This window comes from Saccostrea echinata, unplaced genomic scaffold (assembly GCF_033153115.1).
Source record: "Saccostrea echinata isolate AGI-Se365-2 ecotype Australia unplaced genomic scaffold, CSIRO_AGI_Sech_v1 ptg000032l, whole genome shotgun sequence".
In the NCBI taxonomy this organism is placed as follows: Eukaryota; Metazoa; Mollusca; class Bivalvia; order Ostreida; family Ostreidae; genus Saccostrea; species Saccostrea echinata.
The window spans coordinates 4,422,919-4,495,007 of record NW_026889781.1 but is presented as its reverse complement, the minus strand read 5'-3'; the positions used below and the strand labels follow the sequence as shown (position 1 = coordinate 4,495,007).

The 72,089-nt window shown below is 31.8% G+C and overlaps 1 protein-coding gene across 1 annotated transcript; it reads right to left on the bottom strand.

Moving 5' to 3' along the window:
- Positions 1–41,133: 41,133 nt before the first annotated feature.
- Positions 41,134–42,706, bottom strand: LOC133197860 (perlucin-like protein). The gene is made up of 4 exons (XM_061334046.1): positions 42,622–42,706; positions 41,740–41,819; positions 41,546–41,621; positions 41,134–41,369 (listed from the first exon to the last, which is right to left on the bottom strand). The coding sequence occupies exons 1-4, from the start codon at positions 42,704–42,706 to the stop codon at positions 41,134–41,136; spliced, it is 477 nt and encodes a 158-aa protein (XP_061190030.1).
- Between the last annotated feature and the right edge of the window lie 29,383 nt (positions 42,707–72,089).

The window sequence follows — 72,089 nt, the reverse complement described above, 5'->3', positions numbered from 1 at the left end:
TATGTTTAGCATATAATTGTGCGTAAAACCACGCAAAATGGTATCATAAATGTATATAAACTATATTTCATCTTTTAGTGAATGTTCTCTACTTTTAAGCCCTGTAAAAATTGCATGTCTTATATGTCAATAATGAATAAATTTTACATTTTAAACACCTACTTGCCTTTCTGAAAATGGGCACAATTTTCCAATGCAATTGACGATTTTCCCGACGATTGACATGCACTGGAAATGCCATTAAACACTGGTGTTTATTCTGACCAATGAAAAGGTTTTTTTTAATTGTGAAAATTCCTGTATCTCTAAAGAGTTTAAATAAAGTGAAATTTTAATTGTATTCAATTGATATTGCATTCACACAAGTTTATAGAAATTTGATGTATATTTTGAAAAAAAAAAGCGTGTGATACAAATGATATTTATGATACATGATTATACCACACTATTTGAATTTATGCCCAGATATAAATTCAGCTGTCTTTTTAAGACTGCTGTGGTATTGTCAATCTGCAAGAAGTTAGTGGTAAGTTCTTCATTTTTCTTCAGTTACTTTCAAAATTCTAAATGCAAGTATTAAATTACATTCACTTGATGGCTTTTTCCTGGTCCCAAGAAATTTTGCCCTGGAGTAACAGTTTTCAGTCCACCGTGTCCTTTCTCTTAACAACCCTGACAGCCAGTTATGTTATTTCTTTTAGTTCAATAATTCAACCATGATGGTTTACTATTAGGATGATAAATTTTTTGTCCTTATACATTGACTTAACCAAATGATTTAACTACATGAATCACATAATAAATATACTTTATAAATACTTTTAATTCAAAGAAATCATATCAATATATTAATTCTAGCATTCTTAATTTCATGTTTGTACATTCGCATAATCTGTTTCAAAATATTTAACAATTTTACAAAATAGAAGCTAAGGCCATCTTTTAAAAAAAAATGTTTGGTTGCCCTCTCCCGACCGACTGGCTAAAAATGGCCTGACTCAAAACTTTTTAACCCCCAGGAAGCAATTATTATTTTTTTTTTATGTATTCTGGACAATAAACTTAAAAAAAAATTAACATTGAAATTGAAAATTTGTGAGAAAAAAAAAATCTTCGTACCTACCTACCGACCTAATTTTTTCACCTTGAGTCGGGAGAGGGCAAACAAACGTTATTTTAAAGGTGGCCTAATTATATGTAGTTGAAAGCAAATGATCATGTCATGGACAAGTCAAAGAAGTTTTTCATTCTTTAAGAGAAATGACAGCTGCTAAAAAAAAAATGGTGGTCACAAAGCAAACATGCTCTCATCTCGAACATTTTGTAGAAGACTAAATCAATCTTATTGGAATTTAGCTTGCGACATTTTTGATTTTGTATGATTGGGTAAAAAAACATCGCATTTTTAACATACTGACTCAACAATTTTGTGTTAAATATTGCCATACTATTTCTTTTTTCTCTTCAAGATGGCATGTTAAGTCAGGTACCCCTTAACACATGGAAGAGAATTGTTACCAGAAAAAAATGGTAACGAAATCAATCAGTTTATTTTTTCTTGTTAAATTAAAAGTCTGGGGATATTCATGACAATTAAGGTTATATTTTATGGCATCAAGAAAATGGATTTATTTTGTTAAACAGAAAGATTGTTTATATATTGTAGTTACTGTTAATTTTTAAATCATTGATCAGCCTGATCTGCAAATAAATTGTCATTGAAATTCAGGTTAAGGTGACTGAGGAAAGAAATTTAAAACTTTATTAGCAAGATCTTTCAGGAAATGTATAGGGACCGTGGGTCTGTCAATTTAAATTTGCCAGTGAATATCCATCATAAAGTGGAGCATAGTTGCACTGGTGTAAAGTACTTTTTTATTTACTAGATATTATGGTTGTGAATTCTTTTTTTAAGAATTTAGAACACAAGAAACCCAGTTTGCAACTTGTACATGAAATTTTTGACAACTTGATTTTTTTGATTACTTTGAATTGTCAATTTATAACTGCTTCAAAAGACCAGGTCAAATGCTTCTCATCAAGCATGGCCAGTGATTGCCTCTTCAAGAGCCAAGGGTTTCTCTATTCTTTTCACAAACCCTTGGTCTATCTTGCTATCAGAAGTCAGGATTTTTTTCTCGAGTTGTGATTGGAGTTTATTTATATCATTTGATAAATCAGCAAGTGTTACAGTTAATGACAATATCTTCATTCAGGATATTTTAACGCTATAGTCTTGGTAATGAACGACCTTGTAAACAATGATTCATAAGGTAACATTGCATTATTTCAATAGCTATTACATAGCATACAACGTGAAGATACTGTGCACATAATGTAATCTGGAATGTATTTTGCAGAAAAAAAAAAAACTTGCAAACTTTTTAACAAAAAAAAAAAAAAAAAAAAGAAAAAAAAAATATCTGCTTGTTATTTATTCTTCAGTCACTCCACATTTTAGAAAAAAAATGCTCTTGTCTCTATTAATGATGCAAGCTGTGATTCGAGATCAAGTGACGCAAACAATCCTGACTTTTGATAGCAAGATGGGTTGAGGGTTTGTGAGAAGAGTAGCAGATCAGAAGTTATTGGCTAGCAAATATGAGCAAATTCATGCCACATAAATTAGATGAATGAAAGGATGGTAATGCAAAAAACACTTATTTGAAAAAGAGATTCCAAGTTCTATGCATTGTCCATCTTGTGAGGCTTCCTTTTGCTTATCAAATGAAATTGTCAAATGACAAAAAAATGTTTTCACAAGTGACTTCGTAAGAACAAGACATCTGTTAGAAATTAGAATAGTTAGATAATTCTTGTAGGAAATTTGAGAGTATTTTATTATATTTCAATTGTCAAAGGAAATCATGTTCGTTTTTGAAAATGTTGAAATAAGTACTTAACTGTATAATTTTTGGGAACAAAATGTTTTATATGTTTTTTTACCATATTATTTTAATAGTATGTGCCACTAAGGTTGAAATACATGTAATCATATCTTACAATTTTTATTTTAATTCAATTGAATTTGAGATATATTTCTGGAATGGCAACCAAGATATTCAAAATAAAGAAAGACCAAACTTTTTTTTTTTTATTTCTCTGTCGATTTTGTTGTTTACATTTTTTACGTCAGCTATTACCGGTAGATGATCCATAATAGCTGCAGTATTTAAAAATTGATATATACTTGCAATTTAAGGAGAATTCTGTACTGTTATGACCTTCATCCTTCTAAGAACAGAAAGGTCAATGTCAATACTTAAGCCAATTATTTGTTGTATGTCTTTTACATTATTTTGGCCCCATATCTTACTTACAATATCATGGAATGCACAAAAAGTGCTCTAGTATAAGCGAAACAAACATATACAGCCGAAAAAATGAAAATGTCGGTGTTAAGCAACCACTTAAAGGTCACTAAAACAAATTTGAACTAAGATTGCATATGGATATTGCAGTTCAGCATGATGCCTTTTAGAAAATATATTTAGAATTTTCTATTTCAACATCTATTGTATAAAATTTTAGCAGGAATATTGATACGTGTTGAAAAAAGTGGAGGAAATATTGCAAATATTGCACGTATTTGACCTTTGACCTCCTAAATTAGATCTAATGATGCCAAACTTTAAGACAATCTATCTGCTGTATATCCCTTTAAAGATTATGACACCATATCTGACTTTAAAATGTTCCGGAATGCATAAATGTGTCTAGAATGAGCAAAAAAGGAAAATCATTGCCAGGAAATTGAACAATACCCCGTTGCTAAGCAACCCCTTTACAGTCATTTTATGCAGAATTGCCAAAAAAAAAAGTTTATGTGATTAATGTATTTCAGTATGATGCTCTTTTGTGAATATATTTTTAAAAAAAAAGCTATTTTAACACACATAACTGTAAATTTGAAGCTTGAAGATTAAAAAGTGTCAAAAACTCTCTAATGTTTTGCACGTATGTGACTTTTGACCTCTATTTATACTCACAAGGTCAGTCGTTGGTTACTGATATAGTCAGGAAATATCACCGCTAAGAAATTCCCCAAAAAATTGTATTCATTATACCAAACTTTCACCTTGTGTAAAAAGAAAATAACTTGATAATGATATGTCAAAAGGTAAAAAAAAAAAAGTCGCTTAAAATGCGCCAGAGGAGAGAGGGTTAATGAGATTAAACAAATTTGACTGAAGATTATAATTAGACGGTTAGACAGGTTAACTGTTAGATTAAACTGATTGTTATGGTCACGTTTTTCATAAAATATCGGTATGAAGATTTCCAAACAGGGTAACATGCTTAAAACTGACTAGTAGTGGCAAATTCTATTATTACCATGAAACGTTGTTCAAATGCTGATAAATTTAAAGACGCCGTCGATCCTGCATCTATGCGTTACAAGCGTAAGGTCTAATTGAATAAATTATCACGCCTTAAATTCATGGCCCTTAATTATTATATATATATATATTAAAAAGAACATTCTAACTTTATCTTACAATGTTGTTGCCATAAGGGACATTGTGAGGGAAAACAAACTTCCTTTCTGCTATTATTACCAAGAAAGGTCGTTCAGACGTCATTATACATTTGTTTGAACACCTCTTCCATCTATCTGCATCTCTGTGGCAGAAACAATTTGTCTAATTTAATATATTGTGTATAATATATTAAATATATTTTATTTGAAATATCTTATATTAAATATATTATCACATCTTCTAAAATATTTCCAATCCTTCAATAATTACTTCATTCTATCAATTCTGATAACATTTGAAAAAAAGTCACACCGTAACTTTATCTTACAAGTTAAGGCATTCTGTATAAGGCAGGAAAACATTGTAAATTTCAGTAACTTAATGAGGAAAAACTCTGTTTGATTTATGACGTTCCATGTTCGAAATCTATAAAAATCTGTACTATATTAATGTCACAATTTAAAATTTTAATTGGTGTGTTTTAAATAGTGTTTTAAAAATTACAAACACTTTAGGTAATATTTCTGAATCTTACATCAAATGTGCAGTTAAATAAGACATAATTACAGCATCAAATACCTGTGATGTAAAACTATTTTTATATCATGATCATGAAAAGATGCATATATAATTACTTTTTTGAGAAAGATTTCTTGTCGATAGATGAATGAATTATGTTCGTCTATACTTTTGATATACCTCTTATATCTGACAAGATGGTGGAAAGATTTTGATAATCACGCAGTCTTGTGAACATACAATAAAACTTTTCCAATCCGGATGTTGTACAATTCAGACAATGTGAACGTTCGGTCCCTTTCAATTCAATTATTTAAAATGTTTTCTAATCCGGTATATCTTTTAGATACATTTTTGTGGAAGCAATGGTATTCAGATAAGACAAGTTTTACTGTATTGCACTTCCCCAAGAAATACTGAGGATTGGATGTTCGTGAGAATACTTTGTTAGCTTACTTTACAATATGCTAATCTTCACTGCAATATCAATCTTTCTTTTTTTTTATTACAAATCCACCCAGATATCGCCAAAAGGTGTTTTTTTTTTTTTTTTTTTTTTTTTTTTTTTTTTTTTTTTGTTTTGTTTTGTTTTAATAAGAATTAAATAATTGTTCCTAGATTATTCAGAGCACATTTCACATTTTCAAAGTTCACAAAACATAGAAAATCCATAATAATAAAATATTTTTAAGCAGTATTCCAAAAACAAAAGAAAAAGAAATAACCAATTACAAGAACATGTATCCCCATTACTTTTAATTGCATTTATTTAAATTTGGAATGAATAAAATCTAAAGATTGATATTACGAGGGCTGTAGGGAAATGATTGAGACATTTCCTTTAACCCCTGAAAAACACAGACATATTCATGAAAGGAACTGCGAAAGATAGTATTGTTCTCCCGAATACCTCCAAGTCAATTTTTAAAAGTTAGCACATATGAATGTTTTATTTCATATTCATATATATAAATTTATATGAATTTTCATAAAACGTTACTTCTTTGGGAAAGAGAGATAACTTTAGTTTTTATTTAATTTTAGTAAAACTTGTGTTTTTCACTGTAGAAATCAACGGAAAACGGAAACCATTTTTAAAATATCCCCCCCCCCGTAAAACAAGAATTCCTTTTTACAGGTAATATAGACTGTCATTTCACAACTTCATGCCAAAGCTTTTTGTGTTTCACGGGAGGGGGGGGGGGGGTATGTTTACAGACAAAACACTTCAAAAATGCTTATTTTCTCACCAATTTCAAAGGGGTTTACAACTAAAACATTGTATTTTATAAACAATTTAAGTTTAATCTTATATGCGAAAAACAACAAAAGATTAAAGGAACATTTTCTCATATTCAAGAATATTTCAAAATGTGGTGATGCTTTAAAGTCCGATTTCAATGAAAAATATCGTCTACCCCCTTATTTAAAGAGCTGGAATTAGGGGTAATTAACTATTTAACATTGGTATTAAAATAATCAGTCAATTACCATTGTACTGTTTTTTGCATTCAACAAAGGTTTTACGGCCAAATTACCATTAGTATTGAATTAAATGGGTGTAAAATGTAAGCGGGAATTGAGAGCTAGCGTACGTAGTTCTTTGCCATTGTGTCAAGAACAAATGAAACGATGTGCAAAATTTAAAGTTAATATGTTGTATTTTCCACAATTTATAATCAAAATACATGTGTTTACGTGTTTGATTAAGGTAGCATCTTTCTAACAAGTGTTGCCATAGACTGCAATTTCTTCATTGAAGGTGATTTCTTTAAAACAAGATCATAGCGTTCATCTTCAATCGGAGAATTTTTGCCGAAACAAAATAAACAAGAAAGAAAGAGGGTAGGCAGTATGGAATGGTTTCTGAAAGTTTTCAATAAGATGACTTTGAGCACTGATGACACAATTATGTCGCTCCATTCCTTTCATAAGATGACACGTGTAAGGACTTTGTCATCAAGAAGCCCTTCGTGTGTTCGTCAGTAGCTCATACAGGAATAGAGAAGACTCTACATCAGATGGTTAGATTTGTTTCAGATGGAGGCTCAGAATCAGTTGGCGCAGCGACAGCTGATACAGCAGGTAATAAATATAAGCTTAACACACATTCTGTAGATCTACCTGATAAGGAAAATTGAGACACAAGGACATTTTATGCCCGCGGCGAATTTATGAATCTATAATTTGCATATTTTTTGTCTCTCTCATTTGAGCGATATATTCTGTTTAAAAAAAATCGATATCTTTCTTTAATTCCAGTGATAGATGAATTAGAATTTAGTCAGTAAGTTTATTACACCGAACAATATAACTCTATAATATAATTTTACGTAATATTAAAATATTTCCATTTCTATTTGTTTTCTCTGTGATAACTCTTTGAAAGTTAAGTGAGTTGATTTCTTGATTATTCTACCGGAATGTAAATTTCGCCAAGCAAAAGGTCAGGAGATAAGAAGGCCTAATATGCATGTAATTCTCGTGCGGCTGTCTTTGGCGTTTGCCTTTGAACCAGAACGTCGTTGTATCTAGTCCGCCGTGTGGACACTTTTTATTATTATTATTTTTTTTTTATTCTATACGTCAAGTTAAAATATTAGCAATTGCAAAAATCCGGCATTTATATTTTTTAAATGCAATTGATATAAGAAGAATATTCTACCTATAAAAGCAGTATTTTGTCTGTGTAATAGTGACTTAATGGTGGCTTAAATAGGGTTTAAAGGTAGCTTAAGGGTGTTTGCCATTCAGGACCTATAAGTTGTGCTTAATGGTGGCTAAATGGTAATATACACATGTAAGACTGTCTAGAAGCCACCTTTTATCACCTATAATCCATTTTAAACCACTTTTAAGCTACCTGAAAGTACCCATTAAGGAGTTAGAGGTGGCTTTAATGGTAGCTTAATGATGGTCTATAAATTACCTCAAGATAGTTTAGGGTTGCAAAAAATGACTTAAAAACTATCCTAAATTAACCAGTAAGCATTTATAAGGCGACAAGATGATAAGCCAGGCTTTAAAATGCATATGGATTTTCTGATACAGACGCAAAAATTTGGTATCCGACGAAAAAATTGATATAATACACAGAATAATAAGAAGAATACATTAATAGAACACAAAAGAGTTCTTAAAATAATTTCATCAATTATTTGTAAAACTTGAGTAGAAAATAGTTCTCCTTGTGTTTTAGGGATTACTAATTTTGCAACTTCATTGCGAAATGAGATGATTTTCCAATAGAGTAGTGATATTATTCTACTTTACTTCTATCTGACATTGTTATTTGACTCCTTTTATAGGAGTCACGTTAAAATGCCATCAATCCTGTTTTAAAAATAAGTTTTAAAAAATACTTTACCGAAAGGGACTGAAGAGTGTGAATCTACGACGTCTTACTTTGTCACGTCTGTCCAGGTCATGTGACAATTTGAAGGACTGGTCTTTTTATTTCTATCATACATAAAGGAAAAGTGCACTTAAGCAATGCTTAATGGGCCCTTTTTCAGTGCTTTTTTTTTTTACTTTAGAATATATTACCAAATTGTTCCTTTTTGGTAATGTTTAAATACAAGTGGATATTTCTAATTAAAATCATGTTAAAACATCACTTAAATCAGCATGGATTTGAAACAAATGAAGATTTCTATATGCCTATAGATACCCCAAATCCGGAAAAGTCGTATGGAACCTATTTTGAGTTTCGTTTATTTAAATCAAGGGGAGGAGACATTTAAATCGGACACTTGAACAATCTGATGGTGGATCATTGACGGGCGCGTTTTCCGAATGATACTTCTTGCGCTATTTCACCTGAGAAAAAAAAATCGAATGAAGTATTATAGATGCCTGTAGCCATAATGATCAAACTAAGAAATGTGCACGCTTGCATTTGAAGTAATACAATAATTATCAACATTGGTTTCTTTAAATTCTAAAATGAAAAAAAAAAGTGTATTTAGGTGGCCTTCAATACCGGTACCATTGTCTTGCATGAGTTTTAAAAATGTTTGACGCTTTTATGTTGATGACATTTTAACGACACTAAACTCTATCTCCTAACCCTCCTGTGTTCCTAAAACCAAATACATACAAACTTCTCAAACGACTTCGATTTAATGATACAAAACGTGGCTATCTTTTACAGTGAGCACCTTTGAGGAATGTTTACCTGGGTAGAACTCACGTGACTACCGGCATTTTAAATAATTTAGTTCAACATAGATCATACAGGCAAATAGCTCTCGCTTGCTATAGGAAAAACATAAAACTTTTCATGCAATTTTAATATTTTAAGTACAAGCCTAATTTTGTACAAATTTCCTACTTTCCCACAAGTTTTATGAATGTATATTGTGTTTTTGTCATTCGCACAAGTTTGTACAACGTTAGGCTGACAGTAAACAAAAGCTTTGAAATGAATGACCGTCCTCGATTTACTATAGAAAATAACGAATGTCGGCTGACCCCTACCACATTTTGTATGGCGTTGCTCTTTGTATATTCATGAATTTCAGCAATAAAATTTGTCGAATCTTATGGTTTTAGATATCAATTAATGATCTGAGATGAAAAATTATGCTTAATTTTATTCTTCATTTTTTCACATTTTACCTTGGCCCATAAGTGCACTCGTTCTTTGTATAAAAAATGAATGAGTTAATTCGGGTTTATATCGCTAAAAGACGTAAAATGAATTGGTTCTTCATATGTACTGTAGGTTATAATCAAACTGATTTGATAGGTATAATTTAATATGAACTGTTTACTTAACTAAATTTGCCATCTATATTCCTTGAAATTTTACAAGGTTCTTATAGATCAGTTTTAAGTAATATCAGTAATTATTTTAACCTGGTTGAATAACTTTTCGGTGATGAGGCTACCTCAGGGTCTGAGATATGGACGTTTTAAAGATTTTTAGTGGTTTTCTTTTTTCCAAAGGTTCATTTAAATGTTAAAAAAAGGAAATGACTTTTTGAGAAATAATGGAGGAATGATTGTTTCAAAGCACTATTTCGTTTTTCTTTTTTTTTTTTTTTTATTTTATCCAGTCTGTAATAAATTCGGTAGATGTAGGGATCAATAAGTAATTTTTTCTTAGTGATAATAGAGAAATTATTTTTCCATACAATGATTATTCTCTCTCTCTCTCTCTCTCTCTCTCTCTCTCTCTCTCTCTCTCTCTCTCTCTCTCATTTATCTATCAACTTATCTGTTCTTAAAGTAATTTGATTAGTATTGTATAAGAGGTATGGGAAATTATTTATGTACTTTATACACATTCCCCCCCCCCTTATCTTTTTGGATTTGTATTGTACAAGGCTAAGTCAGTTGGCTGTTGTTGCTTCGATCTGCAATATGGCCCCTGAGCCTCTCTTCTTTGAGAGGATTCTTTTCTTTATCAGGAAAGCTTATCTCGGATCATCAGTTCATTTCAATTCGCAAGTTTTTCAAAATAAATATAACAAAATAAAGCTGTCGTTTACTAAAATCTCAGTCCAGCATTTTCATTTTACACATTTTTTTCAAAGTGCATTAAGTGTCTCCATGGTGAAACAAGGGTAATGAAAACTCTAACGCAGTTCAAAAAAAAAAAAAAAAAAATCAAAGTGCGATGATTTTGTCCCAATTCTAACCAACTTTGATTTTTTTTTAAGTACGTTGATTCTGTCCCAATTTAAACGCAATTAAAAAAAAATTCAAAGTATGTTAAGACTGGGCTTATTTGTAAATTGATTTTACAAGGAAATCACCTTTAAAATCTCACGAAAATTCTAATTTTGTCGTTATTTGTCCTCCATATAACACCCCGTCCATGTATAACAATATAGTGGTCTGTACTGTTATACAAGGATTACCACGGCTTAATGTTTCAATTTATATCTAATTAATATATTTCACATTAGGATCACTATGAAATAGGGAAGCTTTGCATATAAACTGACTTGTTTATAAATGCACCGGCTGTTCAAGCCTTAAACTCTGTTTCAGCAAATATCGAAAATTATCATTTAAAAAAAAGTTCAGTTAGATACTAGATTGAATAATATATAGAAAAAAACCCAGATAATTAAAAACAAACAAACAAACAAACAAACAAACAAAAAACTACGGAAGCCCGTTGAGGCCAATTCAGAAAAAGATATATTTTTTATTGCGTTTAAACGCAATACTTATTGCGTTTAATCGCAAAACATTGCGTTTAATCGCAATAATCATTGCGTTTAAACGCAAAAGATTGCGATTAATCGCAATGTATATTGCGTTTAAACGCAAAACACTTTGCGTTTAATCGCAAAAGATTGCTATTAAACGCAATCTTTTGCGTTTAAACGCAATACTTTTGCGATTAAACGCAATAATTTTTGCGTTTTATCGCAATGATATTTTTGCGTTCAAACGCAATAATTTTTGCGATTAAACGCAATACTTTTGCGTTTAATCGCAATAATTTTTGCGTTTAAACGCAATACTTTTGCGATTAAACGCAATACTTTTTGCGTTTAAACGCAATAATTTTTGTGTTCAAAGGCAATAATCTTTGTGTTTAAATGCAGTCATTTGTATCAAACCTTGCAGAGTACAATGGACCCACGCATACGTATATCTTTTATTTCTTTCTCTTTTTACTTATTAGGAAATTGTGTGTTGTCTTTATAGAATCAGATTTCTCCGAGCAAACACTCTCTGAAAGGTAAATCACTAATAAGAATTTATAGAGGAGAAAAAAAATGTCGGGTTGTAAAAACAAAGGAATCCTAAGAACGAGACATGTCTTAAGCTTATTCTCTACATTTCTAATGAAGTTTCTTTCAGTTGTTCTGCTAAAAAAAAACTGTCCCATACGTTGTAGTCACAAGTTTAAATCATGTATAAAGGGATGTTTGGAAAGGACTGAGGAAATGTTGGAATTACGTACAACATGATGAAGTATTTAGACTTCAATGTACATTCATAACCCTTCCTATGGTTGCATACAGTAAACACAAGAACATATGTGATGGATTTATATGAGGTCAAAATCAAAATCAAATGAAAACAGATTGAACGATGTGTACTACATGTATCAAATTAACAAGTGCTATTAATACCACTGAAACTTTCTCTATAAGTTGTGATACACATAAGAATCGCAATTGGCCCCAACGGGCTTCCGTAAAATGACAACCAGGGGAAAAAAAATAAAAATAAATAAATAAATAAATTAATTAATAAATTTTATTATCACAAAACAATGGTTCCTTTAATAAAGCGTTCAGACTAAGTAATCTTTTGTTCCTTCTACATTCATTAAAAAATACAAGCATTTCTTTGTAAAACAAAGGAATGTTTTCCATAATTCGATAATCTTTTATATCAATAATATTTGTTTTACATAGATATTCAAAATCAAAATTTCTTTCCTTACACAAACTATCTACAAAAAAGAATAGGGATTTTTTTTTTTACTTAATATGTTCTTAATCCAAGATATTTTTATGGATTTTAGTTTTAAAGGTACATCAACAATACCAATTCCTCCATCCTGGTCACTTCCAATCTGTTTTTTTTTTTTTTTTTTTTTAAATTCTGTTTTTTTATTCCATACAAAATTGAAAAATAAACTTTGGAATTTCTTAACTATATATTTTTTTAAGAAACTTAAAATTGACCCAACATATATAATCTTTGATATTGCTAGACTATTAATTACACAGACTTTGCCAAAATTGTTAATTTTCTTTTTTTTTCCAAGACTCAAAAAGTTTTTTCTAAATCATCTACAATTTTTGTCCATTTTTTATTGTAGCATATTTCTTTTTTTATGTCTTATGTAAATCCCTAGAGCTTTTATGCAGGAATTATTGACGTCAACATTTTCTATTTGCTGGTACAAATTTTTCCACTGACCTGTTAAAAGACACTCTGTTTTGGTCATGTTTAGTTTCATGCCAGATACATTACTGAATTTTTTTATAGCCTCCAAAGAATGTTTAAGGAACTTCTTATCTTTTAAAGGAAGTGTGCAGTCATCTGCATGTTGTATTATCTTTATGATATCAGTCATTCCAGGTTTTTGAAAACCCTTAATGTTAGGATTTGATCTAATTGCAATGGCTAATATTTCTACTACAACTAGGAATAAAATTGCAAAAACAGGACATCCCTGTCTTATACATCTATGTATATCACATGTTTTAGATATCCACCCATTATTTTTTAATCTAAATATAGGCTTATCATATAATGTGGTGATCCATTTTAAGAAATTTTCTCCAAAATTGTATTAGTTAAGAACTTTCCACATAAACTTCCATTCAACAGAGTCAAAAGCGTTTTGGAAATCAAGAAATAACAATATTGAATCCAGGTCATTTTAGTTACAGTGCTCAAAAATATCAACAATTAATCTTGCATTTAAGGCTATATTACGCCCTTTTATATATGCTGATTGATCTACATGTGTTGCATTATCCAGTATTTTTTTGTAGTTTGTTAGCTAAGATAAAGGCAATTATTTTATAACCAGTATTTGTTAGACTAATAGGTCTATAACTTGGTCAGATTCTTAGAGTCTCCTTTTTTAAATAAAAGAGTTATTAAAGATAACCTTTGTGTATATGTCATTTCGTTTTTTTTTTTTTTTTTTTTTTTTTTTTTTTTTTTTTTTTTTTTTTTTTTTTTTTTTTTGCAAAAATCTCCTTGAGAGTCAGATAATAAAAATCTTTAATGTTTTCCCAGAACGTTTGATAAAATTCACAAGGTAATCCATCAAGTCCTGGTGATTTATTTTTCTTCATTTTAAACACTGCTTCTTTACAGTCCGATATTGTAGGAAGTTTATCTAGTTCTTTTCTTTCCTTATCATTTATAGTATATTCTAACTGTAAATCGTTGAGATATTCATCTATCTTATTACATTGTATCAGCTTCATTTTTTGACGTGTATAATTTTTCGAAAAAATGCATGTTGATTGTAATGTTTCATCTTCATCAAAAACAGTACTGTGTTCAATATTTAAAGATTTTATTATATTTGCTATCTGTCTTTTCTTTTCTGAGGTTAAGAAATATGAAGTATTTTCCTCTTCATGTTCAATCCAGTTTGCGCTTGATCTAACTTGAGCATCTTTTGCTTTTTTTTTTTTTTTTGTTAATCAGTTCTGTTAACTCGTTTTCTAATTTTCTTTTTCTATTCATTCTATTTTTTCATAGAGTAGGTCTTCTATTTTATTTAATTCTTCTTGAATAAAAGTTATTTTACTTTTGTAAGATTTTGATAGATTCTTAGAAAAGTTTATACATTTTATATATATATATATATTTCTTTTAAGTCCTCCCAAGATTCTGTTGGATTTTCTCTATCAAAATTATAATGTTTGAGAAAAATGTTCATATGACTGATGAAGTTTCATTTTCAATTAAAGATGTGTTGAATTTCCAGTATCCTGGACCTCTAAGATTTTCATTTACTAACATAGAAAAAATTATACATTTATGATCAGACATTCTAGTTCCATTTGAATGTGAACCAGGAATGTTTTGGAGTCTTATAGTTTTACATTGATAACAAAAAGTATTTGAAAGTAAAACATAGTCAATTCTACTTGTTGGAGAGTTTTCTCCTTTACACCAGGTATATCCTTGTTTATCACTTTTCATAGTTTATTATAAATCATGCAAGTCTAAACTATTCAATAGTTGTTTTAAGGAATGAATACTTTTATCACTATTATTGTCTGATATACAGTTCAGATCTCCGCATATCAAAATATGTTCAAAACTTTCTGTATATTTACTTATCCAGTCTTTAGCACCTTTAAAAAATCAGATCTATTATTAATATCATTCGGTGCATAAATATTGACAAGTTTTATAATTTTCTCATCAAAATCTACATTCACAAGAAGTTTCCTACCATCGTTTGATCTATGCGTGCTAATTATTCTGATTGGTAAATCTTTTCTAAATAGTATTGAATTGGGAATCTTACTAACTGTGAATAGATACACCTTTCCAACGAGCATCATATTTTAAAACATTCTTTTCAATATAATGAGTTTCTTGAAAAAAATATGATATCAAACAGACTATCATTTATTCATGTATAAAACTTTACTCGTTTTTCTGCAGTATTTAAACATCTGCAGTTAACTGAAATTATATTTAGCTTATTCATTATTTTCTATTTTACCATTGCTGTATAGTTAACTATGTTTTTTCCTTTGTTGTTCCTCGCTGTTCTGGTGCTGCTACTGGATCCTGATCTGGAGTTCGGGCGTTTTAATTTGGAGGCCACCGTCGGGCAGGCGCCCGAGTCTATTTTGGCCCGGCCAATGCTGCATGACCGTATGCGATGTTCCATTAAAGTTCAGCCCACTCCCCCAATACTAGTCCCATGTCGATTCCACCAGGATATCTGCTTTTTTTTTGCTTTTTTTTTTTAAGGAATCCTTAAATTGGGAGCACTGTTCAAGTTTGGCCTCCAGAATTTCACTCATAACTGAACCTTTAGATGATAACCATGCATCTGATTCAAGAATCTGATCTCCTATGCGCTTGGCTTCTAAGGCAGTTTCCGCTTTACAAACGGCTTCTGCACGGCTAAGGTCTCTCGATCGTAAGGAGTTTATATGTTGGTAGGTATGCTCCGCTGAATGGTACGATTGTTGGAAAACCTTGATTTCAGTGGGAAAGAAGTTAGACAAAGGATTTTCCTGCCCAGAAAAGCACACTATATCCTTTTGATTAGCAATATATGATTTACATTGATCAGATCCCGGAAAATGATCAGGCTGTTTACAAATCCTACAGCACTGCTCGAATTCACAGTTGCTCCTAAAATGGTCATCCGCCCAGCAATTTGTGCATTTCTTCTTTTTTTCACGGACAGGCTGACCTTTATGAGATATGGTACAGCGCAGACCAGCACATGTGGCAGAGCGTGGTAGGAACTTTCCATTTTTCAAAGGTGACATATATGCAAAACGGTTTCCATTCAAAATTTCAGTCATTCCATGAGTTTTAGGGTTTCTTTTTTTTGGTATTTGATGTCTCTGGTTAACTTAGCACCAAAGCTTCCAAGCATGTTAATAATACAGCTATCTTTTACAAGACACGCACGACATTTTCATCCGGAGATTCCGTCCCTGCGGAATATGGATTTGTGGCAAAAACCTGGACAGTTCTGCTTCCGAGTGTAAATCCCCATTTATTAGTGTAGCTCTACTGTCCGCGGATTTGATGTTTATCCGGCACAAATCTCTATCCCTCTGTATGCACATCACATCAGAAACTACGGTACCTGCTGCTTCTGCTATATCATAGTAGGAGAATTTTTTTTTATCTTTATTTGTTTGCATATCCCTGTTCCTTAAGTATACAGCTCCATGTTAAATGTTAATAAGATGTTTATGCAACAAATTTACTTTTTTCTTCTCCTGAAAAATCATGATGATATTTTTTTTTACTAAATTCCAAATTATTGATTTCTAAAATGTATACCGGGATTCCCGGTACCAGTGTATTTACATATGAAAGTTAAAATCAAATTTAAATACTTAACCCCTGCAAAACCTCAACCCCATTTCCGAGGGAGCTCTTTATATTCTTTGATTACTAAACAATGCATCATACGTTAAGAACGAAAATAATTACCTCAGATATTTTGTATTCAGCCCAAAAGCGAATTGTGTAGCGCTACTTTCCCTTCCTTGATCAATGTCTAGAGAATGTCTTCAATCAAGTAATGACCGTTCACTGTAGCTCAGTTGGTAGAGCGCTCGCTCCGTGATGGGGAGGTCGTGAGTTCGAATCTAAGCTGCAACTGACCTTAGTCGATAAAAAAATAGGTAGCAACTGCTCCTTTGCCATGCCCTCCGCACTTTGAAGTTCTTTGTCCTTCGGATGAGACATTAAAAACCGAGGTCCCGTGTCACGGCACGATAAAGATCCCTCACTGCTCAATGGCCCTGAGTGCCGAGTAAAGATCAAAATTTGAAGCCCTTTACCGGTATATGGTGACGTCTCTATATGAGTGAAAAATTCTCGAATGGGACATAAAACAGCATAAAATCAACCAATCAATCAAGTAATGAGGCGTTTAGAATTTTAGAAGCGGCATTGATATCGACCGTGTTTCAAAAAACGGTCAACAAATTGGGATTGAAAATTTGATATTTTGGATTTTTGAAGTTAACTTCTAAAAATTGACTATAGACATAGTGTTTTGGTCACTTAAAATTTGAATGTTTGAATTAAAATTTTCAATTTCTAAAAATCTACAACGTTTCAAAGTTGAAATTTAGAAGTTTGAAGTAAATTTCAAATAATCGAAGGACGAAAAATGAATTTTAAATCGAAAACCGTAAACTACTTGAACAAGCGGTAGATCAAAAACTCAAAAGTTTATAATACAATTTCTATCTTTTTTTTTTTTTTTTTTTTTTTTTTTTGAATTTGAATTTTGAATATTTAAGGTAAACATCTAAACAATTTAAATTTAAAAGCTGTTTGGAAATTTGAAAATTAAGAATTTGAACTAGAATATTAGATTTTGATTGGCTAAAAATCTGTTTCTAAAATTACATCGGATAAACATAGTAATGTTTTCAGGGAAAATCAGACGTAAACAAGTTCTATTTACTCATGCAATATTTAAACACTAGAATTTAATTTTTAAACCCACTTATTTTTTAATTTTGTTCTCTGTGCGGGATTAGGACATACCATTTCATGGTTGAATTCGACTTTTCCACACGGCGAGCAGATTTTTGACGCTGTTTACGGAGACTAAAGAAAATAAAGACAAGCATGACATATATGGTTGTGTAGATAAATTGTCGTAGAAAACATAGGTATAAACAGTTTGTCAGTGTATTTCCTCTGAAAGTGTAAATGAGTGCGATTCTGGTGGAGGGGGGTACTCCGTGTAATTTGGAGTTAGATACCTTGTGTTATTATTATACTATGGGTTAGAAAAAAAATTGCAGAAACAAGTGCCTGTGATTCGAATTAAAAAAATAAAATAATTGAATAAAAGCACATACATTTACATAATCTTGTACAGTATCTTGAGATGATGAAATGCTATAATTTGTCAAAAACCATTTTTTTTTATAGTAACACTTGTAAAAACCATTGCTTTTTTTCTTTTATACATTATGATATGTTTTGTCTGATAAATTTACGCAATGTATATTAATGGATTTTGAAAATGAAAAAAAAAAATAAATAAATAAATGTGTAAATATAATATGCTACCTGGATATTTGAAATATATTAATTTAACTTTTTTGATAATGTTAAAAATAGTATCACACTGTACATTAACACGCTCTGCTTGTACAATGTTTTATTTATATCGAATGACAAACTGGCATGCTGATTGGTCGACCCCCTGATTGGTTAACACGTTTAATCGCTAATCCTGATTGACAGCTCTGTTACGCAACACCGAACGCGCGTTCGCTCTCTGGGTTCGCTACTGAATTTGGGGTTCGCTTTCGGCGTTCGCTCTGGGTCCGCTGCGGGTTCGCTCTGGGTCCGCTGCGGGTTCGCTCGGGGTCGGCTATAGCGAACCACAAGCGAACCCGAAGCGAACCCAGAAAGCGAACCCTGGGTGCGCTTTGGGTTCGCTTTCTGTTAGGTTGTGTCTGGTCGGTACTGTAAGAATGCTATTTGATTTTCAAGGAAAAAAATACACGAAAGTCTTACCCTTGGAGGGGGGGGGGGGGGGGGCAGAAGCACATTTCAGGGTCAGTATGTAAATCATATTAGAATATGTATACCAATTCGTTGAATTATCACTTTCTATTTTGTATGCAAGATATCCAACTTTGCACAGTGTTAATTTTCTATTTTCCCAACACAAATACAGATAATCCGAAAGAGGTAGCCACTTTGATTATAGAAGTGAAAAAAAAAATGAAAAGCCTTTTCTTCTAAACACCGCTCGATCCTGTAAAATAAATATTTTTTTTTTCAATTTTCTGTTGCATTTAAATGTTGAATTTTGAATTTAAAACTGATACCTGCATTTGGTAAACGTCTTGTTTGCTTACGATAATTGATTGAAGATTCTTTAAGATATTAAAACACGAGAAAAGACATTATCTAGAGAAAAAAAAAAACATCATGGTAGAAATAAGAAGTTTAGAATAAAATTTCGTGGATCTCCATTAAAAGAGAAACAACTTTATTTTAGACTTTAATATAGGCATACAATTCATTTAAAATATCATTTCTTTGATCAATTGCTTTAAAAGGAATAGCTTTTCCTTTTTATGTAATGAAAAAGAAAATGCATTATCAAATTAAAAAAAAAAACAAGATAACTTTTCAAAAGAAATTAGTTTTTTAGAGAAGGCGACAATAAATTATGACTTTGTATAGGGTCTATTTCAAACTCTCCCTTTAGAATTAAATCTACCGTTTTTAATAAGAAAGCTTTTTTTTTCCATTTTCTCTAACTTGATTTTTTTTTTCTCATGTTTTTGTTTATTGCTGAAATTAAACAAGAGAGACAAAGAAGAAAAAAAGCAAATGCGCACATCTGTATGTTTTAGCCTCGTTATTTCTTTTTGCTAAATGAAAAAAAAGTGAAAATAGCGAACAATGATCGATCTAAAAAAATTTACGCAATAAAAATATGTGAATAGGGCATAAATACGGACACCAGGAAATTCCAGAGGTTGGATCAGCTTAAGCGTTTTAAAAGTCAGTGTAAAAGTTTAGACATTTAAATGTGTTTCTGTATTCCTAGCTTGATTGTTAGAATACACTAGACCGCCATTCATTAAAGGAATGACGCGTCGCATCATAAGGGTGAACGTTGTAAAAAAAACAGATCGTCTTTCTGCTTTTCATTTTTTCGATGATTTTCGTTGAATGCAATTCTTTATCCTACAGCCAGATGTTTTCTGGAAAACCAATCTTTGATAACTTGTTGCCAAAAAATATCAGCTTAACTATTGATGTGTTTGAGAAGATAAAACTAACACAATGTTCCTTGTGGTGTGTAAGTCTCCAATTTAAATGTACAGGTGTCTTTTATCATCAACTTAAAAATTCGTGTAAACTTTTACTGAGTGAAGACATGAAAGAGATGGAATTTGATACACATACTGGCTGGAGCTACTGGTCTGGTAAGTCTTCTTTATAATGATACATTTAATATCATAATAAAGGGTCTGATAAGTATCGTATAAATGTAGTCGCCCGCGTGGCGCAGTGGTTAGAACGTCTGCTCTAGAGTCGCGAAGTAAGGAGTTGATCCTTACGTCGCGGGTTCGAATCCCACTGTGGGACGTGGAGACCGGTCCTTCAGATGAGACCGTATAAACCGAAGTGCCCTGTCGCAGTAGGTGCAGGCACGAAAAAGATCCCTCACTGCTATATGGCCGTAAGTGCCGAGTATAGGACAACATTTGCAGCTGTCCACCGGCAATGGTGGCGTCTCCATATGAATGAAAAATTCTCGAGAGGGACGTTAAACAACATACAATCAATCATTCGTATAATTGTATATACATAATAAAGGGTATGGGAAGGATTTAATTCGATACACATAATGGCTGAAGCTACTGGCCACTGTGAAAATAGGTGAAATTATGAGGAGAATTTGATAGCAGTTCTAGCATAGACTTCATTAATTTTAACATGGATTTAAAACTGTTCACCTTTAAATAAAACTGCTGATATTTTTACTGTATTTAAATAATGCACTTAACTTTTTAATCAAAATTATTACATGCAATAAATAAATATTTTGCTTTCAAAAGTTGTACATCAAAATATTAAAAACTATTCAAAGCTACTGCTAAAGTGCATTACCTTTGCAACAAAAACAGATATTTTTTAACATAAATATACTATGACATTTTTTCATTGTAAGGATTATCCATTTGCAATCCAAGATGGTTTCAATTCGAAGACCATTGCTACCTCTGGGGCGAACAGACCTTAAGTTGGATCGATGCTAAGGTAGTTTTATTATTGGTATGAAACCGACTTATATACTGTAACGAAACCGAGGGTATAAGGTTATTACTTAATCAGTTAATTGTGGGCCGCTGTTGGTTACTGGTAACTGGTCAAGGTTGAAATGGTTATCCACAAAGTTTATATACAATCGGAATAATGACCAATTTTTGGTCCACTGAATAATTGGTGAAATGACCAATTTTTAGTTCACTATAATATCTGCACTAGAACCGTGACGAATAACACGTTGTAAAGTTTATGATATTTATCAAGACGATCAAATGGTTCAATTATAAGCACAATGATAAACTTGGTTGGTACATTGGTTGGTACAACGTTATTTGGTTAATACAAAGATGACGAACCAATGGTCAATCCAGGACGTTTCTACTCTAAATGACTCTTCACTTATGATTTCGTATACATAGACTTGGTACTGTTTGTACATACCACTGTCTTACACCCGAAGTATACGGAGTCGCAACCCAATGCAGACTGACTTCTACACACAAAACAGCTGTCTTTTATAGACAAAAGTTGTTATGATGACGTAGAAACATCAGAAACCAATAACGTCACAATTAAGATCTGATTTGTAGGTTAGCGGGTTTTGACCACTAAAATTACTTAATAAAGTTGTACCTATATAGAACATATACAATATAACGCTTTGTAATTACAATACATAAATCAAATTGATAAAGTTCAAATAATAAATCATTGTTCAATTCTTTCGTTCATTGTTCATTGACAAATATTTTAGCAGTTTATATACATCGGGTTCAGTGTCCTTTTATTCGGAACTTGTCAACAACAGTTAATCCGAATTTCACAGGTAAACTTATCGGAACGTAACAATACGAGGGAAATAAAAAAAGATATTTGACTGATGCCATTAAATTAATCGTTTGCACATTATGCTTACAAAATTTATAATGAACGTAAAAAATGAAGTTTTGAAGCATTAAAATTCATATATACTCATATATACTAATATTTTAATCACTCATATCATCCGTCTTATAAAGAGGTTTTTAAACTGCGAAAAACTTTCAGAATCAATGTGATCAACAGGATGGATTTTTGGTAGAAGTAGAATCAACAGGTGAAGATATGTGAATCCTAAACACACTAGCAGAAGGTAGGCAAAAAGTTTAAAAGATGAAAGCCAGATGTGTACTTAAGGAATTGTTATACTAAGATAGGCTTTTCTAAATTCCCTGTTTTGTATAGAAAAACTTTTAACATTTGTTTTCTTTCAATTGAAGTGTTCATTACCCTAAATCCTAGTGTAAGTCTGAAATAATCAATATGCTTTTGGAATGTACCGAACGTGTATTATCAAATGTGAATAAATGCAAAAAATAAAAATAAAAAATGAATAAATAAATAATGATAATAATCATAAAAAAATATATGGAATGCTTACAAATTCGTTAATTGCTTTTCTATATAGAATATTCAATGTTTTGTAGATGGGTATTGCAATTTTTTGACGAGAGAGTCTGGATTTCTTTTTAATATTTCAATGAGTGTGAAGCAAGAGTGAAAATATAAAAAAAAAGAAAAAAAATAGCAAGAAAAAAAAGAACAAAGGTTTTTTTTTTTTTTTTTTTTTTTTTTTTAATTTTATTTTCTTTGGATTTTCCATTTGTCTCTGTCTCTTTTTAAGACAGTTTCATAGGCTGTGACGTCAAAGTTGAGCGGTTTGAGACGTCATACTAAGCGAAAATTGTAAGAATTTATTTCAACAGCATATATGAAGGAGATTTGGCGGTTGTAGTCTTTTTCAGGATGATTTTTTTTACTCTCTCTGTCTTATACCAGGACAAGGACTATTGTTAAAACATTCATCGTAAAGTGAAGTAAAATCAAAAGTTTCGCACACTTCTGATATTCTGTTTCTTTGTGACAGACTATAATTTTGAGATAATATCACTTTTATCAACTAAAGAGACGTATATGGCGGAGACCCATGGAAAACTCTCAGACGAACGTTTCTATAAGAAACTGGATTCTTACCCTACTAAAGGATTCTCCACCGCTATTACCAAAACTCTTGACAAAATTTTTGAAAATGACGATATTGGAATAAACGTCTTTGAGACAGGGCAATTTTACCTGCTTCGTAAGATGCATAAAGAAGGCATGCAAGGTTGCCCTATAGTTAGCACAATCGGACACCCCACAGAGAAAATACACTGATTTGCATTCTCGTCAATGTGTGGAGAATTTGCCATCCCATCTCAAGGGCACCAAAGATTTTATCATCATTACCTGCAGGTTAATACCACTGAGATGGGTACGAAAATGGCTCCATCTTATGCCGATATTTTCAAGGGTAGACTTGAACGCAACTTATTACTTCAAGCACCATTTAGGCTCCTTTGCTGGTTGCTTTTCATTAACGAAATAGAAATGGAGTGGGTAGAATGTCGCGAGAGCCACGATGCATTCGTTTTGTTTTCCAACACCTTTCACCAGTCTATCAAATTTACTGTAGAAAAAAAAATTGACAATTTCTATTGATCGTGTCGTTTTTCATTTTTAAAGCTTTATATTAACATCCATCTTTGACCTTGTATTTATTTAGAAGATACGACATTTAGGATATATAGTGTTGTTGATTTTTAGTTATATATATATATATATATTTCAAATAAAATTCTTCAAATATTCACATAAGAATCAGATCTTTTATATATATATATATATATATATATATATATATATATATATATATATATATATATATATATATATATATATATATATATATAATACTTCTTACACCCTTATGACATTTTTTTTAATTATCAATTTTCCCTTGCCTTTCTTTCTGTTTTCTTTTGTAGCGAAGTGTAGAAAAGATTTGCCATTATGTGCGATTTGGATTGGAGCGACTGCGCAAGAAGATGAAGGACAGTTTATCTGGGCCGAGAGTAGACGTCAGTTAAATTATTCAAATTGGATGGAGGGATACCCTACAAATCAGCTCGGGGCGGAAAATTGTGCTTTTATCATAATACCTCCAGGAACATGGATAAATGGAGGATGTATGCAAAAATATAATCATATTTGTAAGAAAAAAAAATGAATTGAAATTAATAAAGATTTGAAATGAAAGCTCCATTGATAAGTGTAGATTCATGTTGGTTCAAATCATGACCCCCACAGGCAGGGTGTGGCAACAATTGGTCATCATTTTTTTTTTTTTTACTAAAAAAATATATAGGAAAATTCTCTAAATATTCTTCTCAAGAAGAAGACATCCAAAATAAGGCATATTTTAAGGAAGCATCCTCAGGTAGTGTAGATATAAACTTGTTCAAATCCTGACCGCTGAGGGTAAGGTGGGGCTACAATGCGGGATCAAAGTTTTACAAAGGAATATAAAGGAAAATATCTTTGAATATCTTCTTCTCTACAACAGCATATACATGATTAGTCATATTGATATGGAAGCATCCTCAGGTACTTTATTAAAATTTGTTTAAATGATGGTCCTCATTGATAGAATGGGGCCAGAATTGGGGATGAAAGTTTTACATAGGAATATATTGGGAAAAGATCTTTATTAAAATTCTGTTCTCAAGAACACCAAAGCCATGATTAGTCTAATTATTTAGGATATATCACCAGGTAGTATCGATTCATTTTTTATTTTTTTTTCAAATTATGACCCCTGGGGTAGTGTTGGGCCACAATTGGGAATAAATTTTTTAAGTAGGAATATATAAGAAAAACATCTTTAAAATCTTCTTCTTAATAACAACAAAGCTGTGATTATTCATATTGAAATAGAAGTGTCCGTAGAGAATGTAAATTCAATTTTGTTCCAACCATGATTCCTATGGGTAGAGTTGGGCCACCATAGGTGATACAAATTTTATGTAGGAATATCTTCGAATCTCTGAAAAGACACTTCTCAAGAACATGTTCTAATACAGAATTGATTAGATAGTGTGTTCATGTGAGGGATGTAGACCATGACCTTTTATTTACCTCTGAACTTTACTTTCGCACGATCCGTAACACTGAAGGGCCAACATCTCTTTTTTATCACGTTATATATCTAATGTTACAGATAATTTATTTCAATTTCAATAGATATCGCTCACCAAGGATCGATGTATTTTCAACTTAAACTGGGCGGTTTTGATTTTTTAGAAGTTCGCAGAGCCAAAAGGGTCCTAGGTGAACCTTTCACTTAATTTTAAAATACAATAAGCATGTTAAATGATTTTTCCCTAATAGCTAAGAATACTTATTATTGTCGCGCAGCTAGGTTAAGGCTGTCCGAAGGCTTAATATGCATTAAATATCTATTTTATATTGAGCTATGTTTTGATTTCAATGTGTTATCTATGTATACACAAACAGTTAAGTTGTAAAGAAAGTTGAATAAGGTATTACAAAAAAGCATTTTTGTGATGTCACCTGACTGTGTTGATCACGTGACGGACACATATGAATTTTCTTAAATGTTGCACAAAAATCGCATCGGCACAAGTGAAAAACAAAATTATTGTGAACGGCTTGTTACATAAACCAATTAAAGGTATTCTTGGGTATATATAAAGTGCTGGGGGCAAGTCTGAATTTTATTTCATAAGAAAATATGTCACGAGAAATTCAACTTACCCACATACAAGGGGTCATTTTCCACTCTTCATCGCAATTTATACAAAATAGGATAAATTACATACAATCCCCCAGCAAAATTCTGTTAGAGGACATATTTCTCTAGTAGGTTTACACAGAATATCTTCAATTAATCCTTATTATTCACTTGTGCCAGTCTAATATATATAAGATTTATAAATTCTAACTCTGCCTACAGATATGTAAGGGGGGCATTTCACATTCTTTTTTTTTTTAATTGTTTGAATACGTACATGTTAGACAAGAAAAAGTAATAACGATATTATACTGCAAATATTCACCATCATAACAGCCTTAAAACAACAATCCAGACACATGAATTAAACATCAACGTAAAAAAAATTCTACATGTGATGTTAAAGGAATGTAAAAGTTATGAGACTTTCCCCGTCATATCAGCTCAAGTATGCAGTGACTTGACGTCATATGCCATTATGACGTCATATCTAGGTAGTTCAGAGAAGTTACTACGGCTGGTACACTTTGACATTCTTCGGACAGCCTTATCCTAGCCGCGCGATCCATTGCCTTTGAAAGAGAAATGGCAGTCGTGATTGTTTCATAGGATCTTAATAGAAAAAAAAAATCCTTAAAATCCTTAAAAGAATTTAAAAAAAAAAGTAGTTACATAGTTTCCTGTATATACAAGCATCAAAATTCAATTTAGTATACACTTTTGTGGAATTATTACATCACTGAATGCATCCGCACCACTGAATGAAACGTTGAAAGAAGGAACAATGACTGATAAAAATTAATAATTGAAAATAAACAAATTCGTAACCAATGTGTATTTGCAGGATCAGATGCTTAATTGAAGTGAACACCCCTTGATGACCGTTGTTGTATAGTAGCAGTTCAACAAAACAGACCCCCCCAACCGACCCATCCCCCTCATCCGAGTAGCTAACTATAGAGTAGCTTTTTCACTGATAGAAGTTGCTATTTTATAGTCATACCCCCACAGTAAGATTGCTACTCCCACAATATGAAATTCGAATTTAAGATTAGGTGTTTATGAAAAGTCAATCAACATTTAAAAACTTGATTTATTGTTTAAAAAGCTATATTGACTTACCTGTGTATTTGAAAAATGCATTACCGATGTAAAACGTTTAATTCTATATAAACATATTTTAAAACTGAAAAATAAAACGGAAAGGAGCATTGTTTTGTTCCCTTAAGAAGCAAAATTTTGAAAATCTCCAGAATTGTACACTTTATTTATATATTTTATAAGGAAAACGTTTTTAACAGAACTAAATATTTATAGTTTAAACATAGTTTATCGGCATTTTTGTGACGTCACAAGCAATTAGGATATCTGTTATCCTCAAAAAAGTTGAAAAAAAATGTGCAAAATTCGTTCGATTCTCATTGAAAAAATTAGTACAGCTAATATGTGCGTTTGCCACAGAAAAAAATCATAAATATCTTTGTTATCATAATTCTACACATTAATAGATCCATCAGTTTCATAAGGTGCAGATCTGTGGTCAAAGATTTTTTTTTTTTTAATCAAACTTTTAATTTGATGTTAATACTCTTTGTTCACTCAAAATTATTGGTAGTTTTCGTCACCTTTTTGACGACATTATTATAAATGGCGTCATGTTTGTTGAAAATAAGTACACTTTCAGCTCTGCAGGTGTCCTCCTGGTTTGCATCAACATCACAGATTTCTCCATCATATTTGACAATCATAACAGAAAATAGTTCTTTAATTTAGAAAATTAATATGTATGATACAACTATATCATATAAAAAGAATATAAGATATAATTATGCGATCAAAATGCACATACTTTAAATTTATATTGATCAAATCTTTACTGAAAACAAGAAAAAAACACTACCAAATTTCCTTTGGTCCATTTCATATAACTATTTATCTTTAATTTTGGTAAGGGATTTTTTGGAAGGTGCAGTTTTCTGAAGCCTGATTGAGATTAAAGTATAACATCAAAGTCTGATAAAAGAAATCGCATTTATTTAACACATGTTCTACCATCTTTGAGTAAAATGTAAATCTATAAGTAACTATAGTAGTTTTTTGTTTGGGTAAAATTGGAATTGATGGTCTTCAATGATATCTTCTTCGTGGATTAAGGTGAAGATTTGCAGGTTTAATTTTTCTCGAAAGAAATCTGGCAATGGTTCACAAATTAATATTCTTTAAAAAAAAAAAAAAAAAAAAAACAACATTAGTAATCAAGTACGACTTTTCAACACTTTATACAACCATTCCCCACGAAAAATCAAATTCCACGCTTTTTTGCATCATTGACAGCTGATTTTTTAATAAAAAATGAAAACTAGTAAATATACTTAGCTTGTCATTGGACATTTGCAAAATTATCTTGTTAAAAAAACATTTGATTGTACACACAAGTACTCTGAAAATGATATTAAAAAGATGCTTGAGTTTGAGTTTTGAAATTGCGCCCCATCATTACAAGACCATTTTTTTTTTCATTCATATGAAGCAGAATTTATTCTTAAACATTTACATGAGAAGAGGAAAACGCTCGTCGTTGCAGTAAACTAGATATTTTTTTTAGATATGTCGACGACGTTTTATCAATTAACAATTATTACTCCCATTTATATGTCGATTCGATATATCCAATGGAATATAATAATAAAGAACAGTATTTAATCTCGAAAGTCTAGAGGTTGTATCAGGTGCCATGGAAGGGTGGGCATGCCCTGCCGACCGGTCACACCCGCTGCGTGCTCCTTGTCATGATCGGGAAACAAAATCCGGAAAAATCCATGGACAGTTCAGTGCATAAAAAAATGGCTTACAATTAGTATGAAAAACGTCAATCAGCATTTGACTCAATGAGAGGCTGTATGTGCCGACAAGGTCATTGTATCGACCGAAAAAACTTGCGAAATGATGGATTCAAACAAGGCTGTTGATATCCATGTTTCTTCAACTTGTTTGTCAATAGCTTGCCTCGTTTTAGAAATCGTTCATACGTAGAGTATGCTCTTGTGTATTGAATCAACTGAGAGACATAAACCTCACATGCAGGTGATAAGGGTATATTGCTACATAAGTAAGGGAAGCTGACGATTGAAAAGTTAAAATCAACGTTTTAGTGAACGTTTATCGTAAAGCTTCGTTGTTAGGTTATCATTAACGTCTTCTCCTATCAGAATATCTATATATAAAACAGATGTGTCAGAATCTGTGGTATCTTTTATTTCAAGCTCACTGGGATATATCGAGTCGACATATAAATGAAAGTAACTATTGTTGATTGATAATACGTCGTCGTTATATCGAAATGTCGAGTTGAAGGTCACATAAAGTATTTTCTTCTTCTCATGTAGAAGATTTTTAATAAATTCTGCTTCATATGAAAACAAAAATAGGTCTGCTAATAAGGAGGCGCAAACCGGTCTTCAAAAATTACATAGATATTGTAAATCAAAAACTCCAGCATCTTTTTAATATCATTTTCACTTGTGTGTACAATCAGAGTGCCTTTTAACAAAATAGCTTTGTAAATGACCAATGATTAGGTAAGTATATTTACGACTTCCATTTTTATTGAAAAAAAAAACAGCTCTCTATAAAAAAAAGCCTGGACTTTTGTTTTGTTGAATGGTTGTATACAGTGTTGAAAAGAACGTTGTTGAAGCAATGTTGTTTAAAAAATGTTACTGAGTACAATTCTCTTTTCTGCTTGAACTTTCAGTAAGGCATGCAATTCTCGGGGATACATAATTAGCGTCTCTCAAATAGTGACCTGCATTCTCATTGGTTAAGAAATGAATAACATTAGCAACTTTAGATTGTTGTTAATAAACAATGAGATGAATACACCACACCTCTTTATTGTAAGAAAAGATATTATTGGTTCCTTGCGTCACTCGTTGACGTCTGACCCATTTTTATCCCATGTGTGTTTCACCCGTGAATGAAAGCAATGTAAAGTTCAGTATTGATGAGCTAATCTGGCAATCAATGAGAATCTAGGTCACTATTTGAGAGACGCTAATTATGTATTGCCGAGAATGTCACGCCTTACTGAAAGTTCAAGCAGAAAAGAGAAATGTACTACAGAAACAGTGTCAAATTTCTTTAGAAAAATTACTCCTGCAAATCTTCATCTTAAACCACGAAGAAGATAGCATTGAAGACCATCATTTCCAATTTTACCCAAACTTAAGATCTTAAACATCTTTAAAAAGTGAACTTGTAGTAAAAGATACCGCAGAGTCTATATAACACATCTGTTTCGTATTTGGATGTTTTACTAGAAAACGACGGTAATGGTAACTTTACAACAAAACTTTATGATACACATGATGACTTTAACTTTTCTATCGTCAGCTTCACTTACATATGTAGCAAAAAACACTGATCACCTGTATATGGGTTTTATGTCAGCTAGTTAATTTGTTGGGCAAGAGCATGCTCTACGTGCAATCATTTTTTTTTTAAACGAGGCAATCTTAGAACTAACAAGTTGATCAAATACGGATATCAGCAGTTCCGTTTGAATTCATAATTTTCAAGTTCTATGATCGATACAGTGACCTTATCAGCAGATACAATCTATCATTAGGTCAAATGATGACTGACGTTTTTTCATACTAATTGTTGGGTCATTATTTACACACTGAAACTTCTACAGATTTTTCCGTTCAGCCGATCATGACAAGGAGCACACGGCGGATGAACATGAATGATCATGCTTGAGTTCGATTTCATAAGTTGTTTATCTATGTATGTGAACTTTTAGCAAAATACTGAACAGATTGAGTTTGGTTCTGTTTCTCCTTTAATTAATTGTGTTTGTTTGTTTGCTGGTTTACGTCCCTTCTAGATTTTTTTTCAAGCGTATTGAGACGCTATTACTTGCCGTTGGGGGGAGCAGTGCAAACACGGGCTTCCAAAAACTTCAGAGGCGGGATTCAGGTACCTTGGAGGAGTAAGCATCCCATGTCGAAAGTTCACATACATAGATAAGACAACTTATGAAATCGAATTGAAGCATGATCATTCATGTTTCAGAAGGTTTTTTTTCTTCATGAAACTAAATGAAATATCCCTTGTATTCTTTTTCAACTGTTCTGTCTCGAAGGCAGATTTTGAATATCAAAGAGGAATGAGTAAATCACGGATGGAATTCAAAGAGGATTAATTTTCTTGCATGATATATAAAATCCTTAAAAAATGTGATGAAAAACTTTTTTGTAAACATTACTTTTTATTCAATAATTTGGAAATGACATCTCCAGAACTTTGTCAATCTGAATGTATTAATTTCCAAACACGAGTGATAAAGTGAAACAACTTTCTTAAAAACTACATTTTCTTGTTTTGATTTTTGAAATAAATTGGTGAATTAAATGTCAAATCAATCTTAAGGGTTAACGTTTCTTTTAATTAATTTTTTTAGATTTTTATTTCTGATATTTGAAGTTGTTCACAAAACATGTGCAAGTATTTCTAAATGTAATACAAAATGTACATAGATATATTGATAGTACAGTAACGCAAGCTTAATACGTAGTGCCACATATATGTAATATAAGGACATAGATAAAATTAAGGGGGGGGATGAAATATAATGGGCACAGTTTCATTGTTGCTTAAATTGTTGATTTTTTTTTTTTTTCAAAAACAGGGAAGAAACTAAATTTAGACAAAGCAGCTTGGTATGTAAAACTTTTATCTGTAAATCAATGCGGTCAAAATTTAATTGCTGAATTAGAAAGCTTGTTCTTGAGATCTTTCACAGAAAAAAAAAAAAAATATGATGTAGAGGAGGTTACGTGCTGACTGTCAAGCATTCCCCCCCCCCCCTGCAACGGAAAGCATATGCCATAAAGCTTTAAAATAAACTATGTTTTCTTAGTCATGGATAGAATTTCCAAAGAGCAAAATCCACGAACCATCAAAAATGGACTCATTCCAAAAATTAACGTGGTTTTTATTATAGATAGTGTAGACTGTTAGCTTTTCATAACCTTTTGTCTTTTTTCGATATCTTTTATACTTTTTTAAAAGGAGATCTTGCAGTATGGCAGTGTTTTGATGGAAAAATGCAATAGGAACGTCATTTTTTGTAATGTAACGTCACGTCAAAAGGCGATAGAAGTGACTATCGGATTATAATGTACCGATATATGAACAAAGGACTTGAAATTAAATAATTGGGAATAGACATTTATCTTATCAACATCATAATCAATTTATGACTATATTAAAAAGCAGATAAAAATGTTCATTTTATATACATATGTACATATACCCGTCGATTACCCATCTAAGAATAAACAGAATATATAAGTATTACCTGATATGTTGTTCAAAATATATCTTTACTGCAAGAAATTAATAAAGATAGAAATTTGTGTTTATACCGGGCTCATTTTGAATGTTTCTATACAAAGAGTACATGTGACATTTAGATAAATTCTTATCTATATTGCTAACCAAACTTTCATACGCGTACGGGAGATTCGGCCGCAACTCAACGGATAGTGTATTTATTAAAAAAAAAAAAAAATAGTGATTCGTGCCGGGTTGTAGAGATAAGTGATGTTTCCTTTTTTCTCAAAACATATCATTATCGATAGATCTATAAATATATACTGAAACGCAAAAGAAACGCAACCTCCTATTTTAGGGGGAATATTATCTATAAGATATAATTTTGAACCTAAAAAGTAAGGATATCTTCAACTTTGTAAATATCTGTAATTTAACGGTTGAATGATTTTCATAACATTACCGGAATTTAAGCTTGAGTCCGCTTAACAGAAATCAAAAATTGCATGTTTTACAAAACATTTGGCAATAATATGGGGTTTTAATGGTTTGTATCTGTTCATCATAAGTAATGCAGCAATATTCCAAAAAATAAATTATCCTTTCTTTTCGGTAAGCTATGCCAAGGCTTCCTGAAAATGACTTAAGTACACATTTCTATTCCTCTAGCTGGAAAATCTCAAAATAAAGGTGATGGAGAGTTGCAGGTGCAAATATGCAATACATCACGCCTCAAGAGGCTCTTACGTATCATTCGCGTGAATGACAGTCCTTGGACCAGAAGTCCAAGAGTTACTACAGTTGGGGGGAGGGGGGGCACTATCAACTACCAAACATTCCTTGAAGAGCAAAAAAAAAGTCATCAGACGTTTTTATTAAGGGGGCAGAAACATATAGTAGCTAGGTTTTCTATAGTAATCTATATATTGGGGGGGGGGGATGCTCCCCCGGTTCCTAACTTCCTACGGCCATGTATATTGTGTTTAAATGTTAATCAGTGTACAGTCATTTGTAACGAGGGTTGTACTGGTCAATAAAACTTGACAAGAACTTTTTATACATAAGACTGTGGTAATTAAACAATTAATACAGAAGACTACGGAAGGCCTAATTACCATAGATCTACATATTTTACTCGTTATTGACATTAATGTACTCACGATTGAATAATTATGAATTTTTTGAAACATACATGTATCAATTCCCTTTTCTTCTTTCTTGTCAAAGTGTATGACATTTTTTTTTTGCTCGTCATGTCATTCATTTTTCTTGATGACACCCACCCCCACCTCTTTAAAAAAAAAAAAAAAAAGATGCCCCGTATACCTGAATATTTTTAGTAATTTCCATAGGGACATATATTTAAAATATGCATTTTGCTTCTGGAAACACATATGAGGTATGTCTCATAAACGAAAATACGTGTATCAAAACAAATATTGTCGACGTAATTAAAAGATATAGGAGCAAATACAGGCGCGTAGCCAGAGTGGAGCTGATGTGTACGCAGGGAACGGCAGGGGGACTGGGGGCCGCCCTGAGTGTCCCAGGAGATCCAGGGTGAAACCCTGATGGGGGCCCAGGGGGCAAAGCCCCCGTAAGCTAGCTCCATGGTTTTTCCAAATATTTCAGTCATTTTCTTGCGGGAAATATGCTGTATCGTTTTTCTTTAGAAATAAAAACCTTATTTATACTGTTTTAACACAAAGCTTATCTTCCACGGAAATTTATTATACGAGTATTTGAGGCTGGATATTTTACCGATTTATTGGAATCGTCTGCGCTTTTTATTGTATAATGTTCAGCAACAAGTAAAATAAATGTTAGTTTAAAAAACTATTGAATTTTAAATTATATACTACATGTATTTGATTAATTCAACGATATGATTTTAAATTTAATTTCTCAAATACCTTTCGAAAATGTCAATATGTTGTAGATTTACAAACTAATAGATAATTTATTTGAATTTGGTAATAATTTGATAATAGATTTCACATTTGATTGTATAGACATGCTATCGCAAAATTTTATTCGAAATAATATGACCAAAAATATATATATAAAATCAAAAAAAAAATTAAAAAGTAAATAAAACGAAAATTTTGCTGGATGATATTGCGATATCTCTTTCTGTCGCTCTCTCTCTCTCTCTCTCTCTCTCTCTCTCTCTCTCTCTCTTGTAGATCTCATGCAGCTACGCGCCAAAAATATGCTTTGAATATTTTGTTTAGTCAGAAACCAGACAAATATCCTTCCTTTGAAAAAAGATGAAAATTACTTTTTCACTCTTTTATATGCATGTGCATAAGAATTATTTGATTGGTATATAGGTATAAAAATAAAGATTGATTGCGACTACATGTTTATACAAATTTTGTATGTTTGTTTCCACATGGGGATTCGTCAAAAACATGTGCGTTTTACGCACCCGCATATGAGTTCTATTTTGGATCCAGTTTACAGAAAATCTCAATGTTAAAATTTGTAATGATTTATTTTAATGATATTTTTTTTTCCTCTGTCTAATTAATATATTTAACAAAACAACAGCAAGTTAGGTCCATAAAAGAATTAGAAAACTTTTTCTTAATTAAGCAAAACCACAATGACTACATCTTTTATGACATCACAAATGACGTATATAATGAGTACGTCACGTAAAACATACATGATCATAATATAAGTTTTTTTTTTTCCAATTTCGATTTCAGAAAATGTAATTTATAGATTCTTTTCCACTTTATCGTCTGCACATGAAACAAACAATCGAGTGCTTCTCTATCACCTTGTGTGTTATCTATGGATATTAAGTGTAATATGAAGCACCCATTAAGGATTGATTATCAACAATTATTGATTCTTGAAGGCATCAAAATAAACTGATATAAAGTCATATTTCGTATTTGCCACAAGCAGGACCAACGATAATAATGGGCATGTACATTTGTATTTGTGGTATTTATACAGATGGTAAGTATGACAATTGTTCTTGCCTGTGGCCTCGTCTTTAAAAAAAAATGTCGAAAAATTGACATTTTTTATCGCATTTTAGAAACCATCACATGTTCTAATCGTAAGATGTGCCTATCGGCGCATCATATGACAATTTTTTTTAGATGTGGGATAGAAGTGTGTTGTCCACTTACCCAAAAAATATAATACCCCTCTTGAATCGATGCTTTAAATTTGTGTAAAACACGAGGAAATACATGTATATGATAGTTTGTGGCCATGATAGTTCTTTCACATGCAATGATTTTTTTTTTCTTTTTTCAAAACGCTCAACACGAGCGCACTCGTTACGGGTAAATATTTTTATTGGAAAACATTTCTGGAATAGTGATTGTTACTTTTCTGTTTTAATATTTTGCCGTAACGAATGTGCCCTATGTGTAAATCACGATTAACTGTGCAATTTTCGGCATTTTCCCGGAAAAATTCGAACCATGGTGAGGTTTAGAATTTAGTTTGACATCATTAACATCCGGTTTCGACGGAATTGTTACACGTGTGAAATGTCTCAGTGTTCTAGGGTGCGAATTGCCAAAAACATTTACTCTAAAGCCCTCTTTAATTTTATCATATTTGCTAGGCCATATAAGGCATATTGTGGGTCGAGTTTTTTATGCTAATGAAACGAATAAACAGCAACTACTTAATTGATTGATGAAATCCCTCGTACAGTACCCGCATCGTTATTCTTTACAGGATACACGATACGATAGGATACACGCACGATACGATAGGATAAACGCACGATACGATATGATACGATAGGATACACGCACGATAGGACAGGTTACACGCACGATAGGATAAACGCAAAACACGATAAACGCAAAACACGATAAACGCAAAATACGATAAAGATATGGTGTTTTTGTCAATAAAATTGATCGTCATCAAATTCAAACTGTAATTATTTTAAGAATAATTCCACTCTATGATGGAAATTAGGCGATTTTTTTTCTTTTTTTTTTTGTGTAATTGTACAAAAATGTCGAAATTCCTTCGAATCGTTAAATTTGAATTTTGAGTCCGTAGACAAGCGAAGTTTTACACCCAAGTGCAATAAATTCACGAAACGCTTTAAATATATTCATTATTTTAACAAATAAAACCTTATGAAATTCATAACAAACATTGATTATTTTTACGGAAAAACATGTAAAAAAAAAAAAATGAAATATTTGGATTCAATATCTTTTGCTAGAAGTCTGCGAAGTATCCAGAATCGCCTTTAATAGTTTGTATTTAATAATTCAAAAAAAAAAAAAAAAAAAAAAAAAAAAAATACTAGTCATAATTTAGTGGAGGGGGGGGGGACTGAAAAATTATTGTTATAATTATTTTAAGGTTAATGCTTTCTCCTCCAAGTTTTCACGAATTTGATTTATATTTTATATAAATTGATTAATTTCTTTTACGTTTTAAAACTGCTGAAGTTGCTAGTTGCATTGAGACAGACCGTGTACTGGACTGTGAATAATTAATCTCTCCTATATATAAATATATATGTCACACATATCCCGTGCACATAGAAATTATTTACATATTCCAAGTACATACATTGTATATGTATATTTGAGGAAGGAGACCTGCGAAAAAAATCGAATTTAATAAAATTAATAAACGTCACTAGATCTGTCATCATTTATTATCCGAAAAAATATCTCATTTCCATTCTGTTGTATTTATTTTGGTATTTTTATAGGCCTGTAAGATTAAACTAGAAGGGAGCATGCAGTCGTATAAATAAAAAAATGTTACAGTGTACCAGCATGTGTAGTATACAGTAGTAATATGATGCTTATATAATATTGCCCATCGAGAATAATAATGTCATTAGCCATTTTTGTTTGCATTTCAAAACATTTCTTTTTAGACCCCACCCCCTCCCCCCGGCCGCCCCCATAGAAATAATATTGCTTTCTTAGCGTGCTTGTGTTATAAGCATTTACAATAACAGAATTTGTATCTACTATAGATACATGTAAACTAAGCTTACAATGTATATGAATATATTTATTGGGTACTTAAGCTTTGTATTAAATAACATTGAATGGTAACGTACACTTGTTTACAACATATTAGAACACACACAAAAAATAATAATAAATCAATTTCCACAATTTGACAAGTGGATTTTCGGATTGCATAATTGTCAATTATTGCTATTAGACTTTGTAATAATTGTTACAAAACTTATCTTATATAGGGCGACATCGGCAAAATTAGACAAAACTTTGTAAATTATGAACGTCTTAACCCCATTTGAGGCACAGTCAGCGGGGAAGGGGGGAGAGGGGGTTCCATAACCCCTCCCCCCCCCCCGCAAAAAAAAAAAATCCGATTCAAAATGAAAAAAAAATAAATAAATAAATAAAAAAAATTAAATTAAATAAATAAATAAAAATAAAACAACAATTTATATTGACTTCTTCAATATAGTCACGTATTATATGCAATCGATAAACACGAATAAAATTAAATACAAGGTATTTACCAGTCTTGTGTATCACCAAAGAACCGGGCGATTTTTTTTTTTCATGTATCTTTGAGACGCCTTTACATGTAACAACGACAGACAACACAGAAAACCCTCAGATCCAGAAGTACCACATGCGCATTTTTTTTATTTGATCACACCAATCATGTTTATGACTGTAAACCAATAAAAATTACATAAAAATATACAAATGAACTAAATCAACGGAGTTTGGAGGACAAACCTCGCCTATATTTTATTTAATTCAATTATTCAATTTTTAATCTGTAACGGAAGTGTACATTTACCAATTTTCTTAGTATAAAATCTTTAATTGTTAATTAAGTGTTGTTCATAAAAATTATGAACAATATCCAGAAAATAAGTATATGCATTTCATTGAAACCCAGTAGGGTTCAAGGTAAATACTTGACACCAGCTGAGAGCTAGAGTTCAGGTATGTCTACGTTGAATACACACGGGCCGGTCATGTAGGGGAAAGGGGGTAGGGGTCTTGACTTGACAAGAAGACAGTGTACTGATTAAGCAGGTAGGTGCCAGTTCTCTTGTCACGGCAGCGCTTCCACCTGTCACTAAGTTACGGTATAGATTACTTCATCTCCGCGCCGAAGTAGGTAAGATGTATAATAAAAAAAAAATGTGTGGTTTTGTCTATTTATGTATTTATTTTTCACATCTTCTAAATGCAGTAGTTAAATATGAATGGCAAACATCTATATTATAATATATACTTATCAGAGAAAAATAATAATACAAAGGAACAACAAAACTTGCGCGCATAGACAAAATTTATGTTTCCGTTATTGATAAAAAGGATAGCCTTAATAAAGATAGGCCTACTGATATTTTTTAATTCATAATTTATTTTTTGCACACATACCTAATGTTTTATGTTTCTATAATTATCAAAACAAAGGTAATTATAAGTGTCTCGCTTTCGTGACTCTGACTGTGTAAAGGGATTATAATATTTCTATCTTTGACAAAAATATTTCTTACATATCGACAAATTAAAAAAAAAAAAACAAAAAACGAATGACTCAAATAGTAGATCGATTATTTCATGTACAAAAATAGAATTTGACTTTCGATTTATGCTCTCTGCTTGGTGACGGTACTTGACGTTTATTTATTTATTTATTTATTTATTTATTTTCTTTAAAAGATATACCAGAGTTAGAGTATTAATTTCTCTTTTTGTTCAACAGTTAGATTAATCCTAAATAAATTAACAAAACGAAAGAAGAACTCGAGATATCTCGGGTGTTTCTTTTCAAGGTAAAGATGAAAAGCGAGGGTTTCCGAATGCACACGATAAACGCAAAACACGATACACGATAGAACCTGATAAACGATCTTCACGATAAACGCAAAACCTGATAAACGGAAAACACGATAGAAAACGCAAAACCTTATAAACGGAAAACACGATACGATAGGATACGATAGGATACACGTACGATACGACAGGATACACGCACGATACGATAGGATAAACGCACGATAGGACACAATAGATTTGTAAAGAATAACGATGCTGGTACTGTATCTCATATTTTCTTTAAAAAAATCACACAGTTAAAAATATTTATCGACAAATTACCTAGAGTATTTATAAATGAACTTAAATGTTCATTAAAAACCTTTTTTTTTTCTTCTCCAGAAAACCCGACTATTACTTTTTGAATTCCAAATTGTTGTTTTCCACAATGTATTTTTAATGTTTTCCATCATTTGCTTGAGGAAAAAAATACCTTTATTTAGAAACATACAACTCATCATTCATTATACTCTTAGTCAGGAAGGAAAATATATTTAATTTCAGATCTCAGGGCTCGTTTTCTTTTCATCTTTACTAAAAGACAAAGCTGAATTTCAAGAACTTACCATTTTTATACACTTTTAAAAGCTATTTGAGAAAAGGAGAAAAGAAACATATATTTTTTCTGATAAATTTTAATCCGCAGAATTTGGCTGGTTTTTTTTTTTTTTTTTTTTTTTTTTTTTTTTTTTTCTGTTCGCTTCATGATAGCAGCGAGAACGCAGCCCAGGTGTAAAAGGAGCTTAAATTCATTTTTAAACATATGAAAGCTTATGCATTCGAACAACATTAGAACATATGACAAAATTTGCTGTTTTATTTTTGTCGGAATGTGTCAATTATTAATAAAAAAATGTAATTTCAAAAAATATAATAATTGCATTTTTAAAAATGTTTTTACTTCTATTCGTGTCATGAAAAAAAAAAAAAAAAAAAAAAAAAAAACAAACTTTTATTTAGACGTTTTCATCAATGGTCGCACACATGAAATGACGAATTGTCAGTAATGGCGTTGTCCGTGAGAAAAGTTGTCATAGACCATCCATAATAATTTACCTCTGATAAAGCCAAATTACGAAAGGGAAAAAAAAACAATACACGATGTAAGATAGAATTAGAAACACTGTTTTGAAATAAAACATTGAATTATGGAACAGTAATCAAGCTCAAAAGTCAATTGAAACAACACACATTGTGAGAAAAGCAAACACGGACATCTAAAACATTAGAGGTCGGATCAGATGCCGTGGTGGAGTAAGCATCCCCTGTCGACCGGTCACACCCGCCGTGTGCTTCTTATCTTGATCGGGAAAGCGGAAACAAAGTTGTGTTATTGTCTACATTCACGATGATATTTCTTATAAAACGGACGATAAAACTGCACTTCATGATTTGCAAGATTGTTCAATCCAAACATGATTGTCACTGAGGATTTTGGGGGAAACTCAGCTGTTCGAATAACGGGTATGATTGACCCATTCCTTTTGTCATTGTTGATGACAGTTGAACATCGTCTTGTTTGGCCGTAGTGTACTTAGTTACACTCATCCATTAATTAAAGAATACTAAATGTTATCACAAGGTTGAGTGCAGGTTTCTATGTTCTTATGTTTTGCAGGTTTCTATGTTCTTATGTTAAAAAACGAAATGATAGGTATAAAGAGATGGAGAGAAATTTCTAAATGTGAAGGTTTTCCATCTATATTTAATTTATTCTGTTTTGTAGCAGTGAATTGACTTAGTTGAAAATCCTTATCCAGTATTCAATTTCTTAAAGACGTTAAATATTATCTTTCTAATTTTTAGATATTTTTGTGAAGTGATAGGTTTGTTCCACCTGGTGTTATTTCAGTTATCTTTGAAAATACTTTTTTATGGCTGTGCTAGATAAAAGTATAAAGACTAAACTTTATCTGTATTGAGCTATTTATAAATATTTAGCATCGCTTTTAAAGAAGAAATGCATTTACTTTTCTCTTTGTTGTACTTGATACGTGTATTAAATTCTCCGATTTGCACGCCATTTCTCATTAACAGTACTCGTTTCTATAATCAAAGTGAGTTGGTTATGATAAAATACAACTTGATACTTATACTTATTTTTATATCCTTATTTTATGTTGTGTTTATTCTCATAATAGAATACAACATATGTCATAATTGTTTTTGCAAACCCTTGTATAGTTGGATGTATATATGGGAGGTCTTAACCTAGCTTCGTATCACAATAGTACATTAATATTTCACTGTAGTAGACTATAATTTACAAAAATTTTACTACTACAATTAATTATAGTTTACGTTGCTAAATTTTAGCTTACAATAAAAACTTTGGTAAGTTATTAATGGAGTAAAGATCATGTTGACATCACATTTTAAAAGTCCCTTTCGTTTTCTTGCAGACGTAATCAAACTTATGATTACATGGATAATCATGCCACTGCCAATTGCTATCTTTATAAGCTACTGCGCAGTTTTCATTTCTTCCTCCGCCTGGTTGACCCTTGACCCAATCGCCATTATTCACCCTGGTGCCCGTGGATTCATAAACAAAGACACCTTCTTGACGATTATCTGTCACGCCAATCCACATCTTGTCATAACCTTAAAGCCAGTTAAATATACTGTTTTCTTATTCTCTTTCCTTTTTATTTAGGTTAATTTTTCTCTAAGTTGTTTCTTCGCATTTGAAAGAGGTGTATTTTTACTTTGTTTTAAAGTTTGAAATATCATGTTGCACAGAATACACAATTTTATATAAAAAAGAGAGACATGTTTACCTTTTGTTTTTGTAAGTGACTTTTCCCTTGGGCTTTGGTCTTCAAGGATATAAGCACCGGCTCTGTTACAAATTTCCTGTAAAGCATTGGTCACTGTGTTAACATTAACAAACCTATTTGAATCGTAATTTCATTTGAATTATTAGCAAAGCAGTCTTGAAAAAGTCCTCAATTTTCCTCTTAATTTTACTCACCTTTGCTGCACCAAATGTGGCACTGGTGTTTGAAAATAAGTAACAGTTGTTTTCTAATGGAATCCACACATCTGGACAAGCTGTTTAATGTACATAAAAGAGCTACAGTGAAACCTCGTTATCTCGAATTCGATGGGATCGATAGAAAAAAAAACTTCGAGATAACAAAGGTTTCCAGATGTTGGGTTGTAAAATACGATATTCAGATTAATCAGTAAATAAAGAAATTCTAGTACAAAAATATCAACATGCTTAACGTTGTTTCGAAGTCATAGATGAAAATATGTCCGTTTTTGCAAAGGACTTATTCAACGTTTTAGGTAGAATGTATTAATGTACAAGTCAAACATGCAAAAAACATGAGAAATCATGCCTTGCCATATCACTTAAGTCCATTTATTATTATTATTATTATTATTTTTTTATAAACTTAAAGAAGACCTCAATAGACGCTACTTTCATGCAAAAAAGCTGAGTGGTCAATATCTACGTTTTTCTATTTCATATGTAGATTTTAATAGGTTCATTTATCCTCATCTTTTGTCTCAAAGCATTGAATACAAATTCTCTGAATTAGCTTGAATATATTTACTATTTTTCCCTAAAACAAAATTAAATTTTATTGTGTTTAATTTATATAAATACATAAAACTTTTTTAATCTGACTAAGGTTGAAAAAAAATATCACAAACATACTTCAGACTTTTGGCCATGAAAAATCTTAAAATGACAAAGATTAAAACCGACTAGTAATTAAGAGTCGACTGCTTATTTTAAACTATACATGCATGCACATGCTTGATTTTTTTTTTTTTTTTTAATAATATATGATATAGACGGAAAACAGTTTTCTACTAATAGATAAAAAAAAATATATCCCACCTAAACAGTTTTGGAGTTTTTCTTGCTGACTGTGTATTTGCTGTTGCAAAGACTGTCCTTTGTCTATGAATAGAAAAGGTGACATGATACAATTCCTCTATGGCCTTGCCATTTAGGCAGTTTATATATACTTTTTTTTCGTTTAATCTAATTACAGTGATCTTTATAGAAACAACAAAAACTAGACTTTAAAGAAGGTGAAAGATTTTTTAATACAACTAAAGTAAATACTGGTGAGGTTGTTGTTCTTTTCCCGTAATCTGGTCACTTCTAGTTGTAAAAGTTCTTCACGTTCTGGGAAAATAGAAACAACATCAATATTCTCCTTACTATATAGATTTCCCAGAAATAATTGAATTTTTTTTTTGTATTTTTCCCCCAAATCTTTGCAAAATAAAATATAAAAATATATAAATATATATATATATATATATTATAATACATAATATAATATAATATATAAATATATATATATATAAATATTTTTTATATCATATTAAAATATGAAATCAATTTTTAATCGAAGGACAATACTTGCTACTGTCTTATGTTAGGTTTCGTTGCTCTCTTCCGACTGGGGATAAAAAATATTGGGTAGGTAAGTTGGTAGAGGCATTTTTTATTTGTTAAAGAAAAATGGCCTTATATTGAGTTTTTATAAATAACTTACAGCCCCTGAAACGTTCTACTTTCCCACTTGAACGGTGAGCGAACGCTGAACGAACGGTGAACGAACGCAGAGCGAACGGTGAGTGAACGATGTGTGAACGCTGAACGCAACTTGGTGAACGATGTGTGAACGCTGAACGGTGAGCGAACGCAGAACGCGAACGGAGCGCAAACGCGAACGCAAAGTGAACGGTGAACGAACGGTGAACGCAAGATGAACGATATATTCGGAATGCCTTTGATCTTTTCCTTGCATTGAAACTATTTTATTGTATTACAAGCTTATCTTTTAAAAAGATTGGTGAGCTAGCGCTGTAGCATAATAAAATACAGAAGAAGATATCCGAACCATTTGTTAAATTTGCTGAATAGATTAATTATTAATAGGAAGGCAGATTGGTGCACTGGGGGTTGAGTTTGTGTGTGGGGGGGGATGTCACAATTCAGAATGGTGAATCTAAGAGTGTGCTTCACGTCGGCAATGGCATAACTCCTAACTGTGCTTTAAGCATTCTGTATTTTACTGTAATTTCAATTTCGAGGTGAAAAGTAAAAGGTCAGTAGTACCAATGAGCACCTTCGGGCCTTTCCGGCAAGCTCGGAAAACATATCCGAGGTTGCCGCAGTTTTCCGAGCTTGCCGGAAAGATCCATGAAGGTAAATTAGAAAAGCTATGTATTCATTACAATTTTAGAAATAACAGTCTTGGTTTTATAAGACCCGAGTAACTGTTACTTTTTGTTCATTTACGTGCAGGTTAGACAACAAAACACGAAACTTCAGATCATATGTATTTTCAGATGATAAACTCTAAATTGCCATGTCTTTCCGACATACTCTGAAAAAAGATTTTTGTTGTTGTTGTTGTTTTTTCCGAGCTTGCTGGAATTATCCACTAAGGTGGTAGAACTGTAAGGAAAGCTAGATGTCTAGAATCTTGACATTATATGGCCAAATTTTTTCTTGTACTTTTATGTGTAGGTTAGACAATAAATTAAAAAAAAAAAATCAGAATCCGGATCAAGACTGGTATTGACTGTCTCTAACGTACGAAATGTATATCGCGCATATCAGACAGGAAAGGCCAGTGTAAATTCGGATCATTTCTATTTTTCTATGACAAAAAGAAATTGTTTTCGTACAGTCCATCTACAGTAGTTTTCCCAGAATCCCCGACCGTGAAGTCGAGCATGCGTATTTCAGAAATATAGACTAACGTAGTTGCTAGCGCTCGAGAGCGCTAGCAATAATGTCAGGTGCCAAAAAAAATAATAAATAAGTAAACCAATAAATGAATGAATAAATAAGTCAATAAAATAAATTCTCCAAAATTGTCCTAAGAAAGACGATTCATGCACATTAAGTTTTTAATCACACGATTTTTAACGCATTAAAACATTGCAATTGTTGCCGAACGCTGAAGTATAAAAGATATTTTTTTAGTTGGAAAATAAAAATGTTTATTCTTATTTGATAACAAATCAGAGAAAACCTCTGACTTATAGAATGAATTAAAGCGATTGTAACATCCATTCATATATGTATCTCCGTGTCAAGGCGATTTCATGTGAAGCAATAAAAAAAATTAATTACAAAGGTCAGTGGACGTTTTGCATTTATACGCTCGTATTTTAAATTTTTAATACAATAATATATTATGTGTCATTTCTATTTTTCATGATGATTTATTGAGCAGACTTCTACATGTATCTGTAGATGGCCGTGATTACACTCGTACAAGATAATACAAAGATACATATTCATATTATTTGTTATAAATTCAATTTTCAGAACTTGATATTTAAGTAATATGCTGTTATAATTTTTATCAAACAGACAAATGAGAGAGAGAGAGAGAGAGAGAGAGAGAGAGAGAGAGAGAGAGAGAGATATTCCCTTTTAGCCCCCCCCCCCTTCATTTCAGGTTTCACTAAATGTTTGCACCTATATCAAACAATAACTCTGATATTTTTTTCTAAATATATTAGACAGTGAAAGTAATTTTTTTTTTATCAACAAATCATATCCATCTGTTAGACAGTATTACTCGTTTTTATTTTCCTGCTTCAAGTTCACACGAAGTCCACGTGCTTGTCCTGTCAATCAAAATCATTCGACACTGTGCAGGTGTGAAAGTTTCGTCACATCGAAGACGAAGTGCGAGTATTTCCAACAAGTTATAACATTTATTTTTATCATTTCTAGATTTGATACCAACATTTGAATAATTAGTGAATAAAATATATTGGGCATTAACACTTGAATTTGAAACATACTTCTGCCAATTTCAAATACCACCGCCGACACGTGTACATTTTGAACTACTATTGTTTTGTGACTTTTTTAGATGCATGTTTGTTTTGAGACTGAATTTTTTGTTCTAAAAAAGACCTTAACTTTTTTTTAACAGGTTAATTAAAATTTTCTGGAAATACAGTACTGACTAAGTAACCGATTTAGGGGAAAAAGGGGGGGGGGATATTAATCATATCGAATAGCAAACATATAAAGTTACGGTGAAGAAAGATTTTTTCTCTATAATTATAGACTTTACATACATGTATTATAGTAGCTAATATTCTGTAGTGCATTACATTTTAAATAAACATTTCCTTTAAACACACTATCAATTTAATTCGCTCCAAAGATAATAAATTAACAGGATATCCGCAGTACTATGTATAACTCTCAGAACTAGTTCTATCATATTTTCTGTAGTAATTGAATAAAAAAAAAGGCGTTAGAAATAAATATTTTCGTAATTTTGCTGCGTAATTATTTGACTTGGATAATTATATCTCCATTAACGATTTGTCGTCTTTAAAAAAACATCAAAATGTTGCAGTGCATGAAGTATTTGCACATTGGCCTTAGTTAAATTTAATATTTCAGCATCGTTCTACATAGCTACAGGATGTGCTTATAACAACATTTTTTTTCCAGAGTAATTTAATAAATAACCTAATAGCTAAGTTAGAATAATAAAAATATATATCTTAGATATTTTCCCCCATGAAATAATGATTCTTCAAACACCATATGTTAGTATTAAATTCAAAAATATGTAACTCCTTACCTACAAAAAGATAAGTCCTTTCACTTGGGAGTTCCGAATGGCAGTGACAACTGAACGATAGGTGAACGCTGAACGCAAGGTGAACGCAAAGTGAACGGAACGAAGAGCGAACGCTGAACGCTTTGTGAACGGTGAACGCGAGCGCACGGTGAATGGTGAACGCAAAACTGTGAACGGAGAGCGAACGGTGAACGCACGGTGAACGAACGGTGAACGCACGCTGAACGAACGGAGAGCGAACGGAAAAATGGGAAAGTAGAACGTTTCAGGGACTGTACCTTTTTTGTATACTGCCGGTCAATTGCTAATGTTCAAAATGAGTTCACTTGAAAGAAGAAATGTTATTGTACATGCTTATTATTAAAGAATTGCAAACTTAGTGATAGTTCTTAAGCACGGAGTATTCCTGTGTCAACTATTGATACACCTGTGACAAAATATTGAAAAATGGAAAGGGATTTGGCAGAGGGAAAGAGCTGGTAAGACGCGGTATGAAACCTCATTTTTTTTCTACGCTGTTTGCTCTTACTTCAGCAGATACATGTATCGAAGATTGTTGATTGATTGATTGTATGTTGTTTAACGTCCCATTCGAGAATTTTTCACTTATATAGAGACGTCACCTTATACCGGTGAAGGGCTTCAAATTTTGACCTTTACTCGGCTCTTAGGGCCATTGAGCAGTGAGGGATCTTTATCGTGCCAACGCCTGCCGTGACAGGGGGCCTCGGTTTTTAAGGTCTCATCCGAATGACCCGCAACTTTCACTTCAAAGTGTCGAGCGCATGACGAAGAAACAGTTGCTACCCATATTTTTATCGACTTAGGTCAGTCGCGGCCGAGAATCGAACTCACGACCTCCCGATCACGGAGCGAGCGCTCTACCGACTGAGCGACCGTGAACGGTCATGTGTCGAAGAAGTCTTATTTCTGTGACTGTTAGTTTACTTGGCCTTTAAACTCTTTTCATAGATTGAATTTCTTTTTTTTTAATATTTTGTACCACACATTACAAAGTAGACGGTGAAAAACACTGTATTTCAGAAATTTCACCAGATCTAAAAATCCCTCACTTGATAGTTCGTCCTACCATATCGAAGATGACCGTAATTTCAATTCGTATGTTACTGTGTTTTGCTCTGAGTGAGATGATGGCTTACGAGTCAAATCCTCGCATGGATCGGAACTTCCTTCAACAAACTGGACAAGGAGGTGCGACTAGAGTTCCGACCGGCGCTTTTCTCTCTTTGCGTTTTGTACGTTTTTCTTCTGCCAGGTTTGTGCTCTTTTCCTGATATAGTTTTGACCCATCTTCACGCTTTAGCGCCAGGCATTGTGATCAAGTACTGGATTTTCCTATGTGGTAATTCAATATGGAACAGCTTCGTGGATACTTTAAGAGTATCTTACTTAGACCACTCCTGGAAGGTGTATCATTCACTAACGCGCCGTGTAGAAGCTGCTTTGGAGTGCGAGTGTCGTCCATTCTACGAATATGTCCAGCCCAATGGAGTTGATCTTAGCGTATTATGGTGTGGATACTGTACATTTTTGCCCGATTTAGAACCTCAGTATCTGGGATATAATTTTGCCATCTGATGGAAAATATTTTCCGGAGACATACTGAGTAGAAGTGGTTAAGTTTTCTGGTTTGTTTCTATCACACCGTGCAGGTCACACATGAGTCCATTTGTCAGAACAACTGCCCTATACACGCTAAGCTTTGTTACCTTGGTAATGCCACGACGGTCCCATAATGCTTTTTTAGGCGGCCAAAGGCAGCGCTAGCTTTAGCTATGCGTGAATTGACTTCATAGTCAATGTGGACGTTTCTGGATAGTATGCAACCAAGGTATGTAAACTTTTGCACAGGGTTGAGGCGCTCAGATTTGATGTAGATTTAGACTTAGTATAAGAGCTAGTTGTTGTCGGTTTGAACATGGCCTCAGTTTTGTTAGTGCTTAATGTCAAACCAAAGTTGTAACAAGTATCCGGAAACTTGTTCAGACTTGTTTGCATGTCAGTTTCTGTTGATGCATTTAGGGCGCAATCCTCTGCAAACTAAAAGTCTCTCCGTCTTTCAAGGTGGAGCTTGGTCTTTGATCTCAAATTTTGCAGATTGAAGACAGCTCCATCCGTACGGTATCTGATGTCGTCAATGCCTGGATCATTTTCCGAGAAGGCATCTGTCAGCATAGCTGTGAACACCAAGCTGCGCGGGTATGTTAAGGCTGCACTTAGATATCCTACTTGCCTATACAGTATGACGTCATAGTAAGCTGTATGACGTGAACTTTAGAGATAATGATTCCTTAATACCTACGTTTAAAGTTTAATTTCAGGTCCAAGAAGTGAATGGAATTATTCAAAAACATAATATAAAATAAATCGTTGTCGTTTTTGGGTGGTATGAATAGCCTAGTATTTATGACAGGTGTTAAATACCAAACCCATGACGTCATAACTATTGATCAAATATTTCCGGAGGGAAAGTTAAACGTGACGAGAATTCATGTAAACAAAAATATGAAATGGGAATTTCCTTGATGTACAAAATGTGAAAATTTTGGTAAGCTTTCATGCGTAACTTTGGAATATTTTTTTCTGTTTCAGGAGAGTAGGATTCTAGCAGCACTTTTCGTGGCCCATTGATGTTTGTACATATTTATTTTCACAAAAAGAAATAACTTATCCCCAGGGTAGTGTTGAACTTTTCACTTTTTCATTAAGGCAATTTTTCTATAAAAAGGATCGGATTGATTGCCATCATCAAGAACGTGGGCCTGCATGCCATCATGAAATTGACGCACCATGTTGATGAATCTTGGTGGGCAGCCAAATTCTCCATTATTAACCATAAGCCTGTTCTGTTGACGTTATCAAAGACTTTTGTGAGGTCTACGAATGTTGTGTATAGGCTATTATTCTGTTCCTTACATTTACCTGCAGTTGTTTGGCAGCAAAGATCATGTCCACTGTCCCAGGGCCTGAAGGAACTTACACTGACTTTCTGGTGATAGCCCATTTTCAAGGTGCCGATGAAGTCTAATCAGAATTATACATACAAGAAATTTTCAAGCAATGTATAGGAGTGAAATTCCTCGGTGGTTTTCACAGAACTTTATGTTGCCTTTGCGCTTGTAAAGGTGCACTATTGAAGCATCTTTTAGGTCCTGTTGTAGGATTTCATTTTCCCACATTGACTGGAAAAAATGGTCATTTTCTGAAGCATTAGAGGTCCAGCATATTTATAAATCTCGGCTGGAATAGTGTCGGCTCCGAGAGCTTTGCCTTCTGACATTTGCTTTATAGCCTTCAAAGTCTACGTGGCAGAAGGGGGGGGGGGGTCGTCAAGTGCTATGTCCATAGGGATCTGAGGTTGACAATTGATTGCATAGTTCTTGATTGAAGATGGCCTATTTAGGAACGAATTAAAATGCTCTGCCAACCCGTCAAGAATAGCAGGCTTGTCAGTAATGCATTTCGTTTGGTTCCATCAGCTGATAGCAGTGGTGATGTACCAACAAGCTGAGGTCCATATAGCATTTGAATAGCTTGGTAGAAGCAATTGGAATTGTGGGTGTCATACATATATAACCCTGGATTTCTTCTGACTTTTGGCTAAGCCATTTGTCTTTCATCTGCCTTAGTTCGGTCTGCAGACTTTCCTTTAATTGGTGAAGAGCAGCTGCATAGGCTGGGGTCTTTTGGAAAGGTTTTGCTTTAAGAGTCTGTTCTTTTCTTCAAGCAGTTTGTCTATGGCCTCGTTGTTTTCATCAAACCAGTCCTGATTTGCAAGCATTTTAGGACCTAATGTGTCAACTCTGCAGAGTGTACAGTGTTCCTAAACACTGCCCAATCCTGCTCAATGTTGCCAGAGTTCAAACGTAATGACTGAAGTTTTTCGTCCAAATGGTTCGCAACTTACCGCTTGATATCATGTGTAGTTTTTCAATGTTTAGTCGCTCGGTTAGTTTCTTCCCTAGTGGGCGCCAAGGTGGTTAAAAGTGGAAACTGCATTTGCGTATGACAAGGCGGTGGTCTGTCCAGCAGTCTGCTCAACACATCGACTTTGTTACTCGCACGTCATTTCAGTCTCACAATCTGAGGAGAAGCAGACCATTGCTGTTACTTGATCCAACGCCCTGCTTTCCAATGACTTCACTCCAGGATTCCACATTGAAGTTCCCGAGAATCACTAGTTTGTCTTGTCCAGGTGTGCAGGATTCTGTCTAGTTCCTCGTAGAATTGGTCTTTGATGTCATCAGGGTTTTTATGGTAAGCGCATAGCAACTTACAATTGTGACATTTCTCTTTCCCTTTGATTTCAGAGTAAGCGTCGTAAGACGATCGTTTTTCCCTTCGGGTAGACTAGTCAGCTTATCTGGATCTAATTATCCCTCACTTACACATAACTTAAACATGCATTTTATTTTCAATAGCAGTAATTTTGAATATCAGCAGACAACTGGAAGTGTATTTAATTAATGGGAGACTATACATGAAAACTACATGCATCAAAGGAAGCACGGGGTATTATCTTAACAAAAAATTGTAACATCAAATTACAATGTACATGTCTGTTATTAATCCAACATTTTACAAAAATTTGTCATAAAATAAATTCTCAGATTTTTTTGGGAACACTTTAATAATGTAATTATGAAAGAACTATATTTCATTGATAATTAATTCAGTTTAATAACATGGTATCATTTAGGTGAATAAAAAGCATAGGTTTGACGGTACTTTTTCTGTCTACATTAAAGATTATTTTTCTAATTGTGAAGGATGTGCCTTAAAACAAAAATATGAACATTTTACGACAGTTTTTTTTTTTTTTTTTTTTTTTTTTTTTTTTTTTTTTTTTTTATCAGAACTTATGTTTGTTGTTCAATCATTCAACACTATTTTAATTCATGTGAAAATTTTAATAGCTTACGTTTGTAATGCCCTTGGAATTTACAAATAAAAAAAAATGAAAAAAAAAAAAATAATAAAATAAAATTACGTACCGGTTAAATTTCCATGTCTCTCCTGTAAGCTGGTTAACTCTAAAAGGAGGGCTTGATTGTGTTCTATTATGAATATACAAATTCAGCTGATACGATTGAATGATCGATGCAAACGTGTTTTTCATTAAATGATATCATGTTAACGTTGATATGCTAAAACTTTAAGCCAAAACAAACAATTCAAAACTCTCTCTCTCTCTCTCTCTCTCTCTCTCTCTCTCTGAACTAATTTTATTTTTTTTGTCCCTGTTACATGTAGTCACACATTATTTCAACAAAATATCAATAAATTTATTTTAAGCTCATTACATCAATTTTGCCAATAAAACCCTACATAGAATTGTCTTTTTGTCTGAAGCAACTACTTTATTAAATATTGTATAATTTTTTTTTCATTTCTTAGTCATAACCGAGACAAGTTTTGTGAAGAAAGTTTTGTATGAGTAGTTCTCTTCGACATGTGTATTTGTTTGAGTGTATCGTGAAAAGAAAAATAAATCTAAGTATGACTCAAAAGAAGGCAACCTGTAACGTTGCTGTAATTTCCTTGTAAAATGTTTAGCTGCAACTGTAAAGCCAATTCCTGTTCTGTTAAAAAAAAAAATAAAAATAAACAATCAATGAAACAAAGAAGTAAAACAAAATCACAAAACAAATGATTGCCAGAATTATAATGCAAAGTCTAGAACGTCAAAAAAAAAAAAAAAAAAAAAAAAAAAAAAAAAAAAAAAGATATGGCAATATTGAGGTAGTAAGTAGTAAAGCAATTCTCTTTCATCTCCATTTCAATTCCGACCTTACTTAGACATTAAACTTCCGAAAAGTTATGCATTCCCTTTGCGTTTAAGGACACATTCATGCATGGCAGAAAATGGGGGGTGAAAAGAAAATGCCAATAACAATATATGAAAATACCAACGGAAAACTTCGTTACGACAAAAAAATTCTGATTCAAATTCAAATGTTAACGTTTAGAAGAAATATCATAAAATTGTGGAAAAGATATATTTCAGAAAATATCTTTATTTAAGGTGTGTTTAGATATGTTCTAATTATATTGAGAAGAAATAAGCTTTTCTATATCAGACAAGGGAGCATACAAACCAGTAAAGTTCTTGTGCTTTTCTTGGAGACTCTTCATCTGCCAAGTTAGAGACGTTCCTCTGTCTTTTATTGAAAGAGAATTAAAATTTGTATTTAGAATGGGTTTTTTTAGAAGACATCGTTAATCGTAGAAAGATGTCCTTGATTATGATTGTAGTGTAAAGGTGAATTAAATTCCATATATCTTTCTCGGGAGAATATAATCACATAGCTATTTCTTCATAAATTTGAAGCTGAAATTCGTAAACAAGAAGCGATTCAACCAATCCCAAACTTGCAATAGATTGTGCAAATACAGGAGAAATTGATGAATAGCGTTTATTGTTGAGTTGATTATGTGTTTATATTTATTTGAAAGAAAAAAATGTTAACGCTATGCTTTCAATTTTTTTTTTTTTTTCAAATGATGTAGTATGTGTATTTTTTTTTTCTTCTTTTAGCATTAAACACTAAGGAATTGTACTGAGATAATAATAAGTTCTCAGCATATTGATATCCTTAGAGAACTATATTGTTCAGTACTTTGACCTAAAGGCTGTTACGTTGAAATCTCTTTATGTCTAAACTTCAAAGGACTGTTGTCATTTGTGCACGGAGTCCGGAAAAAGTTCTAGAAAGGTGCTATTACATATTTATTGCATGTATAAAACGCATTCCTCGTTTCCTTCTGTAGCAAAGATTAAACAATCCATCAATACAGACAAGTGCAAGTAGTGAAAGGGAGGTCACAGCAAAAACTTTTTTATCTTAAATATGTAACTGGATGCTACCACTTTCAAATTGCAGAAGAAATTGAAATTTAAATTAAAAATAAATAGAATTAACAATACTTTTAATGTCCCTTCTCTGCTGAAATATGATTTGGATCTTTGAAAAAAAATATCAATCAAAACCGATAAAGACAAGTTACAATGAATTAATTTTGCAAGTTTAACGACAGTGATTTTCGCGATGGACTGCATAATCAAAATGTAACAACCACAGAATTAAGAATATTTCCTCTCTGCATGTTTTAAGATCAAAGACTTGCAATGCTTATAAATAATAAAAAAAATAAACAATGAAATATATCATTATATACCATACTACTGACCTGTAGCATTTATTAATTGTTCTTGCACACTGTTAAGTTTTCGCTGAAGTGCTTGTTTTGTCACTATAATTAACATTATCAAAAGTTAAGTAATATATTATCACCTGAGAAATTCAATTTTCATTTGTAATATTCTAAAAGAAGTAATCAATTATAATCAAGCAAAGGGTATTTAATCTTTTGGACAAGCATATTCATTCTTAATTTGAAATAGATGTAATTGCAGAGAATGGTTTTAATACAAGAATGACTCACCGGTCATGTTAATCAGTTTCCCCTTTAGACTAGTCACTTCCAGTGTCATTGATTGCGTCTGTCCTATTTATTTTATAAAGGCAATTAAAGAATTTAAAAAAAAAATCATGAAAGGTCAAATCATCTTTTCAAGAAAAGATGAGATAAGACCCGATCCAAAAAAAAAAAAAAAAAGCTTACTGCTTAATCCATTCATATGAAGTATAATGTAATCAACAATTCTGAAATAAACTATGTCACTTTTCATTTCAAAAGAAGTTTTACTACATTATATTGATATAGCTTGAATATATTAGTAAAAGTCCAAATGAACCTGTTATACAGAATACTAATTATCTTTTGCGTACTCCTGTTGTCATTATCAATTGTACAAATACAATTCAAATCCTATTAGGAATTTATAACATGAACACATCGAAATAATAAAAAATCAATAAATTGACCAACCAATAAGATTCCCATTCAGTTTCCTTAGACTCTTTAATTCCAATTGCAGAGACTGTTCCCGATCTGTAAACGACAAAAAAAAAAAAAAATGAAAGATTAGTTGCAGTTTATGATACTAAAATTTTCACGCAAAATATTCATTTAATAATGGTAATAATACATGTAATATTATCAGAATTTGCTATAAGTTATAAAAGTAAAAAAAAAAGGTATAAAGATTGAATGCTGTCTTTCAGTGATATCCTTTTTTTTTAATTCAAGAGCAGTGAGCACTGACTAAAAGATTTGTTAGACTTAATACTTTAAAAATAGAATTCGAATTCACCTGTTATATTTGTGTATTCACCCTGAAGACTGCGAAGCTGATTTTGGAGAAGCTGTTCTTGCTCTAAAATACAATTACACGAACCGGTGTAGTGCAAGTGTTTTATTGAAATTTGTTTAAATGAAAAAGGTGAAGATAACAGTTATCGATCTCAAAAATCTATAAACAATATAAATCTTTGAAAGGGGCCTAAATCTCAAACCTCTGAAAATTCCAAAGGTGGGATAATTTTACTTGAGGTAGTTAATTAAATTTGTGACACTGGTTGCCATGGTATCTGGATTTGAATTTAAGACTTATTATATATTTCAATCATATTGAAAGACAACAAAAAAAACCTAATTATAAAAGAAAAGAATTATTTTAATATTATACGAGTTCTATAAAAAGACAAACCAGTGAGGTTTTTAATTTCATATCTCTGTTGCCTAATCAGAACATTCAAATTTTAACTTTAATCTTCAGAAATAAGAATATATTTTTCCTCTTTCATCAATATGTCTTTCCAGTCGAGCTTTGTTTTGAAAGTATAGTTTTTACTCTACTTAAGAGTTACTATTAAAATACAAATCCACTATGATTCATTCCTTAACTTACCGAGAGTCATTTAAAACGTTGGATTATACATGTAACTTGGCGACTTAACTTAGTAACATATTTGAATTTCTGATTAACACGCGAATGTTAAAGTTGGTTACTGTATATTGTTATTGTGGATCAAAAATCATCAACTAATGCAAGGATTTCCATTAATAATGATATTGTCCAAGTTTGGTATGTGCATGTAGTGCAGTGCCTTCCGTATTGTGGGGAGAAATTAATTGCATTTATAGATCATTAGTGAGAAGAAGGAACACGATTTCAACGACTTTTTATTGGAAATACGTTAAGGAGGAAAGGACCTTGAGCTGAAAAATTCTAGTCAATAATTTTTTTCTTCATATTTTGTATATTTTTAATTTGGTATGTCCTACATATCTTAAACAATTCTGTCATTAGAATTTTTGACTTATTTAAGAGATATCGCCAGACAAATATCGCTCCGTGCAGTGTATGCATTAAGTTTTTATTCTTCGTGTTTATGGGTCCATTTTTGAGTCTTTAATTGGAATTTTAAGCACAAACAAAAATATGTATAAGGATGTGTAGCTCTTCAAATATTCAGAATATAAATGGTGTTTCAAATTCTTAAGGCATTTTTTCATATTTCACAATGTATATGGATTGGATAAATTACACATTTTTCAAGACAGCTTCAAAGACAAAAAACTCAGTTGGGAAAAAAAATCTGTCAATAACCAGTTTTAGATTTACGATTGAACTGAAATCCTTCTTCGTAGCAAATAATTGTAGCAATATCGTAAGGTGAAACATACCTCATTGTCACACAGGACACAGTTGAACAAGGCATAAGCATGGTAAAATCGATTCATGCAGTTTACATTTTCCGAGTACGAGAAAAACAAGTGTGACGTCACACGAAACCTCACAGCAAAATGGAATATTAATTCGGATAATCTCTGCTACCAAGCACGTAAAAATTATTATTGTAATTCCTGCATTAAAAAATTCATCACGATGCATTGACTGCGATCTGTTTTAATGTATTAAGACTGACCAGGTAATTAACGTGTACATGATGTCGCTGCACTGAGAGATCATATATGACGTCACTGACTACCCTAGACTGCAGCGTAAAGAAACAGAAGAGTGGATCAATCAATTTAACAATTTCTAAATATTAACACGATCGAAATTCTTAAATTGTTTACATTAATTGTCAAAGATTAACAATTTCAACAAAATTTACACAAATACTGTTGATTATAACAAGGTTAACGTTTAGCACATGATTTGATTGTATGTTGTTTTACATCCCTTTGGAGAATTTTTCACTCATATAGAGACGGCACTATATACCGGTGAAGGGCTTTAAATTTAGAACATTACTCGGCACTCAGGGCCATTGAGCAGTGGGGGATATTTATCGTGTCAACGACTGCCGTGACACGGGCCTCGGTTTTTAAGGTCTCATCTGAAGTACCCGCGACTTTCATTTCAAAGTGCCGAGCGCTTGGCGAAGGAACAGTTGCTAACTATTTTTATGGACTTAGATCAGTCGCGGCCGGGGCTCGAACCCACGACCTCCCGATCACGTAGCGAGCGCTCTACCGAACAAGCAACTTAGTAACTGATCACCCTTTCTTATAAATATAACTAACTTTGCTGCTCTTGAGAAGAAGAAGTGTCCTATATATCCTATGTAAAATTTGGTCGCATATTGTAGCCCCACTCTACCCCTTAACCCGAGGATACATTGAAGCAAGTTTGATTGAAATTGACTCAGTGGTTCTTGAGAAAAGGTCGCAAATATGAAAATTTTAAAGACAGAAGGACAGTCGGACGCCGGACAAAATGTGATCCAAAAACTCACTTGAGCCTTCGGCTCAGGTGAGCTTAAAAAGAATTAAATAAATAAACATCTCAAGAATCATATAAAGAACAGTAAAAAAAATATACATGCTAAAACCTGATTCAATTCAAAATTTCAGATTGTAATACTTTGAAATTATGTGAAAGTTTAACCGTTTTAGTTGTACTGAAAAAAAAAAAAAAATGAAAATGTAACAGGGAAGTTCATGCATCGGATATATCTCTGTACCCTTAGATATGATAAAATAAATGTATATCAGCTGACTTGCCTGTCAAATTTTTACTCTCACTTTTTAAAATTCCCATTTCCTGCTGGAGTTTTTCCTGAATTTCTTTCAAATGTATAATAAGCAATATATGAAAAAAAATATTGATAAAAAATAATGTAATAAAAATAATAATATAGAATAAATTGTTATTCTGTATCATTTTTTACGAATTTGTTTTGTTTGAAACATATTCTATTCATTAAACATGAATATTGAACAGGAGGCATAAATGTCTACAATCGTTCTCCCCAACATACAAAACCGTCATGTAAGTTCAGTAGGTAGAGCGCACGCTCCGTGATCGGAAGGTCGTGTGTTTGAATAACAGCTACGATTGACATGAGTCGATAAAAAATAGGTGGCAACTGTACCTTCGATAACCTCTCGGCACTTTCAAGTGAAAGTTGCGGGTACTTCAAATGAGAGACACGTGGTTCCAAGATATTTATATAAGTATCTTGGTATGCTGGATTAATTGATTGATTGTATGTTGTTTTACGTCCCGTTCAAGAATTTTTCACTCCTATAGAGCCGGGACCATACCCCGGTGAAGGGCTTCAAATTTAGAAACATTAATCGGCACTCACTGCCATTGAGCAGTGAGGGATCTTTATCGTGCCAACGCCTTCCGTGACATGGGGCCTCGGTTTTTAAGGTCTCATCCGAATGACCTGCAACTTTCACTTCAGAGTGCCGAGCGCTTAGCGAAGGAACAGTTGCTAACTATTTTTTATCGACTTAGGTCAATCGCAGTCATGATTCGAACACACGACCTTCCGATCACGGAGCGAGCGCTCTACCGACTGAGCTACCGTGACGGTATATTTTTGTTGAAGTAAATTAAATAACTCACGTGTCCAGTTGACTTGTGATTCCCGCAGATTTATAATCTCTTCTTGAAATGACTGTTTTTGAGCTATAAGGAAATCAAAAGTTTATATACATGTTCATAATGTTTTGTAGCGTAAGAAAGAACTTATCCTTATTTTCATCAAAAAATAAAATCGGGGAAAATTTCTTAGTTGGTCACATTGGCACTTATTTCTACAGGTTAAAGTTACACAACCAATGTTGATTCAGATGAGTAAGCTACATGCTATTTAAAAATAGCATTTAAGAGAGCTGTCCTTTTTTTTCCCTAAAAAAACTAAGTACAAAAACGCTTAACTTTTACACTTTTGGTAGCCTACGCTGATTTCTGTGTGAAGGCAGATTCTGAAAAACCTTACCCTCTGATTATTGTTACCATCTAATAATAGTAAATTTTACAAGTCTGGAACATTTACTATAGGATGGTATTGAAAAATGTTTTTTGCACTTCAAAGCAAATTATTAAATTATATCATAGACTTTTAACTTAAATTATAACAAGCATGTATCCAATGAGTATAACTATATTGTGAAGTATACTAGTATGTAAGAAATACACAATTCTAACTCCTGGTTTCCAATGTGGGGGTATCTCAAAGTGTCAAAATGAGCGAAATTTTCTCATTTTAATTGATTACTACAAAATATGACAGATGGTAAGGAGTATAAAGAAATAAAAAAATATAATTGCTAGATTTTCACATCTCAGCACTTTAAATTTCAAGAGCAAATATTTTATAACTATTCTGTCAAAACACTTTTTCAGGAACACCTCATGAAGAACTTCAGTTTATCATAATGTCAAAAATATACTCTTTATTTCGAGATGCTGAGAAAAGTATTGCGCAATAGAACAACACTCTGCCTCTTTAAGTGGATAGCAGAATATAGATGTAATCAATAGGATGACGATAGACTACTTAAGAAAGATGGTGCTTGGATTTGAAACTGGAATCATGCAAAAATATAATCCCTTTATTCCATTTGTTTGATTGATTAATCTAAGCTTGAACTATAAGCCTCAGAAAATAAAAATGAAAGAAAAATTACAAAAACCAGGGTTATGAAGAAAAATATAAAGTATCAACCCCAAACAAAAAATTAATATCTTCGGGTTTTTAGATCTTTCCAGATAATATCACATTACTCTGTGCATTATGCACTATTTATAAATGAAAGCAAACTTCTCCAAAGTTATCATGATGTCTATATGTACTTTCTCTACCAAATCCATTTAGCAATTTATCAAAACAGTTACATAGAATGCTTACCTGCGCATATTTTCTGCTTTTCTTCTTGATTTATCACAAAACCTTTCACTGACTCTTCCCGTTCTATCAAATCTTGTGAATTAAATTAATAAGATAAGAAAATAGTATAAACAACAAAACAAACTAAGAGTTGAGAATAAGAAAATGAAGTGTCTTTTAGATCCATCTTTTAAATAATGCAACGTAACTTTAAATAAAAATCTCAGAGCTAGTCCTGATATCAAAAGGTGTGCCTTGTTGAGTAAACACGGTATTATGAAACTCCTACCAACAATTTATCAATTTAGTCTTTTAACAGCATTCATATTTATAAAGAACTGACTGTCTTTCTTTCTATTCTTTAATTTCCTCTCCAGTATTTTTTTTTTCTCAAATATCAAATGATTTTTTTTGTAAGGAACATTATATATTTTACTAAAGTATATGAAAAGGTGCCTGGTCATTTTTCAAGGACACGTTTTTTTTCACAGTGATCTTTTATGATGTTACAAAACAGGGGGCATATGTTATATTATTTTTTTAATTGCTTGAATCAGGAATTAAATTCCTGTCGATGCTTGAAAGCTGGACATGATATTTATGCCGGTCATATGCAGATTTAATTTTTTTAGCGAATGAAGTTCTGTTCGTGTAAATTTTAAGGTCAAAAGCTCAGATATATAAGGAATATCAGTTAAACAGGAACGATTTGTATAATACATATTTTTAAAAATGTTCTAATTACATGTGAATAAAAATGATATCAGAATATATATTTATTTTAATTTTAAATTTATCAGGTTAACTGAAAGCAATATATTTTAAGATGTGTGTTCTTAAAAATTACCTAAACGAAACACATGTAAAACCTAATTAACACGAAAAGCATTATGCAGTGTTTGTAAAGTAGCAGTTTAAATATTTTATGCAATAAATCAGGAATGATGTCATAACAGATTCAGGAAAACAATATTAAAATATAAGGGTTTGATATCCTTACATCTAGAATCACATGTTAACGACCTTCGCCTTTTTATGTCTTATTTAGATTTTTAATAAAGGTGAACGTGCATCTAAACATTCGTCCTCACTGTGTACACAGTTTTGCATGCATCAGATCTTAAGATCTTATTTCATTCACTTACTGTTGTAAATTTTATAAGTATCTTGCTGTACTTTGCATCTGAATAGTTCTGATTTCCCATCATATATTGGCTGTCCTTGTGCAGTGTTGAAAAAGATAATAACAAGAGTAATCAGAAACATCTTTTCAAGAGACCTGAAATTGAAAATGAAACACTTTATTTTTCCGCCAGGGGAGCTCGGCAAAAATGAAGAAAAGAGGCTTCGAAAGTTATTTTCTGAAACGTTAAAACTGTTTTGATTGGATTAATATACATTTTAAACGTAGAAATTTGTCTTTAAAAGAATTATCATTAAATGTAGATTTTAGACATTTATTGATTCTCCTTGCATAAACACAACATAGACCATGGGGTGTGGTATTTTCCTTGATTTTTTTTCCTTATTTTCCTTGAAATGTGTCATCTTTGTTAGAAAGAATAACAACCTTGCATATTTACGCGTAGGCGTAGTTTGTATGAATTCAACCAATGAAAGCATAAGCTAGGCGGAGCCATCTTTGTGATCTACACTGTTGAAGCATTTTTTGATCAATTCACAATTCGAAAATCGAGTCTTTTTTCCTCATTAAAAATATCTTTGATCATATTTAATTTATCTCCAGTTTGTAATTTCTTTTGAAGTAATGAACTTTTTTCCCTAAAACAATTTCATTTGTTTCGTTAGAGTAAACAAAGTTTGATTCTCTTTCATTAGGACTTTCATTTTCATAATTATTTTTTAAAGGTCCTTGACAATACAAAATTTCAAATAGAAAAAAAAGAAACATCGGACATATCTACCTTTCTTTAATCTTATATTAAACCATATGAAATATTGATATGATGTAGGTTTTAACAACGTTTACTCGAATACGTAACCATTGCTGAATTGCTTATCTAACATGTACAAAACACATTTGTTTGTGTTATAATGACTCCTAATAATTCTGTAAACTGCAATAATCCAATCAATCGGCACATCTTTTAAAAGAATTGTAGCTGAAAAGATTTTCCACAATGTTAAATTTTGAAATTCTCCGAGAATCAGGGAATGTTGTATAATCCACGGTTATCATGTGTAATCTCATTAGATTATAAATTTTGATAGAGACAGAAGTGTTTCATTACTGTTCTGCTAGAGTTATACGTAGACCATATATTGAATTGATATACACACAAATCACCTTCACTATAAATTTTTGCCCAAAATGCGTAAAATATTAATACAAAATTTAAAAGAAAAATGCATGCTTTTAAGAGATATGGTATATTAGGGAAAAAAAACCTAGCGATTAAAAACAATTTTGGTTGCAATAAAATGTAATTTATTGCAAAGTAAAAGTCATTGTTTCCCACTGTGACCATGATCAGACATGACTGTACATGAAGATGACATTATATTAACCTGAAAATTTCTTAACGAGTTCCTGTAAGGAGGTTGGTTTTTCCTATTAATTTCTGAATGGCGTTCGGATTAACTTATGGGGACCCTTCATATTCCTTCAAATGAATCTGTGAACTGGGTCAAATATACTCATTATTAATTCAAGCATCTATGTATATGTACAGTACATGTACAATACGTTCTAAAGACAAAACAAAAATTTACAAGTATATAGGTTATCCAAATTTTAAATTTCTTTCATCATTTTTCCCTCCTATCTAAATCTTGAATTTCACATTTTTTTCATTATGTTCATGCATCAAAAATGCTGTGACTTATTTCATTTTTATTTGATTTTACTTTTGAAAAATTGACAAATAAACACTATATTTAAATCTAAGCATTTTTGATTGAGAATTTAACATCAATTCTCTGTAAGGACCAAAATTTTACTGTAGGGCTGTGGCACACACCATGAGCGATTTTCATGAAACTTTTTCAGGTGATTAATGCCCATACACTATGACATAATCAACATTCAAAATTAAAGTTACTACCTTGGTTGCCATGGTAACGGGCTTATATAGATTTTGTCTTGATTTACTCTCAATTCAAGCATAAAAATGCTATATACTTGATTTCTTGTGGTTTAATCATCTTTATTATTTTGAGATAATTCATAAATTATATGAATAGAACAAATGAAGCACTATATAACACAATAAAAAAAATTCTACAAGTCACCTGCAAATTCTTCAACTGATGGCTCAAAGATGACCAAATTCTTACATTTTGAAAATGGTCGTTTTTACCCTCTATTTCAAGAAGTCTTTCAAGAAATGCAGGCAATTCAAGAAAAAATCAACTTAAATTTTAGAAACACCATAATAATATTAGTTAACTTTTATGAAAAGTGGAGTGGGGATTTTTTTCGTTTTCGGTATTTTTAACTTCGAAAATTGGCATTTTGCCAAATAATACTTTGTTCAAAATGTTACTAGACACTGGTTGTTTTATAAAATTTCTTTTCCAAACATTTTTCTCACTAATAAATAAGACAAACGGAATGATTAGTAAATATTATTAAAGATAATAAATAGGATAAAACAAAATTAAATGAATTGTTATAGTGTCTCTCTATGATCCTTTACAAAGGGCAGATAACTCAAAATCTAAAGAAAATTAGCTATTCAACTTTTCACTGGAACTTATTTCAGTAAACAACATTTTCAAATACTAGGTAAAAAATGGAAAAAGATAATGGATTAAAACTCTAATGATACTTTTCAACCAAAAATAATAAATAAATAATAAATTATTACTTTTTCATGCATAGGTAGGTAGATACAGTGTATTAATTTAGCAGGTTTGAAATTTGATAAGCTAATGTTAATTTCCTCCTTTTAAATTTTGCTTGTTCCCAGATGCAAATCTTTAGATATCAATTTTATTTGGTTAAAGAAATTTAGAATTATTTAGACTGACCATAAATTAACACCCCATTAAAAATAATACCATTAATGTATAGTCTTACAATCAGAAAACATACACATATTCATGTGAATATGTACAATTTTATCGTTACTTTTAAAAACAGTTTTTTTTTTTCAAATTATTAATCAAGCAAGAATCTACATCTAAACATTATCCAAAATGTGTATTTAGAGATAAACAAAATGTAGAAAATAGCTGCTATATAGCAATTTTAAGGACAATAGAAACAGCTAGGCTTGATGTTTCTATGATTTCTCTTTACATCAGAGGTTGACCATTATGTGGTGTTGTGTCTGACCAGTCAAGAAGAATTTTAAATGGGTTTGAAAAGTGATACTTGAAATAATCATCTTCATCTTTTCCCCTGGAAAAAAAACATACATGTATACTTTAATCAAAAATCAATTGTTTAATATCTACTACATTTTTCATGTGATAACAAATAGAAGTATATAAGCATATCTATTTTTATCAAAATGTATATAATACTAAGCTAGTAGTTAGTATTTACATCTTGAAATAAATTGCCTCAAAATTCCTGCATGTGTACTTAAAAAAGCAGGCTTCATATCACAGGTGCTTGGGGACGGATCAGAGAGTATGAATTTTAATAAAAGGTTAGTTTTAGATTATATTTTGGATTTTTGAATTGTAATACTTTGTGAATGTGTCATAGAAATATATTTTATTATAAAAAAAGTCGGGGAGAACCCTTGGAGTATGGAATGCAGGGGAGGGGGTCCCATTCCCAAGCACCTGTTCTTCATATTTTATCGCCTTTAACGCAGACAACAATGCACCAATTAATGAATACCTTAAATAAATCATTAATAAATACAATACATGCCGCAGACGTATGTAGCGCTAATTCATGATTACGCCAACCACTCCATACCCAGTGATTGCGCTAAATTTTGAATACGCCAATTTATGTACACATACAGTATTTTCAGTGTAGCCAATTGCAAGATAAAAGTAACTGAAACAATTTACCATCACCTACTGCAAAAGCTGTCCCCAATGCTCTAACAGAATCTTCTCCAAAAGAATATTGTTCAGGGAAGATACTGTCCAATGTTCAATTCTCACGGTCAATTGCAAGGTTTCTGTCTCCATTAGTTAATTTTGTAACTGCCTTCTGCTTCTGGTATATAGCCTTTGTGTTGAATAAAGATGATAAAAACACAAGAATAAAGGTTCTCTTTAATCAGTTATTTCCCAAGCATTTGCAACTATATCGATCATTACTGTATACTGGATATTTCTATTTGTAGTTAATTTATACATGTAGGCCTATGCAATTTTCTTGTATAAATCATATGCATTAGGGATAATCATACAAGTCATCAACACTATTTCATATATATATATTGAATTAATTAAATTATAGTGTACTTACAGTTGCTCATATATCCTTCATCGTTGTACTATTTGAGTGCAACCTTTCATAAGTGATGCTCCTGTGTCACAGTCCTAAAATGTTAACAATATATACATAGAAGTATATATAATCAACAACCAATTTGTATTTCTTTTCATAATTATTACACCCCCAGAATCTGTCAAAATCATGACTTTTATAAAAGATTGATAAATTCATGGTGGCAGTGGCATTAAAAAAAATGAAAACTCAATATCCAGACAATTGTAATATTAATAAAAAAATTCACCTGCTTTTTACTGAAAATTATTTCTCTATATATCTTTTCATCTTTTTTCTTTTCAAAGCACCAGTACATCTAAAATATGTATAAAATATTTTTTTTTCAAATTAAAGAAATTCATTCTTATTGTCAATCATGAATGCATACATTTACATTGGTATATTATATTTATATCTTATTAGTTTGTATTTATAGCTGCAGTTAAATATGTTTTGTTCTTTTACAGTGAATCGGAATTATATGACTTCTTTTTAGGCTAAAAAAATTTGTATGTGTTTCCGTTAAGTCGACCATCTCTAATTTTTACCCACGACCTACTGCTTTTTTGGCCAAATTAGATTTTAAACTGTACCAATTGCGGATTTAGAGCCCCCTCCCCCCCCCCCCTCTTTGTGTCCAAAATATACATCAGATTTAATAAATCAATTTTTTGGTGTGGCCTTGAGCCAGTACCCCGAGACCACACTGGTCCCCCCCCCCCTTTTCAAGATTCCTGGAACCGCCACTGTGTACAATGTTACCAAAAATATATATTTTTTTATATAGCCTTGTGTATATTTTTCATTACATACAAACTTACATCTTCTACAATATTCTCCTCCTTTTGATAAACTTTGTAGATATGATTTGCCAAAGTAAGTTGCTTTCTAAAGCAAGCAAAAATTCCTATAATGCAAATATATTAATAAGATATATATCTGGAATCTCCTGCTAACATGGTGATTTTTGAATATAGACCAATTAAGTCTATTATATAAAAAAAATTATTTAATTTAAAATTATGTCAATTTATTTGAAAAAGCTTCTTACATGTAGTTTTTATACAAAATGAATATTTGAAAACATTCAAATTTATACCTGTGCCTAGGGTTGTTCTAACCATTCCCACTGACTGCCCTATCTTCTGCTTGTTGTTTTCCTCCAATTGCATCTTGCATTTTTCTCATGGGTTTTAGAGTACATGGAATCCCACATGATGGGAATGCAAGTCAGACCTCATAAAATTTGTTTCAATATTTTGCAAAGTGAATTTGACATTAAAAATCTATTATCATAATAAAGACCTGTACATCATTATCAAGTTGAATGCTGAGAAAGCAGTGTCATGAATTCCTTTGCCATTCACACCTGAATTCCATTTTAAAAAGTTGAAAAACACGTCATTTTTCCGTTATTGTTTCATGTTTATTTTTCTGGCGTCTGTTTTTGCCACATGTTGTTATAAACTTCTTTAGACTTCAATACAAGAGAGTCAACAAAGGGAAATAACACCAGTTTAATATTTTGTCTTCAGTGCAAAAGAGTCAGCAAAGGGAAATAACTCTAGGTTAATTTTTAGGAAAAGTTATAATTTGAGGGGATTAGAATATGACTTTTAACTGATTTCCCCACCTCAAATCTTTTTGCATCTTTTAGATCTAAGCTTGATCTTACTAAAAAGATCTTTTTTCTAAGTTTCAATTGCCTGCAAAATTTAATATGCATATCACGAAATAGGCACCTTTGTATTCATTTTTATGACAAATTCATGTAAATTGATCTGTATCATATTAAAAACCTTGGGTTAAATTGAATAAAATTTAGATGCACAGAAACTTTGATTACTTAGCTATAAAATGAAACCCATGTTATTTTCATAACTTTCCTACATTAAGGAAGCACAGAATTATTTTACATGGTGATGACAATCAGGTCAGTTTTGCCATGACAAAATATTTCAAAGTCGTTGCTATGGAAACCAAGGAGGTACTGTCCAAAATTTACCCACCAATAGTCCTTATATAGGGCACTCTCTAATATTATAGTGATAAAATAAAATTCCATGATAGTGCGTGGCCAAGCATTTTTGGTCCTTACAGAGAATTGATGTTAAAAGTTCATACTCTCATAAAATATCACCAATAAGAAAGATAATAACGTTTCCTTCAGTGCCACACATATTTTGATTTAAGGGTCATCTTCAGAAACCACTATACAAAGAAACGGTGAAGACTTCGCTATGATAATAGGCGATTAGAAAAGCAAATTCAATACTTTTAAAGCTGAATCCGAGTAAAAATAAAATCAAAAACAAAAGTTTCATTAATGTTTACTAAATGGAATTCTAATTAGTAAATTCAGTCTGCAAATAAAACAAAAGTCGTTCGTTTCTCATGCAGGGTGTGTACTTAATTTCTCTCATAGACATAGGCATATTTTTCACTTAGCACTGATGAGCGTTAGAAAAAAAATGTCTGGTAAAAAGTCTAAGATTGTAACATCCATAAAACGTACAAAAACAAAAGGAAAAACCCGATTATTTCAAGGAATTTCATTTGCACGAGGGCCGTTCAAACTTTACGCGGAGTTGTTGCACAGAAAATATATTTAAGGACATAATCAAGCAAAATTTCATCAATAATATAAAAGAATCTTTACATATATGATCATCAAAATTTCATATCAAAATATTGTAAATTGGTATCAGTTTTAGGTGATTTAACAGGACATATGAAGTCACGTCGCAGTAAAACTTTCAACGTCACGGGCGTTTTAAAAAATGGGAGCTTTCATTTTCTCAATATTTTCCCATAGTATTTGATACCGTATAGTTTGTGTTACCTTATCCACTCAGAATAAACATCCATACACCATTTCCGACTCAGCTTAAAAACTATAAAACTATTATTGTGTGTTTTAGTTTGTGTTAAACCCCAAAACTGCAGATATTTCTGAAGTAAAGTTTGACGTCAGTCGATCTCAATCACATTCTTAACAGCCCAGATCAGTGTTTTGTCTATGAATTTCCTCCATCCCTCCCGGATTACCTTTTAACTAAGGTCTAACAGTCTAAAATTCTTTTTTACATTTTGTAGAGATTTGTCGGAAATTCTGCTAGTTTACTACATGTTTCATCAGGAATATTTTGGGTCTCTATTGGCGTTTTCACAGCATGATTCATGATTTGATAAAAGTGCGCTGCTCCGTCAAATCACGAGACGTCATTTTTGCAGTTGATTTCGTAGGGAGTCACATCGGAGAAAAATTATAATATTTCTGTTAGTACTTCAAATATTACGTCAGAAATCTAAATACTCAATAATAAACAGTAAAAAAAAATTTTAGAGAAAATTGATGAATAATATCGTGAAATATGGAAAATAAATGAATAAAATTTTGGATACCGCATGTTTGTTTTTCAACATTTTTGCCGTGCTCCGTATATCATCATCAGCAGTATCAAAACGACAATCATTTTATGAGGTACTAAATAAAATCAAAAAAATATTTACCAAGAATTTATTGGAATTTTTAAGGAATATGTTCCTGTGAAATTTCAATTCTAAATGACGTCTGTAAGAGTAAATAATAGCAGAGTCCGCGTAATTTTTGAACGGCCCTCGTATAATGTCAGCTTTTTTATTAGGATTTCCGTAGAACCCTCACAAAAAAAAAAAAAAAAAATAAAAGTAAAAAAAAAAAGAAACAAAAACGAACATGCTCCAGATCTCATGCTGATTTCCTTACACTTAAAATATAAAAACACCAGTGGTTTACGTATCTGTATTACAATTCCTCTGGATAATTAAATTAAACCAAAATTTTACTTACTTGAATCTCGCTATGCATAACATTTATTAAGGAAAACCCAAAATCTTTATATACAATGTAGAGAGAGAAGAATACGGTAAGATTCAATTGGTTATTTTGACTATCACACGAATCACACGTAGATGTCATTATAGATCCTTGACTTTAAAATGTCGATAGCTTTTCTAGCATCTCCTTCTGATGAATATGGTAAGTATGCTATTTCCTGTACATTTCACTGCCTTCATTGACAACAAATACAAATGGTGGTACTTGGACTTTGTGTTCAAATTGTTGGTATTTTGATATCTTTCCCACAAATCTTAATTGAAACAACAGATGCCTTTTATGCACTAAAACATACCAGTAGTTGAAAAGTAGCACCTCTTAATTTGACCTTTTTGTCATCATTTAATATCAAAGACATGTAAAATCCAACCTTTATCAAGGAAACTATTATTGTATTTTTGAAGAATTGCATGCATCCAACGCTAAACAAAAGGCTAAATGACCGTTGATGAAAAAATGCGGATTTAGAGGATATAAATAAGCAATTGCTAGCAATCTATTTCTTGTTCTTGTTGATTTTTGATTTAGGAATCGAGATTTGGTTTAATGAATGCATGCTTACATCTATCTGATAATTATCTTCAATAAAAGTTTTTTTTTTTTTTTTTTCTTGCATTTCTAAGCCAACATGTCCCTCTATTTGTCCAATTGTATTTATTCCAATATGTTTTTGTCAAGAATTTTCAATGTCGAGAGAATTGGAAATATTTGGATGGTTTTTTCGTGCCTATAGATGTGTCATACCTCTTCTTAGAATTAGCTGACTTCAGTCATTATGAATCTCTTACTTCAATATAAAGATATGAACGTATGCGCTCGTTCGTTTTTAAGTGTCCTCTCTGTATAGACACGGGAATGAATTCCATCTGTAATTTAATATGGAGAAATTTTACCAATCCCCCAACAGAACTCAAGAATAAGTTTGAAAAATCATACAATACAAATTTGGAATACTGCAATTTTAAGATTTATTGGCTGTTTGTTTGCTGTTTTGCATCTCTTGAGAGAATTTTTCATTTATGAGACGTCTAAAATGTATATAAGTTTCTTTTTCATAATTATATTTTTTTTTATTTAAAAAACAATTAAAAAAAAAAAACATTTAAAATCTATAGACCACTTGCCAAGCAAACATGTTTTTCATGAGAAATCTCTGTCAGGTTTCTTATTTTTTGATATTGGAATACAAATTATTCATATTTTAGATTATATATATATTTCCAAAAGCTGCCCCCATCCTTTTTTTAATCCAATGACCGACCCCTATACGACATTTATATTTTTTTTTTAAAAAACAATGAATATAATGATCTGCATTGATATCTGAATTTCATTTATTGAAATAATAATATTTTTTTTCGGGATCTAGGAGGATTGAAAATCAAAGTAGAAATTCAATATATTTCTTTTTCTCAGACGTCAGCGACAAATTGTACCTGTCCATTTCATTCTCTATCATACGATATTTTGACTGTAACATGTGGCATTGTCGTAATCTTCATCATTCCAATCTTGCAAGTTAATTTTAAGCGAACTTAAACTGCTGCATTTTCCGTTTAAGTCCAAATTATAAATCTGAGTAGCATATCAAAGTTAAGTACAATCGCGTCAAATAGGCATATATATATGACACTTATTAATTTTCAGTCTTAAGTTGAAAATGATTACAAGGCAATGCAAACCTATTCATCTTTAGATTTAACTAATTAAAGACACATGCATTCATTACAGCGTGTTGATTTTTACGAACATGTTTATTTTCGGTTTTGATATATGTAAGACAAGATTCTTTCCAATTGAAGCCATTGTTTATTAGCTTATATTAATAAAAAATAATATCAAAAATACAGAAGAAATTAAAAACACGAAATCTCGTCTTATTTTATTTCAACATGATTGTTTCACATCGAAATGTTAATATGTCCCTGGGTTTTCTCGACTGACTTTTTACTAATTAAAAAAAAGGAAAAAAAAGTGTTAAAGGGTTTTATCACGTTTCAATTTTTTTCATATGACAAATTTTACATGTTATTAAAATCATATATTTAAAAATCTTTGCTAGAAAATTAATATTGTCGATGTTTCAGTGATTCAAAGTTTGAAATTGTCAATATGCATATTTTGTTCGCCAATGCTACTCGCCATTGCTCGGACGTCATAGGTGTCAATCCTTGTCAAGCAAAGTACTTAATATGTATACAAAAGGCTCATTTGTTGTGTCCATTAAACATGTTAGTAAATAAATAAGTGATTATTGGATAAATGACAGCTAGTATTTTTGAACACTGTTGAAGAAATATCATTTCTAGTACATGATATTCACTGGAACAGATGGAAGATATTCAGGATTTAATTATTTATTGGTTATTAAAGTAATAAAGAAGTTAAATTTAAAATTCTCCTATTTATAAATATTTACAAATTCCAACTTTAGTTAATCGTTCTATTTAGTCGGAAGTCCCAAGTTGTCAACGACTTCGTCTTCGGTGTCCTCTCCTATTGTCGGCATATTTTCTTAGTTATTTCTCTCTGCTTGACGATAATACATAAAATATTGACCGTCCATAACCAAGAGAATATCGTCAAAAAATATGTCAACATTTCCACCGACCTTATTGTGTAGTGTATTTATTAAACGTCAAAATCTATTTCGAATATTTTTTTCTTACGTTAAGCTTTACGAGTTCTAATTGACCATTGACACCTATGACGTTTCAGTACCACGTGGCCCCTATCTAATTAGTGGAGATTTTTTCGTCGAGAACTGTATATTACGGGCGTTTTATCGCCGAGTTATTACTGTTTTCTAAATTATTTCATAATTAAATGATAAATATATGTTTCAAGAATAAAATAGTGTTTCATTTTTAAACAATTTAGATACGTGATCAAAACCCTTTAAAGGTGACAATTAGTATTGACACAAGATAATCTGTTCAATAATAATTGAATAAGTAAAATTTTATGTTATCTTCCTATCAGCATCACCTCTCATATGATCTCTCATATGATCTCTGCACTTTGTCAAAATGACCTTATTTGGCTATCATTACATTAAAAGGTTGCCTAAATTAAATCTATTTGGATGAGAAATAAAGGCAGCTACTTACGTATACACTCCATACGCATACATGGAGGGTGGATTTAATATGCATCGTACACATACAGGATGTTTAGAAAGTCCATTCCACATTTTCCTTTCATTATCAAAAAATAAATACAATGAGAAGATATTTAATTTTTTTTTTTTTATATTTCATGTTCAGATAAGCCACCCTTGTTACTAATAAGGTTTTAATTATGTTTTGGCTAAATGAAAAGGGAAAGGCATATTAAAATAGATAATGTCGTGTTTTG

What these genes read in the sequence shown, in the direction of transcription:
- LOC133197860 (XM_061334046.1), bottom strand. Translation starts at nt 42,706, where the DNA reads ATGTCACCTTTTCTATTCATAGACAAAGGACAGTCTTTGCAACAGCAA. An exon ending in AAAACTCCAAAACTGTTTAG is followed by an intron (nt 41,820 to 42,621) that starts GTGGGATATATT and finishes TACATTAAACAG; the next exon opens with CTTGTCCAGATGTGTGGATT. An exon ending in GTCACTTACAAAAACAAAAG is followed by an intron (nt 41,370 to 41,545) that starts GTAAACATGTCT and finishes ACTGGCTTTAAG; the next exon opens with GTTATGACAAGATGTGGATT.